Below are 72089 nucleotides of genomic sequence, written 5' to 3'. Positions count from 1 at the left end.
GAGTAATATAATGGCCATCTTGCCAAAAGCTATCTACCTATTCAATGCAACCCAAATCAAAACTTTGACTCAATTCTTCATAGACTTAGAAAGAGTAATTTCCAAATTCATCTGGAATAATGAAATACCCAGGATAGCAAAAACTGTTATCAGCAATAAAAAAACTTCTGGAGGAATCACCATCCCTGACCTTAAACTGTACTACAGAGCAATTGTCATAATAGTCATTGGTATAGGTACAGTGAGAGGCAGGTAGATCAATAGAATAGAATTGAAGACCCAGAAATGAACCCATACACATATGGTCACTTGGTCTTTGACAAAGGAGATAAAACCATCCTGTGAAAAAATGACAGAATTTTCAACAAATGGTGCTGGCTCCACTGAAGGTTATCATGTAGAAGAATGAGAATTGATCCATTCCTATCTACTTGTACTAAGGTCAAATCTAAGTGGATCAAGAACTCCACATAAAGCCAGAGACAGTGAAACTTATAGAAGTGGGGAAAAGCCTCAAAGATATGGGCACAGGGGAAAATTCCTGAATAGAACAGCAATGAAATGTACTGTAAAATCAAGAATTGACGAATTGGGCCTTCATAAAATTGCAAAGATTCTATAAGGCAAAGGACATTGTCAAGAAGACAAAAATGACCACCAACATATTGGAAAAGATCTTCACTAATTCTGTCTGATAGAGGGCTAATATCCAATATATACAAAGAACTCAAGAAATTATACTCCAGATAAACAAATAACCCTATTAAAAATAGGGTACATGGTTAAACAAAACATTCTCAACTGAGGAATACTGAGAGTCTGAGAAGCACCTAAAATTTTTTTCGAAGTCATTAGTCATCAGGGAAATGCAAATCAAAACAACCCTGAGATTCTCCCTCACACCAGTCAGAATAGCTAAACTCAAAAATTCAGGTGACAGCAGATGCTGGTGAGGATGTGGAGAAAGAGTAACACTCCTCCATTGTTGGTGGGATTGCTACCTGGTACAGCCATTGTGGAAACCAGTTTTGTACTTGATCATGAAATTGGACAAAGTACTACCTGAGGACCCATCCATACCATGCCTGGGCATATACCCAGAAGATGCTCTAAATTCTAATAAGGACACATGCTTCACTATTTTCATAAAAGCCTTATTAATAATATCCAAGAGCTGGAAAGAACACAGATGTCCCTCAACAAAGGAATGGACACAGAAAATGTGACACATTGACACAATGGAGTACTACTCAGCTATTAAAAAATAATGAATTTATGAAATTTGTAGGCAAATGGATGGATCTGGAGTATATCATCCTAAGTGAGGTAACCCAATCACAACAGAACACACATGATATGCACTCACTGATAAGTTGATATTAGCACAGAATCCCAAAATATGTGAATACCCAAGATACAATTCACAAAACACTCAAGAAAGAAGAACATAGTGTGGATACTTCTCTCCATCTTAGAAGGGGGGAATAAAACACCTATGGAAGGAGGTTTAGAGACAAAGTGTGGAGTAGAGACTGAAGAAATGATCATCTAGAGACTGACTCACCTGGGAATACATCCCATTTACAATCACCAAACCCAGACAATGTTGGGGATGCCAACAAGTGCTTCCTGATAGGAGCCTGATGTAGCTCTTTCTTGAGAGGCTCGGCCAGTTCCTGACAAATACAAAAGTAGATGCTAACAATTATCCATTGGAATAAGCATAGAGTCCCCAATGAAGGACCTAGAGAAAGGAACTAAGGAGCTGAAGGATTTTTCAGTCACACATGAGGAACAACATTATCAACTAACCAGTACCCCTCAGACCTCCCATGGACTAAACCACCAACCAATGAGAACATGTGTTGTGACTCATGGTTGCAGCTGCATATGCCACAGAGGATGGCCTAGTCAGATGTCAATGGGAGGAGAGGCCCTTTGTCCTGTGAAGGTTCTGTGCTCCAGTGTGGGGGAATGCCAGGACCAGAAATTGGGATTGAGTGTGTTGGTGAGCAGGGAGAGGAGGTGGGGGAGAGGATAGAGGAGAGTGTTTTTCAGAGGGGATACTACGAAAGCAGGTAACATTTGAAATGTAAATAAAGAAAATATCCAACAAAAAGGAAGCATCCCTTGGCATATTGCTGAGCCCAGTCCTGAAAAAAAATCATCACAAGGAAATGATATTTCATAATCATTACTTTTGGCGATTCTCCTCAGGGCTTGAGTCTCATTCTATCTTTCTACCTTCCATCCCCACAGTACCTTTCTACCTCCAGTGCCCTCCCTCCCTTCCACTGTCTGAACACTCATGTTCCATTATTCTTTCCAATACCACTCTGATATAATAGCATTACATAATTTCTTTTGCAAGATGGAGATGCACTTAATTCCCTTTCCTGTTGACTTGTAAGGCAGACTCTCTGTTAATGTTCACTTTTATTATTAAGGGTCAAGGAGAAAGAAAGCAAACTGTCCACATCTGAGAAAACAGATGGTAGGTAAATCAGAGAAGCTGATACTAAGAAGGACAGGCAGGAAGTCAGAAAGGAGTTGAAAGACTTTGTTACAGCTCAGTTGAGATCACATCCACCTTCAGGAAAATCTCAACAGAACTCAAAGTTTTGTGGGGGATTGATGGTGATTTTCTCCTTGTATATTGCATTCATTATTTTCCTAATCTTGGAACTAGGTATCCAGCAAGAAGCAACTAGTAGGAGGAAGGATGGATTTTCTTCAATAGGTCAAAGGATAAGTGTGGTGGACAAGGGTAAGCATGGTGGCACAAGGTAAAGTAGTTGGTGATATTATGCTCAGCAGCCAGGAATGAGAGAACAAACTGGAGTCAAAGCTACAAAAACAAACAAACAAAACAAAACAAAACAAAACAAAACAAAACAAAACAAAACAAAACAAAACCTGAAAGCCCATGCTGGCCATATGGCCCAGCAGATAAAGGTGTTTTCCACTAAGCCTATGAACCTGACTTCAATCCTAGGGTCCCACAAGTGTCCTTCCCACATATCAACAAATAAATTCAATAAAAGAAAGGAAAATAAACAAAGCCAGAAGGCCTGCATGGCGATAATCACTTCTTACAGCTCCATCTCTCAACGGTTCTACAACCTTCTGAAATTCAATGTTCAGAAGCCATCAGCTGGGGAGGGCTTCAGAATCTAAGCAAAACCAACAGACACTGCTACAAAGCTAAGAAACTTTTGGTGTTAAAGATGAAACATTCTCTTCTGGTATTAATTCTCATAATAGCTTGCCCATTTGTGACTAAAATATTCAGAGCAGCAAAATTAATCTTACTCCACTGTCTGAATGATGGAGGAGCACATACCAGGGATGTGCAATTTCATCCCTTGGTCTCTACAGCAGCTTTTCAAAACATGACTGTTCAAGGATGTAAAATCTCATCACTTCTTCCTCAGTTTGTCCTCATCACTAGCTACCAAAGCTTGAAACCTTGTAGTTTACCCTTTTTTATCTTCTCATTCTGGAGCCAAATCTAAGTAACACAAGAGACTTCTTTTCCTACCTAACTTCCTTATTTAGCCAAAATGCTATTTTCTCAGGAGTCTACTATGAAGTTAGAGGTTTTTTTGTTTTTGTTTTTGTTTTTGTTTTTGTTTTGTTTTTTTGTTTTGTTTTGTTTTACCAATACCTGTTCTTTCCTTAGAATGTTTGCTGAACAAGAACTTCCTACCTTCCTTCCTTATTCCTTCCTTCATTCCTTCCTGCTTACATTCCTTCCTTTCTTTTTGTGACCAAATTCAAGTCAGCCTAGTGTTCCTTGCTAAAACAATAATTCACGACATAGCAACTAAAATGCTGTTAGCTAAAATGGCGCTTAGGTGCAGTACAGTCCAGTTGCTTGTCTTTAGAAGATAGAATAGCATATGAAAGGATGTATTCTTAAAGGATTGTGGGAAGAAAAGTTGGTGGAATTCACAGATTTTTATATTTCTTCATACAGTTTAGGAATGAAAGTTAAGCCATTTTCTTCCTTTCTGGAAAAGCACTATTTAGATGGCATTCTCCTTTGTCATGTACCCTCTAAATATCAGGGAACATTGGAGGCTCTTCTTTTCTATTTTTTTTTTGTGTCTACCCTATTATCAGTTTTCCATTGCATGTTCATTGAAATTGGCCAGATATTTTCTTCTTGATGCTTCCCATTGAGTATGACATAATGCAAGGTGGTATGTTTGTGTGTTTGTATGTCACTGTCAGGACAAGTTTAATGTGTCCTATGCCCTGTATTTGCATGTTTATAGAACTTAACATGTTGAGAGGAGGAGAAATGTAAGCACTTCTTTCCCCTCATGAAGGAGAGGCACCTAGAGTGTTAGTGTGTGTGTGTGTGTGTGTGTGTGTGTGTGTGTGTGTGTGAGAGAGAGAGAGAGAGAGAGAGAGAGAGAGAGAGAGAGAGAGAGAGAGAGAGAGAGAGAGAGAGACTGCCTCTGACTCTGTGTCTCTGTCAGTGTTATTGTCTATTATGTGTCTGTGCCTATGTCTGTGTCGGTGTCTGGGTTACAGGCAGGGTTTCTCTGTTTAGCCCAGGCTGTCCTGGAACTCAGTCGGTAGGTCAAACTCACTGAGATTTGTCTGACTATGCATCTGCCTCTGCCTCTGTCTCCACCTCTGCCTCTGCCTCCTCTGAGTACTAAGATTAAAGGCATGAAATACCAAAACTGAGCTCCAAGGAAGTTTTTGAAAAGGAAAATATTTAATTGGGACTGGCTCACAGTCTCAGTGGCTTAATTCATTATTGTCATGGTGGGAAGCATGGCTGTGTGCAGGCAGGCGTGAACTTGGAGAAGGAGCTGAAAAATCTTGATCCACAGGCAGCAGAAAAAGACTATGTGCCACACCTAACATAGCTAGGGTATAGGAGACATTAAGGATTGTCTTGACAGTGGCATACTTCCTCAAACAAGGCCACACCTACTTCAACATACTTTCTAATAGTAACAGTCCTTAAGGACCAAGTATTCAATCAGATGAGTCTATTGGGGCTATTACTGTAGAGATGAACCTTTCACCCAGACTCTTTGTTCTGAGAGTAACAACTCTTGAAACTGAAGTATTTCTGAATAAATGCCAAGACTAGAAGCTTTGACATGATCAACAATTAGCTCATAACTTAACTATCCATTTATTGTATTCTAAGCCAAACCAAGTGTTTGGCTACCTCTCCTCATTTTCATAGGAATGTTTCCTTCAGTGATTGTGGCAAATCTTTCAGTCTTATTTTCCAGAATCTTAGCTCTCCCATCCAGAGGTCATACCTTCCAATCATGCCTAAGCTCATTGACCATAGGCATTTTATCGATAGGTACTACGTCCACATAATACATAAGAGATTCTATCTATGTGAACCTATTCAAATTAACACAAAAGTATACTTCCTTTTATATCTCACACTTTGCTATGTAGTATCTATTGATAATGTACAAACCTTTAAATACTGGATAGGATCTTATTACTATCACCAGGGTTATTGATTCTGATTACAAATCTCTACCAGATGGTATCTAAGGAAGTGCAGATCGTCAAGTAGGGGTGATAGAGTTGAAAGTAAAATCATCAAAGATGATTCTTTTCAGAAGTCTGCTTTCGACAGCATGGGAATGAAGGGAGATCAAATAAAAAGACACATGCATTGTTTCTGTGGTAATACTTAATACAGTGTTGAAAACCAGGTGCTCATACTGAGATGGTGCAGCATAAAATACATTATCTATAGCCTAGCCAAATCTGAAGTCTTCCTTAATATGGATGGGTGGTCTGATATTCATGGGAGACCTGGTAAGCCTAGAAGTACAAAGTTAGAAGGCATGGAAGTCAGAGTAAAAGGCTGGAAAACAAAATTTCCAAGAAAAAGGTCTGAAGAAACAAGCTGGAGTAGCCATTCTAATATCGAATAAAATCGACTTCCAACCCAAAGTTATCAAAAAAGACAAGTCGGACACTTTATACTCATCAATGCTAAAATCTTCCAAGATGAACTCTCATTTCTGAATGCTCCAAATGCAAGGGCATCCACATTCATTAAAGAAACTTTAGTAAACTTCAAAGCACACATTGTACCACACACAGTAATAGTGGGAGACTTTAATATACTAATCTCAGCAATCCTGGAAACAGAAACTAAACAAAGACACAGAGAAAATAACAAAAGTTATGAAACAAATGTATTTAACAGATATTTACAGATCATTTTACCCTAAAAAAAATGGATATAACTTTTTGTCAGCACCTCATGGTACATTCTCCAAAATTGACCATTTAATTGATCACAAAACAGGCCTCAACAGATACATGAAGATTGAAATTATCCCATGCATCCTATCAAATCACCACGGGCTAATGGTGATCTTCAATAACAACATAAATAATAGAAAGTCAACATTCTCTGGAAGCTGAACAACACTCTACTCAATGATAACTTGGTCAAGGAAGAAATAAAGAACGAAATTAAAGACTTTTAGAGTTTAATGAAAATGAAGCCACAACATACCCACACTTATGAGACAATGAAAGCAGTCCTAAGAGGAAATCCCATAGCTCTGAGTGCTGCCAAAAAGGAAACTAGAGAGAGCATACACTAGCAGCTTGACAGCACACCTGAATGCTCTAGAACAAAAGGAAGCAAATTCACCCAAAAGGAGTAGAAGGCAGGAAATAAACTTAGGGCTACAATCAACCAAATGGAAACAAAAAGAACTATACAAAGAATCAACTAAACTAGGAGCTGGTTCTTTGAGAGAATCAACAACATAGATAAACACTTAGTCAGATTAACTAGAGGGCACAGGGAGAGTATCCTAATAAACAAAATCAGAAATGATAATGGAGACATAACAACAGAACCTGGGGAAATCCAAAACACCATCAGATCCTACTATAAAAGGTTATACTCAACAAAACAGGAAAACCTGGATGAAATGGACAAATTTCTACACATATACCAGGTATCAATGTTAAATCAGGATCAGATTAACGATCTAAACAGTCCCATATCCCCTAAAGGAATAGAAGCAGTTATTATTAGTCTTCCATTCAAAAACAGCCCAGGACCAGATGGGTTTAGTGCAGAGTTCTATCAGACCTTCCAAGAAGACTTAATTCCAATTCTCCTCATAGTATTTCACAAAATAGAAACAAAAGGTATTCTAAGCCATTAATTCTATGATGCCATAATTACTCTGATTCCTAAACCACAGAAAGACCCAACAAAGAAAGAGAACGTCAGACCAATTTCCCTTATGAATATCGATGCAAAAATACTCCATAAAATCCTCACAAACCGAATCCAACAACACACCAATATGATGGATGATCATCCAATATGATCAAGTGGTCTTCATCCCATGGATGCAGTGATGGTATATTATACAGATATCCATCAGCGTAATCCACTATATAAACAAGCTCAAAGACAAAAATCACACAATCATCTTGTTAGATGCTGACAAAGCATTTGACAAAATCTAACACCCCTTCAAGATAAAAGTCTTTGAAAGATCAGGAATTCAAGGCCCATGCCTAAACATAATAAAAGCAATATACAGCAACCCAGAACACAACATCAAACTAAATGGAAAGAAACTTGAAGCAATCCCACTAAAATCAGGGACTAGACAAGGCTGCCCACTTTCTCCCTACCTATTAAATATAGTACTTGAAGTCCTAGCCAGAGCAATTCGTCAACACAAGGTGATCAAAGGAATACGAATGGGAAAGGAAGAAGTCAAAATATCACTCTTTGCAGATGATATGATAGTATATATAAGTGACCCTAAAATTTCCACCAGAAACTCCTAAACCTCATAAATAGCTTGAGTGCAGTAGCTGGATATAAAATTAACTGAAGCAAATCAGTGGCCTTTCTGTACACAAAGGATAAAACAGGCTGAGAAAGAAATTAGGGAAACAACACTCTTTATAATAGTCAAAAATAATATCAAATACCTTGGTGTGACTCTAATTAAGGAAATGAAAGATCTGTATGATAAGATCTTCAGGTCTGTGAAGAAAGAAATCAAAGAAGATCTCAGAAGATGGAATGATTTCCCATGCTCATGGATTGGCAAGACTAATATAGTAAAAATAAGTATCTTGCTTAAGGCAATCTAATGATTCAATGCAATCCCCATCAAAGTTCCAACTCAATTATTCACTGAGTTAGAAAGGGCAATCTGCAAATTCATCTGGAATAACAAAAAAACCCTAGAATAGCAAAAAGTATTCTTAACAATGAAAGAACCTCTGATGGGATCACTATGCCTGACCTGAAGCTGTACTACAGACCAATTATGATAAAAACTACGTGGTACTGCTACAGCGAAAGCAGGGTAGATCAATGGAATAGAATTGAAGACCCAGAAATGAATCCACACACCTATGGTCACTTAATCATTTACAAGGGAGCTAAGACCATCCAGTAGGAAAAAAAGTCAGCATTTTCAACAAATGGTGCTCATGTAGAAGAATGAGAATTGACCCATTCTTATCTTCTTATACAAAGATCAAGTCTAAGTGGATCAAGGAATTTGAATTAAACCAGAGACACTGAAACTTATAGAGGAGAAAGTGGGGAAAAGCCTTGAAGATATGGATGGGCACAGGGGAAAAATTCCTGAACAGAACAGCAATGGTTTTTGCTGTAAGATCAAGAATCAACAAATGGGACCTCATAAATTTGCAAAGCTTCTGTAAGGAAAACTTACCATCAGTAAGACAAAAAAACCACCAACAGATTGGGAGACGATCTTTACCAATCCTAAATCTGATAGGGGATTAATATCCAATATATACAAGAACTCAAGAAGCTGGACTTCAGAAAATCAAACAACCCCATTAAAAATGAGGTACAGAGTTAAACAAAGAATTCTCAAATGAGGAATGCTGAATGACTGAGAAACACCAGAAAAAATGTTCAACATCCTTAATCATCAGGGAAATGGAAATCAAAACAACCCTGAGATTCAACCTCTCACCAGTCAGAATGGCTAAGATCAAAAATTCAGGTCACAGTAGATGCTGGCAAAGATGGGGAGAAAGAGGAACACTCCTCCATTGCTGGTGGGATTGCAAGCTTGTACAACCACTCTGGAAATCAGTGTGGCTGTCCCTCAGAAAACTGAACATATTACTATCAGAAGATCCAGCAATACCTCTCCTGGGCATACACCTAGAATATATTCCAAATTGTAATGACACATGCTCCACTATGTTTCATAGCAGCCTTATTTATAATAGCCAGACACTGGAAAGAACCCAGATGTCCCTCAACATAGGAATGGATACAGAAAAATGTGGTACATTTACACAATGGAGTACTACTCAGCCATTAAAAACAATGATTTTATCAAATTCTTAGGCAAATGCATAGCTCTTAAGGATATCATCCTGAGTGAGGTAACCCAATCACAAAATAACACACATGATATGCACTCACTGATAAGTGGATTTTATCTCAGAAACTTAGAATACCCAAGATACAATTTATAAAATACATGAATTTGAGAAGAAAGAAGACCACACTGTGGATACTTAGTTCATTCTTAGAATGGGGAGCAAATTACCCATTGAAAGAGTTATAGAGATGAAGATTGTACCTGAGACGGAAGGAAGGAACATTCACAGACTGCCCCACCCAGGGATCCATCCCATATACAACCACCAAACTCAGACACTATTGCATATGCCAGCAAGATTTACCTGACAGGATCCTGATATAGCTGTCTCCTTTGAGGCTTTGCCAGTGCTTGGCAAACACAGAAGTGGATACTCACTGTCATCCAATGGACGGAGCGCAAGGTCCCCAATAAAGGAGCCAGAGAAAGTACTCAAGGAGCTGAAGGGGACTGAAGCCCCATAGAAGGAATATCAATATGAACTAACCAGTACACTCAGAGCTCCTTGGAACTATATCTCCATTCAAAGAAAACACATGGTGGAACTTGTGGCTCTAGCTATATTTGTAGCAGAGGATAGCCTAGTCAATCATCAATGGGAGGAGAAGCCCTTGATCCTGTGAAGGCTCTATACCCCTATATAGGCGAATGCCAGGACCAGGAATGGGAGTGTTTGGTTTGGGGAGCAGGGGGAGGTGGGAGGGGATAGTGGATTTTTAAAGGGGAAACTAGGAAAGGAGATAACATTTGAATTGTAATATATATATACATATATATAATTATATTATATTATATTATATTATATTATATTATATTATATTATATAGAAAATACAAACTTCCAAAATATAATGATAATTATCCTAAAGGAACAAAAATGTGATTTATATATAAATTATATAAAAAATGAAGAGAGCAATACAATCATAAAGAAAAGAAGGCATGGTAAGGATTAGTTGCCTGGCTCTCATGGGCAGACCTAGTAATCATGGGAAACCTATAAACCAAGGAATACCTGAAAAGCATGGGAGGTCTTGTAAGGATGAGAGTTTCTATAAATATAGAAGACCTGGTAATTATATGAAGCCAGAAAGCCTGGTGTTCATGGGCAGTCCCAAGAAGCACGGCATTCCTAGAACCCAAGGACACTGAAAAGCATGCAAGGCTTAGAAAGTATGGAAAGTCTGAAAAATCTTCTTTGGCCTGTCATACCTGGGACGCCTGGAAATCTTAGGTGGTCTGGTAAGCATGAGCAGCCTATAAGCATTGGGAAGCCTGGGAAGTATGAGAATCCCAGAACCCATGGAAGACCTGGAAATTATGGAAGGACTGGTAAAGGTGGCAAGTCTTATAAACATGGCAGGCTCGGTAAGCCTGACAGGCCTGGAAATGTCAGCAGGCTTGATAAGGATGAGAAACCTCCAATAGGTGGAGGTCTAGTAAGCATGGGAGTCATAGAAACCTAGGAAGACCTGGAAATCATGGGAGGCCCATTAAGGATCGGAGGTCTGATAACCATTGGAAATCGGGTATTCTTGAGAGGCTTGGGAAGCTTGGAATTCTTGAGCATCCTGGCAGCAATTGGAAGGCCTAGGGACCATGGGAATTCTAGAACCAAAGAAACACCTGGAAATATTGGAAGAACAAATAGGGATGTGAGATCTGGATAAACATGTGAGCATAAGATGTGGGGGAAGCATGGAAGACCTGGCAAGCATCAGAGTCCTACTTGGCCAGTTAGGCTAGGTGTACATGGGAATGCTTGATAATATGACAATCTCAGTACACATGGAAAGTCTCAATAATGATCAGAGACTTATAAAGCACAGAAGCCAAGTGAAGTCTAATAAAAATGTGAGGTCTGGTACACAAATGAGGTCTAGAAACTTAGGGATGCCTAGAGAATATAGAAGACCTTGTGACCAAGAAGGGTATGTCTCCCTGGAATACCAGTTAAATTTGAGAGACCTGGGAAGCATGGAAGTTCTGAGAAATACTTGAGGCTTGCTAAGCCCTGGAGCCTTGAAAGCTTAGGAGGTGTGATAAGCATTAGAAGTCTGGTATGGACAGGGTTAGTAAGTATGGGAATGCTAGAATCCAAAAATGATGGAGAAAGCACTGGAGGTCTAGAAAGATTGGAAGGTGTAAAAATTCATCAGAGGACTGTTAAGTCTCTGAGACCTGGAAAAGGACTGCCAAGAATGAGATGCATCCAAGAATGGGGAAGCCTAGCAAGCAGGAGAGTCCTAGAACCTAGGGAAGACCTGGAAACATAGGAGACCTAGTAAAATTGGGGCATCTGATAGACACAAAAGGTCTGGTTAGCCTGAGATTCTTGAAAAAGTTAGGAGGCCCAGTGAGCAAGAGAAGCTTTGTCAGAATTAGGAGTCCTAGTAAACACAGAAATCCTAGAACTCATGGAAGACAGGGAAAGCATAGGAAGCCTAGAACTGATTGGCAACTTTGTATGCCAGGGAGGCCTGAGAAGCTTAGGAGGCCTGGACAGCATGATTAGCTTGTCAAGAATGGGATGTACTACTAACTATGGAAGACCTAGTACCAAAAAAAGACCTGGAAATCTTGGAAGGACTAGTAAGGATGTGAGTTCTGTAAATGTGAGAGGCCTGGTAAGCAAGCATAAGATACACAGGAATCATGGGAGATCAGGTAACTAATAAGAGTCTTGGATGGCAGGTTAGGCCAGGTGTATAGGAAAGCCTGGTTAGTATGAGCAGCTTAGTATACATGGAAGCTCTCAAAACCATGAAAAACCTAGTAACCACTTGAGGCCTAGTAGCCAAGTGAGGCCTAGGAATCATGTGAGGCCTGGCAAAGCAACTGAGTGCTCTTAACCAAGGGAGGCCTGGAGAGTATGGAATGCTTTGTAATCAGGTGGATCCTAGTACCCTGGTGGCTGGGTGAGTATGAGAGGGTTGGTAAGCACTGGAGATGTAGTAAATGTTCCTAGCATCCTTAGCCTGGGAGGGATAAAAGGCTTTTTCAGTACCTGGCATCCATGGGAGGCCCAGTAATGGTGGGTAACTGAAATATTCATATAAGGCATGGTGTACATATGAGTACTAGTAGACATAGGTGAATCCTAGTCAACTTAGGAGGCATCATAGGCACACGAAGCCTAGTATCCAAGAGAAATAAGGTAAAGACCTTGAAAGGACAACTCTCTGCTTCATCTAGAAAAGAAATGAAAAACTCAGGATAGCTAAAACAATCCTGAATTAAATAGGAACTTCTGGGAACTCCATTCCTAGTTCAAATTAGACTACAAAGCTATAGTAGTAAAATCATCATGGCATTGGCACAGAACCAGCCACATTGAACAAGGAAACGATATATGGGGACTTTTAAAGTTGGATAAAGTGAATTTTGTACCATACCATGGTTGTGAACCTATGAAGACCAAGGGTTGGAAGGTTATGGCTTAAACATGGTGTGTTCGTGTATCATGGTGAGCAGAGGAAGAGTTGTGACAGCATCTACAATCATGTGAGAGTCCAGGCTCTGAGAATGCCTGTTGGAGGTTATCTGGATTGCATAAAGTGACTTTGGAAGACCTACCTATCCTGGGTGCCACTATTCCTTGACTCTAATCTTGAACTCTACATAATGGAGAAAGTTATTGGAGTTCTTGCATTAAGGTGATCTCTTTCTACTGTAGGTGTGATGGGACCAGCTTCTTCAACATCCTGCAATGGAAGCCTAGAGACTCAAAGTCTGAGATAATTTAAACTGTTGCCCCTAAGGTGCTTTCATAAGGTCTTTTTAAAAAAATAAAATCACTGCAACAGGAAAAAAAAGGAAATTGCATAATACACACATAGGGAAGGTTAGAACATCACTATCCAATTTCATTACAATTTGCTCCCTATTATATTCAAAGATGAGGATTTTAAAATCTGTTGTTTTCTGAAAGTTACTCTTTTGTTGGAATCAAAACACACCAAAGTTATTCTGAATATGGCATGTCGGATATGGTTTTGGCAGGCAGAACTCTCACACCGCTGACACCTTTGCCTTAAAATTACACACTGCCTGGTAAAGGTCACACGTAAAGGAAAGCCAAGTCGTCCAACTGACCACTTCCAAGTATATCTACCATCTTTGGGGATCATCGTACCACACCTCATGGTGCATTCTTCAAGTTCTTGTTCATTGATAACTTGTGATCCAATTACCCCATATTGTTGTGTTCACAGCAAAGTTAGCCACTGTTGTTTATAAATGGGTGACAACCATGCCATAGGTATTAGCTGATTTTGTTCAAGAGTAGTTGTGGAAGTCAAGTCACAGATGATGTGCTGAAATCTCAGTTTTTTAAACACTGGTTGAAATATTAGTCCTTCTTCATTTCAAGAAAACCGATATTATCAACATATTCCATGTGGGTGGAAAGCCAGTTGTTTCCATGTTGTAAAAGCTGTTTCATGGTTCTGTTCCAGCATGGATTAAGATAAAGGAAAATCCATATTTTTAGTGTGGTATATACTTCTATCTCCTTTTGCATGACTAATAAGTCAGAAGACAATGCTAGACGATACATCAACTTCATATCTACTTCCTTGTAAAGTGCCACACTTGGATGTACCATCAAATTGCAAAAAAAGCCATTCAAAGCATCCGGTCTTTACAGCTTTTTAACCTATAGGTTTCTGCTGCCAAATAATAGGAGCACACAGTGTTCCTGTTAATAGTTGCTTTCATGATTCCTTCACACTGCTGAATACTCCATCCACCCAAAGCAGGCATGCTGCTGCCAAAACTTGAGGAACTTCCAAAGGTGCTATTGACAAATCCTCATCTGTGTACAAGGAACCAAACACTAAGTTCAGAAATAGTGTATCAATATCCTCATCTTTTTTTAATATTTTTTATTACTTATTTTGCTCAATTACATTTCCAATGCTATGCTGATGATTAAGGATGTTGATCAAAGTCCCCCATACACTCTAACCCACTTCCCTACCCACCCCTTCCCATTTTTTTGGCCCTGGCGTTCCCCTGTATTGGGCATATAAAGTTTGTGTGTCCAATGGGCCTCTCTTTCCAAGGATGGACGACTAGGCCATCTTTTCATACATATGCAGCTAGAGTCAAGAGCTCTGGGGTACTGATTAGTTCATAATGTTGTTCTACCTACAGGGTTGCAGATCCCTTTAGCTCCTTGGGTACTTTCACTAGTTCCTCCATTGGGAGCCTTGTGATCCATCCAATAGCTGACTGTGAGCATCCACTCCTGTGTTTGCTAGGCCCCAGCATAGTCTCACAAGAGACAGCTATATCTAGGTCCCTTCAGCAAAATCTTGCTAGTGTATGCAATGGTGTCAGCATTTGGAAGCTGATTATGGGGTGGATCCCTGGATTTGGCAGACTCTACATGGTCCATCCTTTTGTCACAGCTCCAAACTTTGTCTCTGTAACTCCTTCCAGGGGTGTTTTGTTCCCAATTCTAAGAAGGAGCACAGTGTGCACACTTTGGTCTTCATTCTTCTTGAGTTTCATACGTCTAGCAAATTGTATCTTATATCTCGCATATCCTAGGTTTTGGGCTAATATCCACTTATCAGGGAGGACATATTGTGGGAGTTCCTTTGTGATTCTGTTACCTCACTCAGGATGATGACCTCCAGGTCTATCCATTTGCCTAGGAATTTCATAAATTCATTCTTTTTAATAGCTGAGTAGTACTACGTTGTGTAAATGTACCACATATTCTGTATCCATTCCTCTGTTGTGGGGCATCTGGTTTCTTTCCAGCTTCTGGCTGGAACATAGTGGAGCATATGTCCTTCTTACAGGTTGGGACATCTTCTGGATATATGCCCAGGAGAGATATTGCTGGATCCTCCCATAGTACTATATCCAGTTTTCTGAGGAACTGCCAGACTGATTTCCAGAGTGGTTGTGCAAGCTTGCAATACCACCAACAATGGAGGAGTGTACCTACTTGTCCACATCCTCGCCAGCATCTGCTGTCACCTGAAATTTGATCTTAGCCATTCTGACTGGTGTGAGGTAGAATCTCAGGGTTGTTTTGATTTGCATTTCCCTGATGATTAAGGATGTTGATCATTTTTTCAGGTGCTTCTCAGCCATTCGGTATTCCCCAGGTGAGAATTCTTTGTTCAGTTCTGAGCCCCATTTTTAATGGGGTTATTTGATTTTCTGGGGTCCACCTTCTTGAGTTCTTTATATATATTGGATATTAGTCCCCTGTCTCATTTAAGATAGGTAAAGATCCTTTCCCAATCTGTTGGTGGTCTTTTTGTCTTATTGATGATGTCTTTTGCCATGCAAAAACTTTGCAGTTTCATGAGGTCCCATTTGTCAATTCTCAATCTTACAGCACAAGCCATTGCTGTTCTATTCAGGAATTTTTCCCCTGTGCCCATGTCTTCAAGGCTTTTCCCCACTTTCTCCTCTATAAGTTTCAGTGTCTCTGGTTTTATGTGAAGTTCCTTGATCCACTTAGATGTAACCTTTAGTACAAGGAGATAGGAATAGATCGATTCGCATTCTTCTACATGATAACAACCAGTTGTGCCAACACCATTTGTTAACAATGCTGCCTGTCTTCCACTGGATGATTTTAGCTCCCTTGTCGAAGATCAAGTGACCATAGGTGTGTGGGTTCATTTCTGGGTCTTCAATTCTATTCCATTGGTCTACTTGTCTGTCACTATACCAGTACCATGCAGTTTTTATCATAATTGCCCTGTAGTAAAGCTTTAGGTCAGGCATGGTGATTTCACCAGAGGTTCTTTTATCCTTGAGAAGAGTTTTTGCTATCCTAGGTTTTTTGTTATTCCAGATGAATTTGCAGATTGCTCTTTCTAATTACTTGAAGAATTGAATTGGAAATTTGATGGGGCTTGCATTCAATCTGTAGATTGCTTTTGCGAGATAGCCATTTTACAATGTTGAACCTGCCAATCCATGAGCACGGGAGATTTTTCCATCTTCTGAGATCTTCTTTAATTTTAATTTCTTTCTTCAGAGACTTGAAGTTTTTATCATACAGATCTTTCACTTCCTTAGTTAGAGTCACGCCAAGATATTTTATCTTACTTATGACTATTGAGAAGGGTGTTGTTTCCCTAATTTCTTTCTTAGCCTGTTTATTCTTTGTGTAGAGAAAGGCCATTGACCTGTTTGAATTAATTTTATATCCACCTACTTCACCGAAGCTGTTTATCAGGTTTAGGAGTGCTCTGGTGGAATTTTTAGGGTCACTTATATATACTATCATATCATCTGCAAAAAGTGATATTTTGACTTCATCTTTTCCAATTTGTGTCCCCTTAATCTCCTTTATTGTCGAATTGCTCTGGCTAGGACTTCAAGTACAATGTTGAATAGGTATGTAGAGAGTGGATAGCTTTGTCTAGTCCCTGATTTTAGTGGGATTGCTTCAAGCTTCTCATCATTTACTTTGATGTTGGCTACTCGTTTGCTGTAGATTTCGTTTATCATGGTTAGGTATGGGCCTTGAATTCCTGATCTTTCCAAAACTTTTATCATGAACAGGTGTTGGATCTTTTTGAATGCTTTTTCCACATCTAAAGAGATGATGATGTGGTTTTTGTCTTTGAGTTTCTTTATAAAATGGATTACATTGATGGATTTCCGTATATTAAACCATCCCTGCAAACCTGGAATAAAACCTACTTGGTCAGGATGGATGATTGCTTTAATGTGTTCTTGCATTCAGTTATCGAGAATTTTATTGAGGATTTTTGCATCTGTATTCATAAGGAAAATTGGTCTGAGGTTATGTATCAGAGTAATTGTGGCTTCATAGAATGAACTGGGTAGGGTTCCCTCTACTTCTATTTTGTGGAATAGTTTGTGCAGAACTGGAATTAGATCTTCTTTGAAGGTCTGGTAGAACTCTGGAATAAACCCATCTGGTCCTGGGCTCTTTTTGGCTGGGAGACTATTAATGACTGCTTCTATTTCTTTAGGGTATATGGGATTGTTTAGATCATTAACTTGATCCTGATTTAACTTTGGTACCTGGAATCTGTCTAGAAAATTGTCCATTTTATCCAGGTTTTCCTGTTTTGTTGAGTATAGTCTTTTGTAAAAGGATCTGATGGTAGTTTGGATTTCTTCAGGATCTGTTGTTATGTCTCCCTTTTCATTTCTGATTTTGTTAATTAGGATGTTGTCTCTGTGCCCTCTAGTGAGTCTAGCTAAGGGTTTATCTATCTTGTCGATTTTCTCAAAGAACAAACTCCTCGTTTGGTTTATTCTTTGAATAGTTCTTGTTTCCACTTGGTTGATTTCACCTTTGAGTTTGATTATTTCCTGCTGTCTACTCTTCTTGGGTGAATTTTAGTCCTTTTTTTCTAGAGCTTTTAGAGGTGCTGTCAAGCTGATAGTGTGTGCTCTCTCAAGTTTCTTTTTTGAGGCACTCAGAGCTATGAGTTTCCCTCTTAGAAATGCTTTCAATGTGTCCCATAAGTTTGGGTATGTTGTGGCATCATTTTCATTAAACTCTAAAAAGTCTTTAATTTCTTTCTTTATTCCTTCCTTGACCAAGGTATCATTGAGAAGAGTGTTGTTCAGTTTCCACGTGAATGTTGACTTTCCATTATTTATGTTGTTATTGAAGATCATTCTTAGACCATGGTGGTCTGATAGAATGCATGGGATAATTTCAATATTTTGTATATGTTCAGACCTGTTTTGTGACCAATTACATGGTCAATTTTTAGAGAAGGTCCCATGAGAAGAAGTTAAATTCTTTTGTTTTAGGATAAAATATTCTGTAGATATCTGTTAAGTCCATTTGTTTCATAACTTCTGTAAGTTTCACTGTGTCCCTGTTTAGTTTCTGTTTCCATGATCTGCCCATTGATGAAAGTGGTGTGTTGAAGTCTCCCACTATTATTGTGTGAGGTGCAATGTGTGCTTTGAGCTTTACTAAAGTGTCTTTAATGAATGTGGCTGCCCTTGCATTTGTAGCATAGATATTCAGAATTGAGAGTTCCTCTTGGACGATTTTACCTTTAATGAGTATGAAGTGTCCCTCCTTGTATTTTTTGATAATTTTGGGTTGGAAGTCGATTTTATTCGATATTAGAATGGCTACTCCAGCTTGTTTCTTCAGACCATTTGCTTGGAAAAGTGTTTTCCAGCCTTTCACTCTGAGGTATTGTCTGTCTTTATCCCTGAGATGGGTTTCCTGTAAGCAGCAGAATGTTGGGTCCTATTTGTGTAGCCAATCTGTTAGTCTATGTCTTTTTATTGGGGAATTGAGTCCATTGATATTAAGAGTTATTAAGGAAAAGTAATTGTTACTTCCTTTTATTTTTGTTGTTAGAGATGGCATTCTGTTCTTGTGGCTGTCTTCTTTTTGGTTTGTTGAGGGATTACTTTCTTGCTTTTTCTAGGGTATGATTTCCGTCCTTGTATTGTTTTGTTTTGTTTTGTTTTGTTTTTTCTGTTATTATCCTTTGAAGGGCTGGATTCGTGGAAAGATAATGTGTGAATTTGGTTTTGTAGTGGAATACTTTGGTTTCTCCATCTATGGTAATCGAGAGTTTGGCCGGGTATAGTAGCCTGGACTGGCATTTGTGTTCTCTTACTGTCTTTATAACATCTGTCCATGCTCTTCTAGCTTTCATAGTCTCTGGTGAAAAGTCTGGTCAAGTTCTGATAGGCCTGCCTTTATATGTTACTTGACCTTTCTCCCTTACTGTTTTTAATATTCTATCTTTATTTAGTGCATTTGTTGTTCTGATTATTTTGTGTCGGGAGGAATTCTTTTCTGGTCCAGTCTATTTGGAGTTCTGTAGGCTTCTTGTATGTTCATGGGCATGTCTTTCTTTAGGTTTAGGAAGTTTTCTTCTATAACTTTGTTGAAGATATTTGCTGGTCCTTTGAGTTGAAAATCTTCATCCTCATCTACTCCTATTATCTGTAGGTTTGGTCTTCTCATTGTGTCCGGGATTTCCTGGATGTTTTGAGTTAGGATCCTTTTGCGTTTTGTATTTTCTTTGATTTTAGTGCTGATGTTCTCTATGGAATCTTCTGCACCTGAGATCCTCTCTTCTATCTCTTGTATTCTGTTGCTGATGCTTGCATCTATGGTTCCAGATTTCTTTCCTACGGTTTCTATCTCCAGTGTTGCCTCACTTTGGGTTTTCTTTATTGTGTCTACTTCCCTTTTTAGGTCTAGTATGGTTTTGTTCATTTCCATTACCTGTTTGGATGTGTTTTCCTCTTTTTCTTTAAGAACTTCTACCTGTTTGGTTGTGTTTTCCTTTTTTTCTTTAAGGACTTGTAACTCTTTAGCAGTGTTCTCCTGTATTTCTTTAAGTGAGTTATTATAGTCCTTCTTGATGTCCTCTAACATCATCATGAGATATACTTTTAAATCCCGGTCTAGCTTTTTGGTTGTGTTGGGGTGCCCAGGACTAGGTGGGGTGGGAGTGCTGCGTTCTGATGATGGTGAGTGGTCTTGATTTCTGTTAGTAGGATTCTTATATTTGCCTTTTGCCATCTATTAATCTCTGGAGTTGTGCAGAATACACTCAGCGGGGTTCCGGAACCAAGATGTCTGCTGCTGATGCTCAGGCAAAGCACTCCCGGGACGGGCAGACTCCCCTCCGCTGGCCGGGATGTGGCCGGATGTCTGGGGCCTGTGCACAATACACTTGGCGGGGTTCCGGAACCAAGATGCCTGCTGCCGATGCTCAGGCAAAGCGCTCTCGCGCCTGGACCCTTTCCTCTGGCCAAGAAAGAGGCCGGATGTCTGGGGCCTGTGCAGAATACACTCAGCAGGGTCACCTGAACCAAGATGTCTGCTGCTAGCTCAGGCAAAGCACTCCCAGGCCAGGTGGACTGCTTTTCTCTGGCCGGAAAGTGGCCTGCTGTCTGGGGCCTGAAAAGGGGGCTGCCTTAGAAGCTCTGTGGCTCCCGCCTGTCCCAGAAGCTTTTAGCTTCTGTATTCCATATTCTCACCTGTGCAGAGTACTCTCTGTTGGGTCCCGAAACCAAGATGTCTGCTGTGGATGCTCAGGCAAAGCACTCTTCCGCCGGATAAAACCTTGCCAGTTTTAAGGGGACAGTTAGCAGTGTGTGTTGGGTCTCAGGATGTGCAAGTTAGAACAGCCTCAATATCCTCATTCTTAATGATCAGATTTACAACACCATGGTGTAATTCTCTCCAAGTACCTTTAAGAATGTTAACAAAGTAGCCTGACTGACATAAAAATACTTTGTGTAAAGACCATTTTCGCCCAGCCGGAGGACAGAGACCTGCCCTGCAGAGAGCGCCATCTTGGCTCCGGGACTCCCCGAACTTAGTCTACAGGTTAGAGTGAGGACCACAGAGGCAGACAGCTTCTGGGACAGGCGGGAGCCACAGAGCCGCTGAGGCAGCACCCTTTTGGGGCCGCAGACATCCGGCACCCTCCCAGTCGGAGGACAGTGACATGCCCTGCAGAGAGCGCCACCTTGGCTCCGGGACTCCGCCGAGCTTAGTCTCTACAGGTCAGAGTGGGGACCACAGGGGCAGACGGCTTCTGGGACAGGCAGGAGCCACAGAGCCGCTGAGGCAGCACCCTTTTGGGGCCGCAGACTTCCGGCACCCTCCCAGCCGGAGGACACAGACCTGCCCTGCAGAGAGCGCCATCTTGGCTCCGGGACTCCCCGAACTTAGTCTACAGGTTAGAGTGAGGACCACAGAGGCAGACAGCTTCTGGGACAGGCGGGAGCCACAGAGCCGCTGAGGCAGCACCCTTTTGGGGCCGCAGACATCCGGCACCCTCCCAGTCGGAGGACAGTGACCTGCCCTGCAGGGAGCGCCATCTTGGCTCCGGGACTCTGCCAAGCTTAGTCTCTACAGGTCAGAGTGGGGACCACGGGGGCAGACAGCTTCTGGGACAGGCAGGATCCACAGAGCCGCTGAGGCAGCACCCTTTTGGGGCCGCAGACATCCGGCACCCTCCCAGTCGGAGGACAGTGACCTGCCCTGCAGAGAGCGCCATCTTGGCTCCGGGACTCCGCCGAGCTTAGTCTCTACAGGTCAGAGTGGGGACCACGGGGGCAGACGGCTTCTGGGACAGGCAGGAGCCACAGAGCCGCTGAGGCAGCACCCTTTTGGGGCCGCAGACTTCCGGCACCCTCCCAGCCGGAGGACAGAGACCTGCCCTGCAGAGAGCGCCATCTTGGCTCCGGGACTCCCCGAACTTAGTCTACAGGTTAGAGTGAGGACCACAGAGGCAGACAGCTTCTGGGACAGGCGGGAGCCACAGAGCCACTGAGGCAGCACCCTTTTGGGGCCGCAGACATCCGGCACCCTCCCAGTCGGAGGACAGTGACCTGCCCTGCAGGGAGCGCCATCTTGGCTCCGGGACTCTGCCAAGCTTAGTCTCTACAGGTCAGAGTGGGGACCACGGGGGCAGACAGCTTCTGGGACAGGCAGGAGCCACAGAGCCGCTGAGGCAGCACCCTTTTGGGGCCGCAGACATCCGGCACCCTCCCAGTCGGAGGACAGTGACCTGCCCTGCAGAGAGCGCCATCTTGGCTCCGGGACTCCGCCGAGCTTAGTCTCTACAGGTCAGAGTGGGGACCACGGGGGCAGACGGCTTCTGGGACAGGCAGGAGCCACAGAGCCGCTGAGGCAGCACCCTTTTGGGGCCGCAGACTTCCGGCACCCTCCCAGCCGGAGGACAGAGACCTGCCCTGCAGAGAGCGCCATCTTGGCTCCGGGACTCCCCGAACTTAGTCTACAGGTTAGAGTGAGGACCACAGAGGCAGACAGCTTCTGGGACAGGCGGGAGCCACAGAGCCACTGAGGCAGCACCCTTTTGGGGCCGCAGACATCCGGCACCCTCCCAGTCGGAGGACAGTGACCTGCCCTGCAGGGAGCGCCATCTTGGCTCCGGGACTCCGCCAAGCTTAGTCTCTACAGGTCAGAGTGGGGACCACGGGGGCAGACAGCTTCTGGGACAGGCAGGAGCCACAGAGCCGCTGAGGCAGCACCCTTTTGGGGCCGCAGACTTCCGGCACCCTCCCAGCCGGAGGACAGAGACCTGCCCTGCAGAGAGTGCCATCTTGGCTCCGGGACTCCGCCGAACTTAGTCTGCACAGGACAGAGTGAGGACCACAGAGGCAGACAGCTTCTGGGACAGGCGGGAGCCACAGAACCGCTGAGGCAGCACCCTTTTGGGGCCGCAGACATCCGACACCCTCCCAGCCGGAGAACAGTGACCTGCCCTGCAGGGAGCGCCATCTTGGCTCCGGGACTCTGCCGAACTTAGTCTGTACAGGTCTGCTGACAGAGGATACTCAGAATCCCCAGAAGAACAACCTCTGAACAGAGACAACTATAACAACTCCAGAGATTACCAGATGGCGAGAGGTAAAGGTAAGAATCTTACTAACAGAAACCAAGACCACTCACCATCATCAGGACCCAGCACTCCCACTTCACCCAGTCCAGGGCACCCCAACACACCTGAAAAACTAGACCTGTATTTAAAAGCATATCTCATGATGATGGTAGAGGACATCAAGAAGGACTTTAAAGAACTACAGGAGAACATGGCTAAAGAGTTACAAGTCCTTAAAGAAAAACAGGAAAACACAACCAAACTGGTAGAAGTCCTTAAAGAGAAACAGGAAAACACATCCAATCAGATGATGGAAATGAACAAAACCATACTAGACCTAAAAAGGGAAGTAGACACAATAAAGAAAACCCAAAATGAGGCAACACTGGAGATAGAAACCCTAGGAAAGAAATCTGGAACCATAGATGCAAGCATCAGCAACAGAATACAAGAGATGGAAGAGAGAATCTCAGGTGCAGAAGATTCCATAGAGAACATGGGCACAACAATCAAGGAAAATGGAAAATGCAAAAAGATCCTAACTCAAAACATCCAGGAAATACAGGACACAATGAGAAGACCAAACCTACGGATAATAGGAGTGGATGAGAATGAAGATTTTCAACTCAAAGGACCAGCAAACATCTTCAACAAAATTATAGAAGAAAACTTCCCAAATCTAAAGAAAGAGATGCCCATGAACATACAAGAAGCCTACAGAACTCCAAATAGGCTGGACCAGAAAAGAAATACCTCCCGACACATAATAATCAGAACAACAAATGCACTAAATAAAGATAGAATACTAAAAGCAGCAAGAGAAAAAGGCCAAGTAACATATAAAGGCAAGCCTATCAGAATTACACCAGATTTTTCACCAGAGACTATGAAAGCCAGAAGATCCTGGACAGATGTTATACAGACACTAAAAGAACACAAATTCCAGCCCAGGCTACTATACCCAGCCAAACTCTCAATTAACATAGATGGAGAAACCAAAGTATTCCACGACAAAACCAAATTCACACATTATCTCTCCACGAATCCAGCCCTTCAAAGGATAATAACAGAAAAAAACCAATACAAGGACAGGAACCACGCCCTAGAAACAACAAGAAGGTAATCCCTCAACAAACCTAAAAGAAGACAGCCACAAGAACAGAATGCCAACTTTAACAACAAAAATAACAGGAAACAACAATTACTTTTCCTTAATATCTCTTAATATCAATGGACTCAACTCCCCGATAAAAAGACATAGACTAACAAACTGGCTACACAAACAAGACCCAACATTTTGCTGCTTACAAGAAACTCATCTCAGAGAAAAAGATAGACACTACCTCAGAATGAAAGGCTGGAAAACAATTTTCCAAGCAAATGGTCTGAAGAAACAAGCTGGAGTAGCCATTCTAATATCAGATAAGATTGACTTCCAACCCAAAGTCATCAAAAAAGACAGGGAGGGGCACTTCATACTCATTAAAGGTAAAATCCTCCAAGAGGAACTATCAATCCTGAATATCTATGCTCCAAATACAAAGGCAGCCTCATTCATTAAAGAAACTTTAGTAAATCTCAAAGCACACATTGCACCTCATACAATAATAGTGGGAGACTTCAACACACCACTTTCACCAATGGACAGATCATGGAAACAGAAACTAAACAGGGACACAGTGAAACTAACAGAAGTTATGGATCAAATGGATCTGGCAGATATCTACAGAACATTTTACCCTAAAACAAAAGGATACACCTTCTTCTCAGCACCTCATGGTACCTTCTCCAAAATTGACCACGTAATTGGGCACAAAACAGGACTCAACAGATACAAAAATATTGAAATTGTCCCATGCATCCTATCAGATCACCATGGACTAAGGCTGATCTTCAATAACAAAATAAATAATAGAAAGCCAACCTTCACGTGGAAACTGAACAACACTCTTCTCAATGATACCTTGGTCAAGGAAGGAATAAAGAAAGAAATTAAGGACTTTTTAGAGTTCAATGAAAATGAAGCCACAACATACCCAAACTTATGGGACGCAATGAAAGCATTTCTAAGAGGAAAACTCATAGCTCTGAGTGCCTCCAAAAGGAAACTAGAAAGAGCACACATTAGCAGCTTGACAACACACCTAAAAGCACTAGAACAAAAGGAAGCAAATTCACCCAAGAGGAGTAGACGGCAGGAAATAATCAAACTCAGGGGTGAAATCAACCAAGTGGAAACAAGAAAAACTATTCAAAGAATCAACCAATCAAGGAGCTGGTTCTTTGAGAAAATCAACAAGATAGATAAACCCTTAGCCAGACTCACTAGAGGGCACAGGGAAAGCATCCTAATTAACAAAATCAGAAATGAAAAAGGAGACATAACAACAGATCCTGAAGACATCCAAAACACCATCAGATCCTTCTACCAAAGGCTATACTCAACAAAACTGGAGAACCTGGATGAAATGGAGAAGTTCCTAGACAGATACCAGGTACCAAAGTTGAATCAAGATCAGGTTAATGATCTAAACAGCCCTATATCCCCCAAAGAAATAGAAGCAGTCATTAATAGTCTCCCAACCAAAAAAAGCCCAGGACCAGATGGGTTTAGTGCAGAGTTCTATCAGACCTTCAAAGAAGATCTAATCCCAGTTCTTCACAAACTATTCCACAAAATAGAAACAGAAGGTACTCTACCCAACTCATTCTATGAAGCCACAATTACTCTGATACCTAAACCACAAAAAGACCCAACAAAGATAGAAAACTTCAGACCAATATCCCTTATGAATATTGATGCAAAAATCCTCAATAAAATTCTTGCTAACCGAATCCAAGAACACATCAAAACAATCATCCATCCTGACCAAGTAGGTTTCATCCCAGGGATGCAGGGATGGTTCAATATACGGAAATCCATCAACGTAATCCAGTATATAAACAAACTCAAAGACAAAAACCACATGGTCATCTCGTTAGATGCGGAAAAAGCATTTGACAAGATCCAACACCCATTCATGATAAAAGTCTTGGAAAGATCAGGAATTCAAGGCCCATACCTAAACATGATAAAAGCAATCTACAGCAAACCAGTAGCCAACATCAAAGTAAATGGTCAGAAGCTTGAAGCAATCCCTCTAAAATCAGGGACTAGACAAGGCTGTCCACTTTCTCCATACCTATTCAACATTGTACTTGAAGTCCTAGCCAGAGCAATTCGACAACAAAAGGAGATCAAAGGGATACAAATTGGAAAAGATGAAGTCAAAATATCACTCTTTGCAGATGATATGATAGTATATATAAGTGACCCTAAAAATTCCACCAGAGAACTCCTAAGCCTGATAAACAGCTTCGGTGAAGTAGCTGGATATAAAATTAACTCAAACAAATCAATGGCCTTTCTCTACACAAAGAATAAACAGGCTGAGAAAGAAATTAGGGAAACAACACCCTTCTCAATAGTCACAAATAATATAAAATATCTTGGCGTGACTCTAACTAAGGAAGTGAAAGATCTGTATAATAAAAACTTCAAGTCTCTGAAGAAAGAAATTATAGAAGATCTCAGAAGATGGAAAGATCTCCCATGCTCATGGATTGGCAGGATCAACATTGTAAAAATGGCTATCTTGCCAAAAGCAATCTACAGATTCAATGCAATCCCCATCAAAATTCCAACTCAATTCTTCAACGAATTAGAAAGTGCAATCTGCAAATTCATCTGGAATAACAAAAAACCTAGGATAGCAAAAACTCTTCTCAAGGATAAAAGAACCTCTGGTGGAATCACCATGCCGGACCTAAAGCTCTACTACAGAGCAATTGTGATAAAAACTGCATGGTACTGGTATAGTGACAGACAAATAGACCAATGGAATAGAATTGAAGACCCAGAAATGAACCCACACACCTACGGTCACTTGATCTTCGACAAGGGAGCTAAAAACATCCAGTGGAAGAAAGACAGCATTTTCAACAAATGGTGCTGGCACAACTGGTTGTTAACATGTAGAAGAATGCGAATCGATCCATTCCTATCTCCTTGTACTAAGGTCAAGTCTAAGTGGATCAAGGAACTTCACATAAAACCAGAGACACTGAAACTTATAGAGGAGAAAGTGGGGAAAAGCCTTGAAGATATGGGCACAGGGGAAAAATTCCTGAATAGAACAGTAATGGCTTGTGCTGTAAGATCGAGAATTGACAAGTGGGACCTCATGAAACTACAAAGCTTCTGCAAGGCTAAAGACACCATCAATAAGACAAAAAAACCACCAACAGATTGGGAAAGGATCTTCACCTATCCTAAATCAGATAAGGGACTAATATCCAATATATATAAAGAACTCAAGAAGGTGGACTCCAGAAAGTCAAATAACCCCATTAAAAAATGGGGCTCAGAACTGAACAAAGAATTCTCACCTGAGGAATACCGAATGGCAGAGAAACACCTGAAAAAATGTTCAACATCCTTAATCATCAGGGAAATGCAAATCAAAACAACCCTGAGATTCCACCTCACACCAGTCAGAATGGCTAAGATCAAAAATTCAGGTGACAGCAGATGCTGGCGAGGATGTGGAGAAAGAGGAACACTCCTCCATTGTTGGTGGGATTGCAAGCTTGTACAACCACTCTGGAAATCAGTCTGGCGGTTCCTCAGAAAATTGGACATAGTACTACCGGAGGATCCAGCAATACCTCTCCTGGGCATATATCCAGAAGATGTCCCAACCGGTAAAAAGGACACATGCTCCACTATGTTCATAGCAGCCCTATTTATAATAGCCAGAAGCTGGAAAGAACCCAGATGTCCCTCAACAGAGGAATGGATACAGAAATTATGGTACATTTACACAATGGAGTACTACTCAGCTATTAAAAAGAATGAATTTATGAAATTCCTAGCCAAATGGATGGACCTGGAGGGCATCATCTTGAGTGAAGTAACACAATCACAAAAGAACTCACACAATATGTATTCACTGATAAGTGGATATTAGCCCAAAACTTAGGATACCCAAGATATAAGATACAATTTGATAAACGCATGAAACTCAAGAAGAATGAAGACCAAAGTGTGGACACTGTGCACCTTCTTAGAATTGGGAACAAAACACCCAGGGAAGGAGTTACAGAGACAAAGTTCGTAGCTGTGATGAAAGGATGGACCATTTAGAGACTGCCGTATCCAGGGATCCATCCCATAATCAGCTTCTAAACGCTGACACCATTGCATACACTAGCAAGATTTTGCTGAAAGGACCCAAATATAGCTGTCTCTTGTGAGACGATGCCGGGGCCTAGCAAACACAGGAGTGGATGTTCACAGTCAGCTATTGGATGTATCACAGGGCTCCCAATGGAGAAGCTAGAGAAAGTACCCAAGGAGCTAAAGGGATCTGCAACCCTATTGTTGGAACAACATGATGTACTAACCAGAACCCCGGAGCTCTTGTCTCTAGCTGCATATGTATCGAAAGATGGCCTAGTCGGCCATCAATGGAAAGAGAGGCCCATTGGACTTGCAAACTTTATATGCCCCAATATAGGGGAATGCCAGGGCCAAAAGAATGGGAATGGGTGGGTAGGGAAGTGGGGGGCGCTATGGGGGACTTTTGGGATAGCATTGGAAATGTAATTGAGGAAAATATGTAATAAAAATATTAAAAAAAAAAAAAAAGAGATACATTATTAAAAAAAAAAAACAATGTGGTACTGTAAAAAAAAAAAAAAAAAAAAAAAAAAAAAAAAAAAAAAAAAAAAAAGACCATTTTCGTCCCAGAACACGGATTTTTTTTAATTTTATTTTTAATATGTTTTATTACATATTTTCCTCAATTACATTTCCAATGCTATCCCAAAAGTCCCTCATAGCACCACCCACTTCCCTACCCACCCATCCCCATTCTTTTGGCCCTGGCATTCCCCTATATTGGGGCATATAAAGTTTGCAAGTCCAATGGGCCTCTCTTTCCAGTGATGGCCGACTAGGCCATCTTTCGATACATATGCAGCTAGAGACAAGAGCTCCGGGGTACTGGTTAGTTCATCATGTTGTTCCAACTATAGGGTTGCAGATCCCTTTAGCTCCTTGGGTACTTTCTCTAGCTTCTCCATTGGGAGCCCTGTGATACATCCAATAGCTGACTGTGAGCATCCACTCCTGTGTTTGCTAGGCCCCGGCATAGTCTCACAAGAGACAGCTATATTTGGGTCCTTTCAGCAAAATCTTGCTAGTGTATGCAATGGTGTCAGCATTTGGAAGCTGATTATGGGATGGATCCCTGGATACGGCAGTCTCTAGATGGTCCATCCTTTCATCACAGCTCCAAACTTTGTCTCTGTAACTCCTTCCATGGGTGTTTTTGTTCCCAATTCTAAGAAGGAGCATATTGTCCACATTTTGGTCTTCATTCTTCTTGAGTTTCATGCGTTTAGCAAATTGTATCTTATATCATGGGTATCCTAAGTTTTGGGCTAATATCCACTTATCAGTGAATACATATTGTGTGAGTTCCTTTGTGATTGTGTTACCTCACTCAAGATGATGCCGTCTAGGTCCATCCATTTGGCTAGGAATTTCAAAAATTCATTCTTTTTAATAGCTGAGTAGTACTCCATTGTGTAAATGTACCATAATTTCTGTATCCATTCCTCTGTTGAGGGACATCTGGGTTCTTTCCAGCTTCTGGATATTATAAATAGGGCTGCTATGAACATAGTGGAGCATGTGTCCTTCTTACCGGTTGGGACATCTTCTGGATATATGCCCAGAAGAGGTATTGCTGGATTCTCCGGTAGTACTATGTGCAATTTTCTGAGGAACCGCCAGACTGATATCCAGAGTGGTTGTACAAGCTTGCAATCCCACCAACAATGGAGGAGTGTTTCTCTTTCTCCACATCCTTGCCAGCATCTGCTGTCACCTGAATTTTTGATCTTAGCCATTCTGACTGGTGTGAGGTGGAATCTCAGGGTTGTTTTGATTTGCATTTCCCTGATGATTAAGGATGTTGAACATTTTTTCAGGTGCTTCTCTACCATTCGGTATTCCTCAGGTGAGAATTCTTTGTTCAATTCTGAGCCTCATTTTTTAATGGGGTTATTTGACTTTCTGGAGTCCACCTTCTTGAGTTCTTTATATATATTGGATATTAGTCCCTTATCTGATTTAGGATAGGTAAAGATCCTTTCCCAATCTGTTGGTGGTTTTTTTTGTCTTATTGATGGTGTCTTTTGCCTTGCAGAAGCTTTGCAGTTTCATGAGGTCCCACGTGTCAATTCTCGATCTTACAGCACAAGCCATTGCTGTTCTATTAAAGAATTTTTCCCCTGTGCCCATATCTTCAAGGCTTTTCCCCACTTTCTCCTCTATAAGTTTCAGTGTCTCTGGTTTTATGTGAAGTTCCTTGATCCACTTAGACTTGACCTTAGTACAAGGAGATAGGAATAGATCGATTCGCATTCTTCTACATGTTAACAACCAGTTGTGCCAGCACCATTTGTTGAAAATGCTGTCTTTCTTCCACTGGATGTTTTTAGCTCCCTTGTCGAAGATCAAGTGACCATAGGTGTGTAGGTTCATTTCTGGGTCTTCAATTCTATTCCATTGGTCTATTTGTCTGTCACTATACCAGTACCACGCAGTTTTTATCGCAATTGCTCTGTAGTAAAGCTTTAGGTCCGGCATGGTGATTCCACCAGAGGTTCTTTTATCCTTGAGAGGAGTTTTTGCTATCCTAGGTTTATTGTTATTCCAGATGAATTTGCAGATTGCTCTTTCTAATTCGTTGAAGAATTGTGTTGGAATTTTGATGGGGATTGCATTGAATGTGTAGATTCCTTTTGGCAAGATAGCCATTTTTACAATGTTGATCCTGCCTATCCATGAGCATGGGAGATCTTTCCATTTCTGAGATCTTCTATAATTTCTTTCTTCAGAGACTTGAAGTTTTTATCATACAGATCTTTCACTTCCTTAGTTAGAGTCACGCCAAGATATTTTATATTATTTGTGACTATTGAGAAGGGTGTTGTTTCCCTAATTTCTTTCTCAGCCTGTTTATTTTTTGTGTAGAGAAAGGCCATTGATTTGTTTGAGTTAATTTTATATCCAGCTACTTCACCGAAGCTGTTTATCAGGCTTAGGAGTTCTCTGGTGGAATTTTTAGGGTCACTTATATATACTATCATATCATCTGCAAAAAGTGATATTTTGACTTCATCTTTTCCAATTTGTATCCCTTTGATCTCCTTTTGTTGTCGAATTGCTCTGGCTAGGACTTCAAGTACAATGTTGAATAGGTATGGAGAAAGTGGACAGCCTTGTCTAGTCCCTGATTTTAGAGGGATTGCTTCAAGCTTCTCACCATTTACTTTGATGTTGGCTACTGGTTTGCTGTATATTGCTTTTATCATGTTTAGGTATGGGCCTTGAATTCCTGATCTTTCCAAGACTTTTATCATGAATGGGTGTTGGATCTTGTCAAATGATTTTTCTGCATCTAACGAGATGACCATGTGGTTTTTGTCTTTGAGTTTGTTTATATACTGGATTACGTTGATGGATTTCCGTATATTGAACCATCCCTGCATCCCTGGGATGAAACCTACTTGGTCAGGATGGATGATTGTTTTGATGTGTTCTTGGATTCGGTTAGCAAGAACTTTATTGAGGATTTTTGCATCAATATTCATAAGGGATATTGGTCTGAAGTTTTCTATCTTTGTTGGGTCTTTTTGTGGTTTAGGTATCAGAGTAATTGTGGCTTCATAGAATGAGTTGGGTAGAGTACCTTCTGTTTCTATTTTGTGGAATAGTTTGTGAAGAACTGGGATTAGATCTTCTTTGAAGGTCTGATAGAACTCTGAACTAAACCCATCTGGTCCTGGGCTTTTTTTGGTTGGGAGACTATTAATGACTGTTTCTATTTCTTTGGGGGATATAGGGCTGTTTAGATCATTAACCTGATCTTGATTCAACTTTGGTACCTGGAATCTGTCTAGGAACTTCTCCATTTCATCCAGGTTCTCCAGTTTTGTTGAGTATAGCCTTTGTTAGAAGGATCTGATGGTGTTTTGGATGTCTTCAGGATCTGTTGTTATGTCTCCTTTTTTTTTCTGATTTTTTAAATTAGGATGCTTTCCCTGTGCCCTCTAGTGAGTCTGGCTAAGGGTTTATCTATCTTGTTGATTTTCTCAAAGAACCAGCTCCTTGATTGGTTGATTCTTTGAATAGTTCTTCTTGTTTCCACTTGGTTGATTTCGCCCCTGAGTTTGATTATTTCCTGCAGTCTACTCTTCCTGGGTGAATTTGCTTCCTTTTGTTTTAGTGCTTTTAGGTGTGTTGTCAAGTTGCTAATGTGTGCTCTCTCTAGTTTCTTTTTGGAGGCACTCAGAGCTATGAGTTTTCCTCTTAGAAATGCTTTCATTGAGTCCCATAAGTTTGGGTATGTTGTGGCTTAATTTTCATTGAACTCTAAAAAGTCCTTAATTTCTTTCTTTATTCCTTCCTTGACCAAGGTATCATTGAGAAGGGTGTTGTTCAGTTTCCACGTGAATGTTGGCTTTGTATTATTTATTTTGTTATTGAAGATCAGCCTTAGTCCATGGTGATCTGATAGGATGTATGGGACAATTTCAATATTTTTGTATCTGTTGAGGCCTGTTTTGTGACCAATTATGTGGTCAATTTTGGAGAAGGTACCATGAGGTGCTGAGAAGAAGGTATATTCTTTTGTTTTAGGATAGAATGTTCTGTAGATATCTGCCAGATCCATTTGATTCATAATTTCTGTTAGTTTCACTGTGTCCCTGTTTAGTTTCTGTTTCCATGATCTGTCCATTGGTGAAAGTGGTGTGTTGAAGTCTCCCACTATTATTGTATGAGGTGCAATGTGTGCTTTGAGATTTACTAAAGTTTCTTTAATGAATATGGCTGCCTTTGTATTTGGAGCATAGATATTCAGGATTGATTGTTCCTCTTGGAGGATTTTACCTTTGATGAGTATGAAGTGCCCCTCCCTGTCTTTTTTGATGACTTTGGGTTGGAATTCATTCTTATCAGATATTAGAATGGCTACTCCAGCTTGTTCCTTCATACCATTTGCTTGGAAAATTGTTTTCCAGCCTTTCATTCTGAGGCAGTGTCTATCTTTTTCTCTGAGATGAGTTTCCTGTAAGCAGAAAAATGTTGGGTCTTGTTTGTGTAGCCAGTTTGTGTAGCCAGTCTATGTATTTTTATCGGGGAGTTGAGTCCATTGATATTAAGAGATATTAAGGAAAAGTAATTGTTGTTTCCTGTTATTTTTGTTATTAATTTTGGCATTCTGTTCTTGTGGCTGTCTTCTTTAGGTTTGTTGAGGGATTACCTTCTTGTTGTTTCTCGGGCGTGGTTCCTTTCCTTGTATTGGTTTTTTCCTGTTATTATCCTTTGAAGAGCTGGATTCATGGAGAGATAATGTGTGAATTTGGTTTTGTCGTGGAATACTTTGGTTTCCCCATCTATGTTAATTGAGAGTTTGGCTGGGTATAGTAGCCTGGGCTGGAATTTGTGTTCTTTTAGTGTCTGTCTAACATCTGTCCAGGATCTTCTGGCTTTCATAGTCTCTGGTGAAAAATCTGGTGTAATTCTGATAGGCTTGCCTTTATATGTTACTTGGCCTTTTTCTCTTACTGCTTTTAGTATTCTATCTTTATTTAGTGCATTTGTTGTTCTGATTATTATGTGTTGGGAGGTATTTCTTTTCTGGTCCAGTCTATTTGGAGTTCTGTAGGCTTCTTGTATGTTCATGGGCATCTCTTTCTTTAGATTTGGGAAGTTTTCTTCTATAATTTTGTTGAAGATGTTTGCTGGTCCTTTGAGTTGAAAATCTTCATTGTCATCCACTCCTATTATATGTAGGTTTGGTCTTCTTATTGTGTCCTGTATTTCTTAGATGTTTTGAGTTAGGATCTTTTTGCGTTTTACATTTTCCTTGATTGTTGTGCCGATGTTCTCTATGGAATCTTCTGCACCTGAGATTCTCTCTTCCATCTCTTGTATTCTGTTGCTGATGCTTGCATCTATGGTTCCAGATTTCTTTCCTACGGTTTCTATCTCAGTGTTGCCTCATTTTGGGTTTTCTTTATTGTGTCTACTTCCCTTTTTAGGTCTAGTATGGTTTTGTTCATATCCATCATCTGTTTGGATGTGTTTTCCTGTTTTTCTTTAAGGACTTCTACATGTTTGATTGTGTTATCCTGTTTTTCTTTAAGGACTTGTAACTCTTTAGCCATGTTCTCCTGTAATTCTTTAAGTGAGATATTAAAGTCCTTCTTGATGTCCTCTACCATCATTATGAGATATGCTTTTAGATCCGTGTCTAGCTTTTCTGGTGTGTTGGGGTGCCCTGGACTGGGTGAAGTGGGAGTGCTGGGTTCTGAAGATGGTGAGTGGTCTTGGTTTCTGTTAGTAAGATTATTACATTTACCTTTCGCCATCTGGTAATCTCTGGGGTTAGTTGTTATCGTTGTCACTGTTTAAAGATTGGAGCAGACTCTGTGTTCCACTCACCCGAAGTCTCAAAATCCTGTTCCGGGTGTCGTGAGTAGCTGGCGGGTGTCAGCTGACCCTGCGCTCTAGCTACCCAGGTGCTGGTCAGACCGGATGAGGCTTGTGGCCCTACTCAGGCCGGATTTCTGCCTCCCCAACCAAAGCAGTCTCAGTTCCCACGTGATTGGACTGGAGCAGAAGCTGTGTTCCACTCACCAGAAGTCTCAAAATCCATTGGCGGGGGTCGTGGGTAGCTGGCGGGTGTCAGCCGACCCTGAACTCTAGCTACCCAGGTGCTGGTCAGGCCGGAAGAGGAGAACACGGATTTTATTATCCCTATCATTCCCATCCAAAAACAAGTTCCGATAAGCATAATTAGATGAGATCTTAACCCTTTTCCAGTAGATGTAGTTGAGAACTTGATGTGGATACATTCCCTGGTTTTGAAGTCCATGAACGTTAGAGTTTGTTGCCAACCCCTCCGAACTGTTTCTTTTTCGCTTGCAACTGCCAGAAAGGCAGCTGGGTCCAGCTATGGCTTCTGGCTGTGGCTCCACCAGACTGAAATCCCTGCATCTCAAGACCCTGCTGATTAAAAGCCCCATTGATGAAAATTACTAGAATAGACTCTCACAGAGGCTTCTTGGTTGAGGCATTGCTGTAGTCTTCCAGTCCTGCCTAGACTTCTCTGGGTTTCTCTCCTACAGATTCTGATGTCACAGAGAAAGCAGGGCATTCTTCATTGTCCACATGTGCTTTGCATGATCACAGGCCCCGCATCCTGATAGCAAGCCCTTCCTCTCCCTCCTCCCTCCCCTTCCTTACTTGCAGGTCTGCCCCACCATCCTCCCATCTCCCATCCTCTCTCCTCTTCTCCTCCCTTCCCTTATTCCTAAATTCCTTCTTCCTTTCCTTTTCCCATTCTGCTCCTCCTTTCCCCTCACCTGTCCCTTTTCTCACTATTTCTAAATGGGCCATCCTATTTTGCTGAAGATGACCTCCATCAAACTTGAGAACCTAGTTCGCCTCGTTCTTCATCCTTGCCAGCTGAATTTTCTTTTCCTTAAAGAGAACAAGCAGGCCAAATCCATCCTGATGTGTGTTTAAGATTGTACATATTCCAACCCTTGACCCTGGACTATGAGAGAGCACTCAAATGTCTGTAGTATGGGAGATAATCACTTACTAACTGCTTTTAACAATATAAACAGTAAACATTGTTATTGCTAATTTTATTATTAGTCTTTTTTGATTAGTATTAATGACAACTATTTCATGCAAGTAGTTGTATGCCTATGTCAACAATTTCTGTGTATGCTTTGCCTATTCATATATAGAATTAAAAAATATATTGTTTTCTAAAGGTTCCTTATAAGTCCAGTTATTTGTTTAACATGCATATGTATGCATGTTTCATGGTTTTGTTTTACTGATTTGCATTTATGTATTAACTTTCTATGGACTCCTTACTGTTAATAAATGGCGATCTGTAAGAAGCCAAGGAAATGTTTAAATATTTCATTTTATTCCTCTGTGCTGGCAAACCATTCCCAGAGCCTGGTCAGCAAAGTCTATCGAGACAGAGCAAGGGGAACCAATGCCCAACACTCCTCCCACTGTCTGTGAGGTCATAGTTGTATTCTTTCTTATCACCACCTCTCCTCTCACAAGTTTGTCTTAACAAAACATCTTCTAACCTGTATCTCCTTCTGTAAAACATCCTCTCTACTGTGTCTACTTCAGTAAATCATCCTGTCACCCATGTGTTGGCCTCAGCCAAACCTTCTTTCACGTGCATCTTCAGTAGCAAAGCATCCTTTCACCAGTGTCTGCCTTAGCAAAACATCGTTTTACCTTTCTCTCCCAGAGAATCATCATATAATGTACCCGAATTTCCAAATAAATCGGAAATCTCAACTTCATAATAGTTTCAGGGGTAATAAAAAGTCACATTCTTAATTTGTTTGCTTTTAGTGATGCCTAGATGATATCACAAGAATAATTTGTGAGAAGAGTGAAGGTTTCACCACAATTAATGTTACTAGGAAGTATGATCCTGACAGTGACAGTATCAGTATTGGCTTGCAGTTGCAACATGAGCGTTTTACCCCACTCAAGGGCCATGCTCTTTTTGATAGATTCTTATATTGATTATTTTTCTCTAATACCTTCCGAAAAATGCTTAAGTTGTGAAAGTTTTTGTCTTCTCATAAGCCCATTACTTGTACAATCAATATAAATATTAAACCTATGGGGAAAATTTAAGCAGAGGTAGGACAGAAAGACTGGTGGGATGAGGGGATAAACAAAGCTAAGGATATATTTGAAAATTCACATGGAAACTTACTGTTTAAAGTCTCAAAAAAAAAAACACATTTAGCAGGTAGATGGCCTGTATGTCTACATAATGCTGAAATCCAAGCCAAAAATTAAAATCCCGACGCCAGGTATAAGATACTGCCATATGAAATTTTGTTCAGGTAGTCCCCAGAAATCTTGAAAATAAAACAGGTTCTTCACACTCTTTCTATTTGCCCACCATGAATATATGACAAGATCCTGCTACAAAAGACAACCCACATGTTGGTTGCAAAATATAGAGAAATCGAGCTGGAATGGTGCTGAAAACTTCCTTCCACCTAGTTAGTTTCATAGTTCTGGACTGTGGTATGCAGTATGCTGGCAGAGTAATGGCATCAACAGACTTACCCAGACATGACCCTTATGATGTACAATACCAATCTGCCAAGAAAGATGTATCCACCTACACAATAGTGGCATCACTGTTATAGGGATAGCCAGTGTATCTGTGATTGGATTTGAGGCCAGTTTCACAGGAGGATAGAAAATGCCTTTGGCACTAGGGGAGAATTTATTACTATTGTTTATGCAAAGTCTCAAGGTGTCAAGCTCCCTTCTAAGTATCTATGTTTATATCCATGGGGAAATTCTACTTTAAGATTCATTATGAGAAGCTCTTTTTGCAATAAACTACAGTGAGAAATAATATGCATAACTGCTCAAAGCACAATAATAAGAGGTGGTTGAATGGTATTAATATCTTGTTTAGGAATGAACCCTCATGGATCCTCAGAGGGAAAAAAAAGGATCAGAGAGTATATAAAAGCTGGACCATAAAGAGGAGGGTTATAAAATCTGTTTTCTTCACTACAGGACCACCAGGGCAGTCATGACTTCCCAACACCTGTGAGTATATGCAAAGTCTACCCATGACTAAAACCTCCCCACAGTAATCATGGGCCAGGGAGGGACCCATTCAACTTTTCCCTCCTTTGCTGAAATATTGGTGGGTTCTGAGGGAGAGAGAGTCATTATCTTCCATATATCCACTGAGCCAGATCCAGTCTCTTGCATCTGGCCTCCAAAAAAAATTTTTGAACTCATGTTCATACTGATAATCCTAGTTAATCTCTAGAATTCTCAAACACAAACAAAACCAATGTCTGTAACAGAACTAGGAGGATGGAAAGGTTTGTAGAAGTGGGCAGGAGTCTAGAAAGGTTAGGGAGATTATAGTAATCAGAATATCATTTATACATGTACAGAATGTCAATGCCACACTTCATGATGGAATTGAATGTAGTTTCATGGTTGCCACAGGATTCCATACCCAAGAAGGAAGGCTAAAAAAAAAAAGCCTAAAGGCAGCAGAACTGCTCATTGACAATAGTGATGACCTGGATGCTCATAGCTCTTGTCCGCGGAGGAAGAGAATGCAGTAGTGGCTATCTCTTGCTGGAAGTCTAAGGCAACATAACACAGCTTCTCTCTGATATTAGGCATGATTTCCTTCACAGCTGTGTTGGTGAACTCTAGCCACACGTGATCATGAACTTCTTGTGGTAGGCTGTCAGGTACAGGCCAGCTGGGTCCAGACACGGGATGGCACAAGGAGAGCAGAGGTCTCATAGATGTGCACATTGAATGTGACCCCATCTCTGGACTCCATCAAAATCCCAGTGGTATGACCAGAGGCATAGAGGAACAGCAGAGCCTGGGTGGCTACTTACATGGTTGTGGTTTTATAAGTCTCAAACATGATGTGTGTCATCTTTTCACAGTTGTCCTTAGGGCTCTAGGGGGCATGGTGAGCAGCAGAGTGTTCCCTTCGAAGACCACATGCAGTTTGTTGTAGAATGTTTGGTTCCAGATCTTCTCCATATTGAACCAGTTGGTGACAATATCATGATCCATGGGGTACTTCAGGATCAGGATGCCCCTCTTGCTCTGGGCCTCAGCACCCACAAAGGTGTCCTTCTCTCTCTTACCCACTGTGATGCCCTGGTGCCTAGGGCAACCCCAGAATGGAAGGGTAGATGGCCCTGGAGCATCATAAGAAGCAAACCGGGCTTTGCCCAGGCCAGAACCATTATTAACAAGGAAGGCAGTTAAATCATCATCCAGGGAGAACTGGTGGTGAGTGTGGACCTTCAATAGAGGAGCTGCTAGAAACCTGTGCTAGTGGGAGGAAACAGACAGTCTTAATCCATGTTCTCGTTAGGGGAATCTAGGTTGTTTCTGGTTTCTGGCTCTTGTGAACAGAGCAGCAGTGAGGACAGTTGAGCAAATATCTCTTGGGTAGGGTGAAGTATCCTTTGGCTATGTGCCCAAGAGTAGTAAACCCCCGAATTTGGGTAGATCTTTTCCCATTTTCCAGCGAAATGATTACACAGACTTTCATAGTACCTATATAAATTTTCAGTGCCACCATCGATGAATGTGCCCCTTACTGTATCCCCAGCATGGGCTGTCTCTTGCGTTGTTGATCTTAGCCATTCTGACAGGTGTAAAATAAAATCTCAAAGTAGTTATCATTTGCATTTCCCAGATGGCTAAGGATGTTGAACATTTAAGTGTTTCTCAACCATTTGAGTTTCCTCATAAGAGAATTCTACTTAGATCTACATCCAATTTTTAAGATGGATGATTTGTTTTGCTTGACATCTTCAGTTCTTTATATAGTTTGCATATTAGTTCTCTATCAGATGTGGAGTTGGTGAAAATATTTTCCAATTCTGTAGGCTGCCTTCCTGATGGAGTGATAGTATTCTTTGCCATACACAAACCCTTTTGTTTCATGAGGTACCATTTATTAGTTGTTTTTGTTTTTGTTTTAAATCTCACTTCCTGACTTAAAGGTGCTCTGTTTAGAAAGTCTTCTGTGCCAATGAGTTCAAGTCTATTCACCACGTTCTCTTCTATCACAGCAGTGTCTCTGGTTTTTTGTTTAGGTCTTTGATTTTCTTGTGGGGTTTTTTATTGTTGTTTTTTTGGTTTTTTTGTGCAGGATGCTAAGTGGATCTATTTGCATTCCTTTGACCAGCACCATTTGCCAAAGTTGTCCTTTTTGCAGTGTGTATTTATGACTTCTTTATCAAAAAGAAGGTGCCCATAATTGTAACGATTTCTCTATGTCTACAGTTTGGTTCCATGTTCAATAGATCTGTCTGGTTTTGTGTCAATATAATTTTGCTTTTATTATTCTAGATACAAAACCAGAATCCATATGTCTTCAGCATGCAAGAAATACTTCCTCTTCATTACAGCTTGAAATCAGGTATAGTGATACCTCCAGCAGTTCTTTTGTTGTTTGGGATTGTTTTAGCTCTATTGGAATTTTGGTGTTTCCATATGAAGATGAGATTTGTCCTTCCAACAATTGTGAAAATTTTGTGTTGGAATTTTGATGGGAATTACACTGAATCTGTAGATTGCTTTGGCGGGATGGTAATTTTTAGTATGCTATTTTACTGATCCACAAATATGGGAGAACTTATCATATTCTGCTATCTTCTTATATTTCATTCTCATTGTCTTGAAAATGTTACCAACCCATGTGGTATGTATCTAGAATAATTGTCTATTTATTTTCGATATTTCCAGTTTGCTGGAGTGAATCAAAGATTTTTACATACATTCTTATGGTTATTTGGATTTTTTTTAGTGTCTGTTCAATTTATTTCATTTGGATATACTCTCTGCCTGTTAGTTATTTTGGATACAGATGTGTTTATATTACTGATTTTCTAAATCAACTCTTTGTTTCATTGATTCTTTCTATTGTGCTCTTTCCTTAAACATAATTGATTTCAAACCTGAATTTGATTATGTCTAGCCTTCTAATCTTCTGGTTTTTTTTAACAATTTTTTATTTGTTATTTTTATTTATATTTCAAATGCTATCCCGAAAGTCTCCTATACCCTCCCCCCTACCTTGCTCTCCAACCGACCCACTCCCACTTCCTAGCCCTAGCATTCCCCTGTACTGTGGCATATAATCTTTGCAAGAACAAGGGCCTCTCCTCCCAATGATGGCCTACTAGGCCATCTTATGCTGCATATGCAGCTAAAGACACGAGCTCAGGTGATACTGGTTAGGTCATATTGTTGTTTCTCCAATAGGGTTACAGACCCCTTCGGATCCTTGGGTAATTTCTCTAGCTCCTCCACTAAGGGTCCTGTGTTCCATCCAATAGATAACTCTAAGCATCCACTTCTATATTTGCCAGGTACTGACATAACCTCACAAGAGACAGCTACATCAGGATCATGTCAGCAAAATCTTGCTGGCATATGCAAAAATAGTGTCTGTGTTTGGTAGCTGGTTATGGTATAGATCCCCAGGTGGGGCAGAATCTGATGGTCCTTCCTTCCATCTCAGCTCCAAACTTTATCTCTGTAACAACTTCCATGGGTATTTTGTTCCCCATTCTTAGGAGTGATGAAGTATCCATACTTTGGTCTTCCTTCTTCTTGAGTTTTATGTGTTTTGCAAATTGTATCTGGGTGTTCTAAGTTTCTTGGCTAATATCAACTTATCAGTGAGTGCATATAATGTGAGTTCTTTTGTGAGTGGGTTCTCTCACTCAGGATGTTATCCTCCAGATCCATCCATTTGCCTAAGAATTTCATAAATTCATTTTTTTAATAGCTGAGTAGTACACCATTTTGTAAATTTACCATATTTTCTGTATTCATTCCTCTGTTGAGGGACATCTGGGTACCTCTTTCCAGCTTCTGGCTATTATAAATAAGGCTGCTATGAATATAGTGGAGCATGTGCTCTTATTACCACTTGGAATATCTTCTGGGTATATGCCCAGGAGAGGTATTGCTGGATCTTCCAGTAGTAATATGTTCAGATTTCAGAGGAACAGCCACACTGATTTCCAGAGTGTTTGTACAAGCTTTCAATCCCATCAGCAATGGTGGAGTGTTCATCTCTTTCCATATCCTCACCAGCATCTGCTGTCACCTGAATTTTTTATCTTAGCCTTTCTTATTCGTGTGTGGTTGAATCTCAGGGTTGTTTTGATTTCCATTTCCCTGATAATTAAGGATATTGTACATTTTTTCAGGTGATTCTCAGCGATTTGGTATTCCTCAGTTGAGAATTCTTTGTTTAGGTATATTCCCCATTTTTTAAATGGGGTTATTTGATTTTTCTGGAGTCCAGCTTCTTGAGTTCTTTGTATATATTGGATATTAGACCCTATGAGATTTAGGATTGGTAAAGACCCTTTCCCAATCTGTTGGTGGCCTTTTTGTCTTATTGACAGTGTCTTTTTCCTTATAGAAGCTTTGCAGTTTTATGAGGTCCCATTTGGTGATTCTCGATCTTAGAGCACAAGCCATTGCTGTTTGGTTAAGGAATTTTTCTCCTGTGCCCATATCTACGAGACTTTTCCCCACTTTCTCCTCTATAAGTTTTAGTGTCTCTTGTTTTATGTGGATTTCCTTGATCCTATTAGTCTTGAGCTTTGTACAAGGAGATAAGAATGGATCAATTTGCATTCTTCTACATTATAACTGCCAGTTAAGCCAGCACCATTTTTTGAAAATGCTGTCTTTTCCCATTGGATGATTTTAGCTACTTTGTTAAAGATCAAGTGACCATATGTGTGTGGGTTCATTTCTGGGTCTTCAATTCTATCCCATTGATCTACTTGTCTGTCACAGTACAGTACCATGCAGTTTTTTACAACAATTGCTCTGTAGTACAGCTTGAGGTCAGGCATGGTGATTACTCCACAGGTTCTTTTATTGTTGAGTTTTTGCTATCCTAGTTTTTTTGTTATTCCAGATGAATTTGAAAATCGCCCTTTCTAACTCTGTGAAGAATTGAGTTGGAATTTTGATGGGGATTGCATTGAATCTGTAGATTGCTTTTGGCAAGATAGCCATTTTTACAATGTTGATCCTGCCAATCCATGAGCATGGGAGATCTTTCCATCTCCTGAGATCTTCTTTAATTTCTTTCTTCAGAGACTTGAAGTTCTTGTCATACAGATCTTTCACTTTCTTAGTTAGAGTCAAACAAAATTATCTTATATTATTTGTGACATTATAAAGTGTGTTGTTTCCCTAATTTCTTTATCAGCCTATTTATTCTTTGTGTAGAGAAAGGCCAATGATTCCTTTGAGTTAATTTTACATCCAGCTACTACATTGAAACTGTTTATCAGGTTTAGTTCTCTGGTGGAATTTTTTATGGTCACTTATATATACTATCATATCATCTGCAAATGTTGATATTTTGACTTCTTCCTTTCCAATTTGTATTCCCTTGATCACCTTTTGTTGTCGAACTGCTCTGGCTAGGATTTCAAGTAGTATATTGACTAGGTAGGAAGAAAGTGTGCAGCCTTGTCTAGTCCCTGATTTTAGTGAGATTGCTTCAAGTTTCTCTCCATTTACTTTGATGTTGGGTACTGGTTTGCTGTATATTGCTTTTATTATGTTTAGGTGTGGACCTTGAATTCTATATCATTCCAATACTATTATCATGAATTGGGTGTTGGATTTTGTCAAATGCTTTCTCAGCATCTAATGAGATGATCATGTGCTGTTTGTCTGAGTTTGGTTATATAGTGGATTACATTGATGTGTTTGTGTATATTTAACCATCCCTGCATTGCTGGGATGAAGCCTACTTGATCTTGATGGATGATCTTTTTAACGTGTTCTTGGAATCTGTGAGAAATTCATTGATCTTTTATTTTATCCTTTTTGTCGTCTTGTGGTTATTATATATCCTTAATGTTGACATGTTTTTCTTGTATGCAACTGAACTTGAATCCTGTTTCCCCATCCAGTCTGTTATTCTGTGACTTTTTTCCTTGGAGAATTGAGATCATAAATACTGAGAGATATCAATAAACAATAATGGTTGATTCCTATTATTTTGTTGGTGTGGTAGTGGTGGTAGTGTTGCTGAATGTATTGTTCCCTTCTTTTGATTTTGCTAGTCTGAGATCATTTATTCCCTGTGGTTTCATGGTTGTCATAAACCTCTTTGAATTGGAGTTTTCCTTCTAGCACCTTCTATGGGACTGGATTTGTAGATAATATTTTTAAATTTGATTTTATCATGAAAATTTTAATTTTCTACTTCTATAGAAATCAAAACTTTTGTTTTGTATAATAGCTTGGTCTGGATCCCATGGGCTCAACATCTGCAGCATATCTATCCAGGCCCTTTTGGCTTTTAGCATCTCCTTTCTGAAGTCTATATGTAACTTTGTCTTTTTCCCTTGGAGCTTTTAATGTTCTTTTTGTGTGTTTTTGTTTGTTTGTTTGTTTGTTTTTTTGGGGGGTCTGTGCATTTAGTGCCTTGATTATAATATGCTTAAGGGACTTTTTTTTTAGTCTAATCAATTTGGTGGTCTATATGCTCCTTGGACATTAATAATCATCTCATTTTTATTAGGTATTTTCTTCATTTACATTTCCAATGCTATCCAAAAAGTCCCCAAGACACTCCACTCCCCACTCCCCTACCCACTCACTCCCACTTTTTGGCCCTGGCGTTTGACTGTACAGGGGCATATAAAGTTTGCAAGTCCAATAAGCCTCTCTTTCCAGTGATGGCAACTGGGAAATCTTTTAATACATATGCAGCTAGACTCAAGAGCTCTGGGGTACTGGGTAGTTCATGATGTTGTTCCACCTATAGGGTTGCAGATCCCTTTACCTCCTTGGGTACTTTCTCTAGCTCCTCCATTGGGAGCCCTGTGATCCATCCAATAGCTGACTGTGAGCATCCACTCCCGTGTTTGCTAGGCCCTGGCATTGTCACCCAAGAGACAGCTATATCTGTGTCCTTTCAGCAAAATATTGATAGTGTATGCAATGGTGTCAGCGTTTGGAAGCTGATTATGGGATGGATCCCTGGATATGGCAGTCTTTAGATGGTCCATCCTTTCGTCACAGCTCTAAACTTTGTCTCTGTAACTCTTTCCATGGGTGTTTTGTTCCCAATTCTAAGAAGGGGCACAGTGTCCACACTTTGGTCTTGTTTCTTCTTGAGTTTCATGCGTTTAACAAATTGTATCTTATATCTTGGGTATCCTAAGTTTTTGGGCTAATATCCACTTGTCAGTGAGTGCATATTGTGTGAGTTCCTTTGTGATTGTGTTACCTCACTAAGGATGATGCCCTCCAGGTCTATCCATTTGCCTAGGAATTTCATAAATTCATTCCCTATAATAGCTGAGTAGTACTCCATTGTGTAAATGTACCACATTTTCTGAATCCATTCCTCTGTTGTGGGGCATCTGGGTTCGGGCTAGTATAAATAAGGCTGATATGAACATAGTGGAGCATGTGTCCTTCTTACCAGTGGGAACAACTTCTGGATATATGCCCAGGAGAGGTAGTGCTCGATCTTCTGGTAGTATTATGTCCAATTTTCTGAGGAATAGCCAGACTGATTTCCAGAGTGGTTGTACAAGCTTGTAATCCCACCAAAAATGAAGGGGTGTTCCTCTTTCTCCACATCCTCGACAGCATCTGCTATCACGTGAATTTTTTATCTTGGCCATTCTGACTGGTGTGAGGTGGAATCTCAGGGTTGTTTTGAGTTGCAGTTCCCTGATGATTGAGGATGTTGAACATTTTTTCAGGTGCCTCTCTGCCATTTGGTATTCCTCAGGTGAGAATTCTTTTTTTAAAAATTTTTAATATTTGTTATTACATATTTTCCTCAATTACATTTCCAATGCTATCCCAAAAGTCCCCCATAGCACCTCCCACTTCCCTACCCACCCATTCCCATTCTTTTGGCCCTGGCATTCCCCTATATTGGGTCATATAAAGTTTGCAAGTCCAATGGGCCTCTCTTTCCATTGATGGCCGACTAGGCCATCTTTCGATACATATGCAGCTAGAGACAAGAGCTCCGGGGTACTGGTTAGTTCATCATGTTGTTCCAACTATAGGGTTGCAGATCCCTTTAGCTCCTTGGGTACTTTCTCTAGCTTCTCCATTGGGAGCACTGTGATACATCCAATAGCTGACTGTGAGCATCCACTCCTGTGTTTGCTAGGCCCCGGCATCGTCTCACAAGAGACAGCAATATTTGGGTCCTTTCAGCAAAATCTTGCTAGTGTATGCAATGGTGTCTGCGTTTAGAAGCTGATTATGGGATGGATCCCTGGATACAGCAGTCTCTAGGTGGTCCATACTTTCATCACAGCTCCAAACTTTGTCTCTGTAACTCCTTCCATGGATGTTTTGTTCCCAATTCTAAGAAGGGGCACAGTGTCCACATTTTGGTCTTCATTCTTCTTGAGTTTCATGCGTTTAGCAAATTGTATCTTATATCTTGGGTATCCTAAGTTTTGGACTAATATCCACTTATCAGTGAATACATATTGTGTGAGTACCTTTGTGATTCTGTTACCTCACTCAAGATGATACCCTCCAGGTCCATCCATTTGGTTAGGAATTTCATAAATTCATTCTTTTTAATAGCTGAGTAGTACTCCATTGTGTAAATGTACCATAATTTCTGTATCCATTCCTCTGTTGAGGGACATCTGGGTTCTTTCCAGCTTCTGGATATTATAAATAGGGCTGCTATGAACATAGTGGAGCATGTGTCCTTCTTACTGGTTGGGACATCTTCTGGATATATGCCCAGGAGAGGTATTGCTGGATCCTCCGGTACTACTATGTGCAATTTTCTGAGGAACCGTCAGACTTATTTCCAGATTGGTTGTACAAGCTTGCAATCCCACCAACAATGGAGGAGTGTTCCTCTTTCTCCACATCCTCGCCAGCATCTGCTGTCACCTGAATTTTTGACCTTAGCCATTCTGACTGGTGTGAGGTGGAATCTCAGGGTTGTTTTGATTTGCATTTCCCTGATGATTAAGGATGTTGAACATTTTTTCAGGTGCTTCTCTGCCATTCGGTATTCCTCATGTGAGAATTCTTAGTTCAGTTCTGAGCCCCATTTTTTAATGGGGTTATTTGACTTTCTGGAGTCCACCTTCTTGAGTTCTTTATATATATTGGATATTAGTCCCCTATCATCTTTAGGATAGGTAAAGATCCTTTCCCAATCTGTTGGTGGTCTTTTTATCTTATTGATGGTGTCTTTTGCCTTGCAGAAACTTTGCAACTTTAAGAGGTCCCATTTATCGATTCTCGATCTTAGAGCACAAGCCTTTGCTGTTCTAATCAGGAATTCTTCCCCTGTACCCATATCTTCGAGGCTTTTCCCTACTTTCTCTTCTATAAGTTTCAGTGTCTCTGGTTTTATGTGGAGTTCCTTAATCCAGTTAGATTTGATCTTAGTACAAGGAGATAGGAATGGATCAATTCGCATTCTTCTACATGATAACCACCAGTTGTGCAACACCATTTGTTGAAAATGCTGTCTTTTTTTCACTGGATGGTTTTTGCTCCCTTGTCAAAGATCAAGTGACTATAGGTGTGTGGGTTCATCTCAGGGTCTTCAATTCTGTTCCATTGGACTACTTGTCTGTCGTTATACCAATACCATGCAGCTTATATCACAATTGCTCTGTAGTACAGCTTTAGGTCATGCATGGTTATTCCACCAGAGGTTCTTTTATCCTTGAGAAGAGTTTTTGCTATCCTAGGTTTTTTGTTATTCCAGATGAATCTGCTGATTACCCTTTCTAATTTGTTGAAGAATTGAGGTGGAATTTTGATGGGGATTGCATTGAATCTGTAGATTGCTTTTGGCAAGATAGCCATTTTTGCAATGTTGATCCTGCCAATCCATGAGCATGGGAGATCTTTCCATCTCCTGAGATCTTCTTTAATTTCTTTCTTTAGAGACTTGAAGTTCTTGTCATACAGATCTTTCACTACCTTAGTTAGAGTCACACCAATGTATTTTATATTGTTTGTGACTATTGAAAAGCCTGTTGTTTCTCTAATTTCTTTCTCAGCCTGTTTACCTTTGTGTACAGAAAGGCCATTGACTTGCTTGAGGTAATTTCATATCCAACTACTCCATTGAAGCTGTTTATCAGGCTTAGGAGTTCACTGGTGGAATTTTTATGGTCACTTATATATACTATCATATCATCTGCAAAGAATGATATTTTGAATTCTTCTTTTCCAATTTGTATCCCCTTGATCTCCTTTTCTTGTCTAATTGCTCTGTCTAGGACTTCAAGTACAATGTTGAGTAGGTAGGGATAGAGTGGACAGCCTTGTCTAGTCCCTGATTTAAGTGGGATTTCTTCCAGCTTCTCACCATTTACTTTGATGTTGGTTACTGGTTTCCTGTAGATTGCTTTTATCATGTTTAGGTATAGGCCTTGAATTCCTGATCTTTCCAAGACTTTTATCATGAATGGGTGTTGGGTTTTGTCGAAGGCTTTCTCTCAGCATCTAAAGGGATGATCATGTGGTTTTTGTCTTTGAGTTTGTTTATATAGTGGATTACGTTGATGGATTTCCGTATATTGAACCATCAATGCATCCCTGGGATGAAACCTACTCGGTCAGGATGGATGATTGTATTGATGTGTTCTTGGATTCGGTTAGGAGAACTTTATTGAGGATTTTTTGCATCGATATTCATAAAAGAAATTGGTCTGAAGTTCTCTATCTTTGTTGGTTCTTTTTGTGGTTTAGGTATCAGAGAAATTGTGGCTTCATAGAATGAGTTGGGTAGAGTACCTTCTGTTTCTATTTTGTGGAATAGTTTGTGAAGAACTGGGATTAGATCTTATTTGAAGGTCTGATAGAACTCTGCACTAAACCCATCTGGTCCTGGGATTTTTTTGGTTGGAGAATATTAATAACTGCTTCTATTTCTTTAGGGGATATGGGACTGTTTAGATCATTAACCTGATCTTGATTTAACTTTGGTACCTGGAATCTGTCTAGAAACTTGTCCATTTCATCCAGGTTCTCCAGTTTTGTTGAGTATAACCTTTGGTAGAAGGATCTGATGGTGTTTTGGATTTATTCAGGATCTGTTGTTATGTCTCCCTTTTCATTTCTAATTTTGTTAATTAGAATACTTAACAAAGGACTCTAGTGAGTCTGGCTAAGGTTTTATCTATCTTGTTGATTTTCTCAAAGATCCAGCTCCTCGATTGCTTGATTCTTTGAATAGTTCTTCTTGTTTGCACTTGGTTGATTGACCCCTGAGTTTGAATATTTCCTGCGATCTACTCCTCTTGGGTGAATTTGCTACCTTTTGTTCTAGAGATTTTAGGTGTGTTGTCAAGCTGCTAATGAGTACTCTCTCTGGTGTCTTTTTGGAGGCACTCAGAGCTATGAGTTTTTTTCTTAGAAATGCTTTCATTGTGTTTCTTGGGGTATGTTGTGGCTTCATTTTCATTAAACTCCAAAACGTCCTTAATTTCTTTCTTTATTCCTTCCTTGACCAAGGTATCATTGAGAAGAGTGTTGTTTAGTTTCCACGTGTGTGTTGTCTTTCTATTATTTATTTTGTTATTGAAGATCAGCCTTTGTCCATGGTGATCTGATAGGATGCATGGGACAATTTCAATATTTTTGTATATCTAGAGGCTTGTTTTGTGACCAATTATGTGGTCAATTTTGGAGAAGGTACCATGAGGTGCTGAGAAGAAGGTATATCCTTTTGTTTTAGCATAAAATGTTCTGTAGATATCTGTCAGATCCATTTGTTTCATAACCTCTGTTAGTTTCACTGTGTCCCTGTTTAGTTTCTGCTTCCATGATTTGTCCATTGGTGAAAGTGGTGTGTTGAAGTCTCCCACTATTATTGTGTGAGGTGCAATGTGTGCTTTGAGATTTACTAAGGTATCTTTAATGAATGTGGCTGCCCTTGTATTTGGAGCATAGATATTTAGAATTGATAGTTCCTCTTGGAGGATTTTACCTTTGATGAGTATGAAGTGCCCTTCCATGTCTTTTCTGATGACTTTGGGTGGGAAGTCGATTTTATTAGATATTAGGATGGCTACTCCAGCTTGTTTCTTCAGACCATTTGCTTGGAAAGTTGTTTTCCAGCCTTTCATTCTCAGGTAGTGTCTATCTTTTTCCCTGAGATGGGTTTCCTGTAAGCAGCAAAATGTTGGGTCCTGTTTGTGTAGCCAGTCTGTTAGTCTATGTCTTTTTATTGGGGAGTTGAGACCATTGATATTAAGAGATATTAAGGAAAAGTAATTGTTGCTTCCTTTTATTTTTGTTGTTAGAGTTGGCACTCTGTTCTTGTGGCTGTCTTCTTTTAGCTTTGTGGAGGGATTACCTTCTTCCTTTTTCTAGGACGTGGTTTCCGTCCTTGTATTGGTTTTGTGTTTTTTTTTTTTATGTTATTATCCTTTGAAGGGCTGGAATCATGGAAAGATAATTTGTGAATTTGGTTTTGTCGTGGATACTTTGGTTTCTCCATCTATGGTAATTGAGAGTTTGGCTGGGTATAGTAGCTTGGGCTGGAATTTGTGTTCTCTTAGTTTCTGTATAACATCTGTCCAGGCCCTTCTGGCTTTCATTGTCTCTTGTGAAAAATCTGGTGTAATTCTGATAGGCTTGCCTTTATATGTTACTTGATCTTTTTCCCTTACTGCGTTTAGTATTCTATATTTATTTAGTGCATTTGTTGTTCTGGTTATTATGTGTAGGGAGGAATTTCTTTTCTGGTCCAGTCTATTTGGAATTCTGTAGGCTTCTTGTATGTTCATGTCATTCTTTAGGTTTGGGAAGTTTTCTTCTATAATTTTGTTGAAGATATTTGCCGGTCCTTTGAGTTGAAAATCTTCATTCTCATCTACTCCTATTATCCGTAGATTTGGTCTTCTTATTGTGTCCTGGATTTCCTGGATGTTTTGAGTTAGGATCACTTTGTATTTTGTATTTTCTTTGATTGTTGTGCCAATGTTCTCTATGGAGTCTTCTGCACCGGAGATTCTCTCTTCCATCTGTTGTATTTGGTTGCTGATGCAATCTATGGTTCCAGATTTCTTTCCTAGGGTTTCTATCTCCAGCGTTGCCTCACTTTGGGTTTTCTTTATTGTGTCTACTTCCCTTTTTAGGTATTGGATGGTTTTATTCAATTCCATCACCTGTTTGGTCTGGTTTTCCTGCAATTCTTTAAGGGATTTTTGTGCTTCCTCTTTAATGTCTTCTACCTGTTTAGCAGTGTTCTCCTGTATTTCTTTAAGTGTGTTATTAAAGTCCTTCTTGATGTCCTCTACCATCATCATGAGATATGCTTTTAGATCCGGGTCTAGCTTTTCCGGTGTGTTGGAGTGCCCTGGACTGGGCAAACTGGGAGTGTTGGGTTTTGATGATGGTGCGTGGTCTTGGTTTCTGTTAGTAAGATTATTACGTTTACCTTTCGCCATCTGGTAATCTCTGGAGTTTGTTGTTATAGTTTTCTCTGTTTAGAGATTGTTCTTCTGGTGATTCTGTTAGCCTCTATCAGCAGACCTGGGAGACAGGCTCTCTCCTCTGAGTTTCAGTGGTCAGAGCACACTGAGAGCAGGCAAGCTCTCCTATTACAGGGAAGGTGCACAGATATCTGGTGTTTGGACCTCCTCCTGACCGAAGATGAAGGCCCTAAACAGGATCTTTTCCAGAACCTGTGTTGCTTTTGAGGGTCACAGAAGCTGTCAGCTTGTGTGGTGCACACTCTCACCTGTGCAGACTATGTTCGGTGGAGTCCCGGAACCAAGATGGCTACCGCCAATCTAGAGACAAAGCCTCCCGGGCTGGGTGGACACCTGTCCTCTGGCCAGGAAGGTGGCCGGATGTCTGGGGCCCGAAAAGGGTGCTGCCTCAGTAGCTCTGTTGCTCTCGCCTGTTCTAGAAGCTGTCAGCTTCTGTGGTGCACATTCTCACCTGTGCAGACTAAGTTCAGTGGAGTCCCAGAACCAAGATGGCTCCCATAGATTCTGAGGCAAAGGGCTCCCGGTCCGGGTGGACACCTGTCCTCTGGCTTGGTGGGTGGCCGGATGTCTATGGCCTGAAAAGGGTGCTGCCTCAAAGGCTCTGTGACTCCTGCCTGTCCCATAAGCTGTCAGGTTCTGTGGTGCACACTCTCACCTGTGCAGACTAACTTCCTAAGTTCAGGGGAGTCCCAGAACCAATATGGCTTCCGCAGATCCTGAGGCCAAGGGCTCTCGGGTCGAGCAGACACCTGTCCTCTGGCCTGGAGGGTGGCCGGATGTCTTGAGCCCGAAAAGGGTGCTGCCTCAGAGGCTCTGTGACTCCTGCCTGTCCCAGAAGCTGTTTATGTTTTCTTTGATTTCATTAAGGGATTTGCGATTTTTCTTTAAGCATTCATATTATATTCATGTGAAGACTGTTTTAAGGTCTTTTTCTTGTGTTTCACCTATGTTGGAATAGTCAGTGCCTTCTGTGGGCCTCTGATAGAGACACATTTTCCTGGCCTTGCTTCTACTCTGATGTCTAGGAGTCTGGCTTTGGGATGGTTATAGGTCTAGGTGCTCATACCTGGCTTCATTGTGTAGGTGTTTTGTTCCTTAGTTTCTGTTTCTTCTCTGGAGTTTAGGAGAAGGTCATGGCAAGATGTTACCTGAAACAGAATTTTTGTGAACCTGAACAATGTGGCCATTAGAGGTTTCAGGCAATATTTATTCCTGGGTATAGGCAGATGACACTTGTGGGACAGGTTAGTCAAGACTTCTGAGGGAGTTCATGGAGGGGAACAGAGCAGAGTGTTCCACCCAGATCTGTAGTTTACTCTTCTTTGAAGTACTAAACTACAGATCTGGTGTTGGCAATTTTGTGAGGTCTACATTCTTCCATCTGTCTTCACCCTTTAAACCCCCAAATGCCAGGTAAAAAAGAAAAAAAAAATAGAAAGAAAATGGATTGACATTATCATTGGACTACTTCTTGCTGATTCTGTGTGTCATGTTCCTTGGGGCAAGTTTGACCTTCTCCTTCAGGATACCTAATTTCTTCCTGATGTTCTTTGTACATGACTCCTTAGCAAACAACAACTAACAATAACCAATAGCAACTAACAACTACACCATTTCTTGGGGCCATGCATTTATATACCCTCTGAAAAATCCCCAGAATTCCAAATGTCACACAAGCACAGAAACCATCTGCAGCTGGAAAATCATGCATGTGCTAGAGCATGGAGCAAATCATAGTCAGCTGCTCTGGACAATCTGATGCAACCCTGTATCCCACACCTGGGATTAAAATGAAAACATATTCTTACAATATCTTTGTGTTTTAAAAAAAAAAAGGAACCAAAATTCCAAAATTGTCACTACATGAAGGCAGAATGTGCAGGAAGGTCAACCCAGCAGGGATCCTATAGTGGCTGTTGCAGTTGAGGGCTGGGATAAAGCAAATGGTGGGGTTAGAGTGGGTAACAGGGAAAGATATGAAGGATCCACAGGAGATGGCAGCAGGAGGCAGGGAAGACTGCCATGGGAGTTATGTTGCAGAGTGGGAGATAAACCTGGAGGATTTGATCTGTAGGAACAGAGAAAGATGTGAAGACCTGCAGTCAGACTACCTGGTTCCCTGACAGGAATGCCTTTTTCCTAATTTTTTTGAAAATGTAAACACTTCCTCATAAGACTGCTTCCAATGAATTCCGGTATTTTTATCATGTTATGTTTTCATATACACTTAGTTACAGGGATGTTTTTATTTATATTTTTGTTTCATTCTTGATTTCTTCTTTGATTCATTCATCATTTAATAGTGAGTTGCCTAATTCCATGTATTTGTGTATTTACTGAGTTTTCTTTTCCTTTCCTTTTATTTGTTTGTTTGTTTGCTATTGATTTTAATTTTTATTGCATTGTGGTCAGATAGAATACAAATATTGATTCCAATCTTATTTCATTTGTAAAGATCTGTTTTATGACTCCAGATGTGTTATATTTAAAAAAAAATACTTCCATGTACTGCTTGTGTAGAATGTGTATTCTTTGGTGTTTGGATAGACTATTCTATAGATATCTATAAGTTCATTGATGTATAATGTCAATAAAATTTGACACGACTCTATTCTTTTTTGTCCAGAATATCTGCATTTTAGAGATGTGGGTATTGAAAATATCTACTACTAATGAATATATGTCAATCTGTATTTAATCATGGTAGGTTTTTTTAAAAATATAAAATTGTGAATCTCTGGCTTTAATGCATGTAACTTTAGGTTTTTCTCCCTGATGTCATTGGTTTTCTTTTTTTTTTTTTTTTTTTTTGGTTTTTCGAGACAGGGTTTCTCTGTATAGCCCTGGCTGTCCTGGAACTCACTTTGTAGACCAGGCTGGCCTCGAACTCAGAAATCCGCCTGCCTCTGCCTCCCGAGGGCTGGGATTAAAGGCGTGCGCCACCACGCCCGGCCCTCATTGGTTTTCTTTTCTTTTTTTTTTTTTTTATGTGTCCTGTCTTATTGAACTCCTCGAATTCTTTGAAAAGATTTAGTACTCTTCTGTGAACTACTGTGTGCTCAAGGATATAGTTCTCTCTAATAACCATTTCTATATGACTTTTGGTTTTAGAGAGAAAAAAGCAGGTTGATCTTCAATATGTCTTGGTATTACTAAGGTGAGATGTAGCCTCCTTCAGCCTGAAGCAGGCTTGTGCAGACCTTGTTGCCACTGAGGTGGGGCCACCTGTAGTACAGCTTTCCGACTTGGCTGGCTTCTTTTGAAGTGACAACTGCCCTGCTCTTCTCTGAGATGCTGCTACCTGTTGAGAGGCTGAACCTGTCTTCCTGAGACATTCCTGAATAAGCAACAGCCTGGTGACCAAGTGCTGACAGCATGGTGACAAATCACCATGGTGACAAATGGAGTGGTGGGGGGGAGAGGGAATGGGCCTTCCCCTTTTTAAGCACAGTCTCTTAGTAAACTCGCAGGCCTTGATCAGAGAAAAATTGTCTTGGCTTCATTATTTCTCTCGCCGTCTAGTCTCTCTTTCGGCCAGGGCCTGCCTTACAGAAATACCCAGTTCATGTAGGCCACAGGCCTGCTTACTACTACAGTGAGATCTGGGTATGTGGAGTTCCTTTGTTTCGTTAGAGTATGTGATGGAAGGACCATGGTGGGGTAACAGATGTTAGCTTAGCCAGAGAAAATGGCTGAGTGGAATGAATTCAAATAGACAAAGGGCATTGTGGTAGTACGTAAGTTGCTTATCATGTGCCAAAGTGGGAGTGTAGAAGTAGATATGTCTTAGGGGAAATATTGGCTAGGATCAGAGGGTGCCTATAGTTTGAATGGTGGGTAGGGAGAATTCTGGTTCAAGCCTGATGCTCCTCCAGAGTAAAGGCAGTAAGGCCAGGTTCGGCAGGCATATTGGTTGGAGGCACCAGGGTAAATACTTTAGGTTGCAGAAAAGCCCTGAATGAGGTTGGAGTACTCACCAGGCTATGCCTGGAGAATGATATGGGAAGTCAGTGGTAGAGTAGAATTGTTGAAGAGGCACAAAGGGTCCTGTGGGTTGATGCAGACAGGGCATATCTTCATTCATTGTTTTTTTGTAAATATAAATATGCTTCCTCAGTAATGAATTTTCCTAGTTAATAATTCTCATCATCAGTTTTCATCTATTAACCTGAGTTTACCTACCTGGTCTCCCATTGTTCTTGATTTGTCTAGGATATTCTTATTGTCATTTTTGCTACATGTCACAAATGTAGAATGACTCTCCAGTGTCCTTTGGTTTCCTTTCCGATTTGGTGAGCTCACTGAGTTTTAGTGTTCATTTTACTTCTGTATTTTTGGGAGAAAATATTTTTTTTTATTTTTTTTTTAATTACATATTTTCCTCAATTACATTTCCAATGCTATCCCAAAAGTCCCCCATACCGCCCCCCACTTCCCTACCCTCCCATTCCCATTCTTTTGGCCCTGGCATTCCCCTATATTGGGGCGTATAAAGTTTGCAAGTCCATTGGGCCTCTCTTTCCAGTGATGGCCGACTAGGCCATTTTCGATACATATGCAGCTAGAGACAAGAGCTCCGGGGTACTGGTTAGTTCATCTTGTTGTTCCAACTATAGGGTTGCAGATCCCTTTAGCTCCTTGGGTACTTTCTCTAGCTTCTCCATTGGGAGCCCTGTGATACATCCAATAGCTGACTGTGAGCATCCACTCCTGTGTTTGATAGGCCCCTGCATAGTCTCACCAGAGACAGCTATCTTTGGGTCCTTTCAGCAAAATCTTGCTAGTGTATGCAATGGTGTCAGCGTTTAGAAGCTGCTTATGGGATGGATCCCTGGATACAGCAGTCTCTAGATGGTCCATCCTTTCATCACAGCTCTGAACTTTGTCTCTGTAACTCCTTCCCTGGGTGTTTTGTTCCCAATTCTAAGAAGGGGCACAGTGTCCACATTTTGGTCTTCGTTCTTCTTGAGTTTCATGCGTTTAGCAAATTGTATCTGATATCTTGGGTATCCTAAGTTTTGGGCTAATATCCACTTATCAGTGAATACATATTGTGTGAGTTCCTTTGTGATTGTGTTACCTCACTCAAGATGATGCCCTCCAGGTCCATCCATTTGGCTAGGAATTTCATAAATTCATTCTTTTTAATAGCTGAGTAGTACTCCATTGTGTAAATGTACCATAATTTCTGTATCCATTCCTCTGTTGAGGGACATCTGGGTTCTTTCCAGCTTCTGGATATTATAAATAGGGCTGCTATGAACATAGTGGAGCATGTGTCCTTCTTACCGGTTGGGACATCTTCTGGATATATGCCCAGAAGAGGTATTGCTGGATCCTCCGGTAGTACTATGTCCAATTTTCTGAGGAACCGCCAGACTGATTTCCAGAGTGGTTGTACAAGCTTGCAATCCCACCAACAATGGAGGAGTGTTCCTCTTTCTCCACATCCTTGCCAGCATCTGCTGTCACCTGAATTTTTGATCTTAGCCATTCTGACTGGTGTGAGGTGGAATCTCAGCGTTGTTTTGATTTGCATTTCCCTGATGATTAAGGATGTTGAACATTTTTTCAGGTGCTTCTCTGCCATTTGGTATTCTTCAGGTGAGAATTCTTTGTTCAATTCTGAGCCCCATTTTTAATGGGGTTATTTGACTTTCTGGAGTCCACCTTCTTGAGTTCCATATATATATTGGATAATAGACCCTTATCTGATTTAGGATAGGTAAAGATCCTTTCCCAATCTGTTGGTGGTTTTTTTGTCTTATTGATGGTGTCTTTTGCCTTGCAGAAGCTTTGCAGTTTCATGAGGTCCCACTTGTCAATTCTCGATCTTACAGCACAAGCCATTGCTGTTCTATTCAAGAATTTTTCCCCTGTGCCCATATCTTCAAGGCTTTTCCCCACTTTCTCCTCTATAAGTTTCAGTGTCTCTGGTTTTATGTGAAGTTCCTTGATCCACTTAGACTTGACCTTAGTACAAGGAGATAGGAATGGATCGATTCGCATTCTTCTACATGATAACAACCAGTTGTGCCAGCACCATTTGTTGAAAATGCTGTCTTTCTTCCACTGGATGTTTTTAGCTCCCTTGTCGAAGATCAAGTGACCGTAGGTGTGTGGGTTCATTTCTGGGTCTTCAATTCTATTCCATTGGTCTATTTGTCTGTCAATATACCAGTACCATGCAGTTTTTATCACAATTGCTCTGTAGTAAAGCTTTAGGTCTGGCATGGTGATTCCACCAGAGGTTCTTTTATCCTTGAGAAGAGTTTTTGCTATCCTAGGTTTTTTGTTATTCCAGATGAATTTGCAGATTGCACTTTCTAATTCGTTGAAGAATTGAGTTGGAATTTTGATGGGGATTGCATTGAATCTGTAGATTGCTTTTGGCAAGATAGCCATTTTTAAAATGTTGATCCTGCCAATCCATGAGCATGGAAAATCTTTCCATCTTCTGAGATCTTCTAGAATTTCTTTCTTCAGAGACTTGAAGTTCTTATTATACAGATCTTCCACTTCCTTAGTTAGAGTCATGCCAAGATATTTTATATTATTTGTGACTATTGAGAAGGGTGTTGTTTCCCTAATTTCTTTCTCAGCCTGTTTATTCTTTGTGTAGAGAAAGGCCATTGATTTGTTTGAGTTAATTTTATATCCAGCTACTTCACCGAAGCTGTTTATCAGGTTTAGGAGTTCTCTGGTGGAATTTTTAGGGTCACTTATATATACTATCATATCATCTGCAAAAAGTGATATTTTGACTTCATCTTTTCCAATTTGTATCCCTTTGATTTCCTTTTGTTGTCGAATTGCTCTGGCTAGGACTTCAAGTACTATGTTGAATAGGTATGGAGAGAGTGGACAGCCTTGTCTAGTCCCTGATTTTAGAGGGATTGCTTCAAGCTTCTCACCATTTACTTTGATGTTGGCTACTGGTTTGCTGTAGATTGCTTTTATCATGTTTAGGTATGGGCCTTGAATTCCTGATCTTTCCAAGACTTTTATCATGAATGGGTGTTGGATCTTGTCAAATGATTTTTCTGCATCTAACGAGATGACCATGTGGTTTTTGTCTTTGAGTTTGTTTATATACTGGATTACGTTGATGGATTTCCGTATATTGAACCATCCCTGCATCCCTGGGATGAAACCTACTTGGTCAGGATGGATGATTGTTTTGATGTGTTCTTGGATTCGGTTAGCAAGAACTTTATTGAGTATTTTTGCATCAATATTCATAAGGGATATTGGTCTGAAGTTTTCTATCTTTGTTGGGTCTTTTTGTGGTTTTGGTATCAGAGTAATTGTGGCTTCATAGAATGAGTTGGGTAGAGTACCATCTGTTTCTATTTTGTGGAATAGTTTGTGAAGAACTGGGATTAGATCTTCTTTGAAGGTCTGATAGAACTCTGCACTAAACCCATCTGGTCCTGGGCTTTTTTTAGTTGGGAGACTATTAATGACTGCTTCTATTTCTTTGGGGGATATAGGGTTGTTTAGATCATTAACCTGATCTTGGTTCAACTTTGGTACCTGGTATCTGTCTAGGAACTTCTCCATTTCATCCAGGTTCTCCAGTTTTGTTGAGTATAGCCTTTGGTAGAAGGATCTGATGGTGTTTTGGATGTCTTCAGGATCTGTTGTTATGTCTCCTTTTTCATTTCTGATTTTGTTAATTAGAATACTTTCCCTGTGCCCTCTAGTTAGTCTGGCTAAGGGTTTATCTATCTTGTTGATTTTCTCAAAGAACCAGCTCCTTGATTGGTTGATTCTTTGAATAGTTCTTCTTGTTTCCACTTGATTGATTTCGCCCCTGAGTTTGATTATTTCCTGCCGTCTACTCCTCTTGGGTGAATTTGCTTCCTTTTGTTCTAGTGCTTTTAGGTGTGTTGTCAAGCTGCTAATGTGTGCTCTTTCTAGTTTCTTTTTGGAGGCACTCAGAGCTATGAGTTTTCCTCTTAGAAATGCTTTCATTGCGTCCCATAAGTTTGGGTATGTTGTGGCTTCATTTTCATTGAACTCTAAAAAGTCCTTGATTTCTTTCTTTATTCCTTCCTTGACCAAGGTATCATTGAGAAGAGTGTTGTTCAGTTTCCACGTGAATGTTGGCTTTCTATTATTTAGTTTGTTATTGATGATCAGCCTTAGTCCATGGTGATCTGATAGGATGCATGGGACAATTTCAATGTTTTTGTATCTGTTGAGTCCTGTTTTGTGCCCAATTACGTGGTCAATTTTGGAGAAGGTACCATGAGGTGCTGAGAAGAAGGTGTATCCTTTTGTTTTAGGGTAAAATGTTCTGTAGATATCTGCCAGATCCATTTGATCCATAACTTCTGTTAGTTTCACTGTGTCCCTGTTTAGTTTCTGTTTCCATGATCTGTCCATTGGTGAAAGTGGTGTGTTGAAGTCTCCCACTATTATTGTATGAGGTGCAATGTGTGCTTTGAGATTTACTAAAGTTTCTTTAATGAATGAGGCTGCCTTTGTATTTGGAGCATAGATATTCAGGATTGATAGTTCCTCTTGGAGGATTTTACCTTTGATGAGTATGAAGTGCCCCTCCCTGTCTTTTTTGATGACTTTGGGTTGGAAGTCAATCTTATCTGATATTAGAATGGCTACTCCAGCTTGTTTCTTCATACCATTTGCTTGGAAAATTGTTTTCCAGCCTTTCATTCTGAGGTAGTGTCTATCTTTTTCTCTGAGATGAGTTTCTTGTAAGCAGCAAAATGTTGGGTCTTGTTTGTGTAGCCAGTTTGTTAGTCTATGTCTTTTTATCGGGGAGTTGAGTCCATTGATATTAAGAGATATTAAGGAAAAGTAATTGTTGTTTCCTGTTATTTTTGTTGTTAAAGTTGGCATTCTGTTCTTGTGGCTGTCTTCTTTTAGGTTTGTTGAGGGATTACCTTCTTGTTGTTTCTAGGGCGTGGTTCCTGTCCTTGTATTGGTTTTTTTCTGTTATTATCCTTTGAAGGGCTGGATTCCTGGAGAGATAGTGTGTGAATTTGGTTTTGTTGTGGAATACTTTGGTTTCTCCATCTATGTTAATTGAAAGTTTGGCTGGGTATAGTAGCCTGGGCTGGAATTTGTGTTCTTTTAGTGTCTGTATAACATCTGTCCAGGATCTTCTGGCTTTCATAGTCTCTGGTGAAAAATCTGGTGTAATTCTGATAGGCTTGCCTTTATATGTTACTTGGCCTTTTTCTCTTACTGCTTTTAGTATTCTATCTTTATTTAGTGCATTTGTTGTTCTGATTATTATGTGTCGGGAGGTATTTCTTTTCTGGTCCAGCCTATTTGGAGTTCTGTAGGCTTCTTGTATGTTCATGGGCATCTCTTTCTTTAGATTTGGGAAGTTTTCTTCTATAATTTTGTTGAAGATGTTTGCTGGTCCTTTTAGTTGAAAATCTTCATTCTCATCCACTCCTATTATCCGTAGGTTTGGTCTTCTCATTGTGTCCTGTATTTCCTGGATGTTTTGAGTTAGGATCTTTTTGCATTTTCCATTTTCCTTGATTGTTGTGCCGATGTTCTCTATGGAATCTTCTGCACCTGAGATTCTCTCTTCCATCTCTTGTATTCTGTTGCTGATGCTTGCATCTATGGTTCCAGATTTCTTTCCTAGGGTTTCTATCTCCAGTGTTGCCTCATTTTGGGTTTTCTTTATTGTGTCTACTTCCCTTTTTAGGTCTAGTATGGTTTTGTTCATTTCCATCATCTGATTGGATGTGTTTTCCTGTTTCTCTTTAAGGACTTCTACCAGTTTGGTTGTGTTTTCCTGTTTTTCTTTAAGGACTTGTAACTCTTTAGCCATGTTCTCCTGTAGTTCTTTAAAGTCCTTCTTGATGTCCTCTACCATCATCATGAGATATGCTTTTAAATCCAGGTCTAGTTTTTCAGGTGTGTTGGGGTGCCCTGGACTGGGCGAAGTGGGAGTGCTGGGTCCTGATGATGGTGAGTGGTCTTGGTTTCTGTTAGTAAGATTCTTACCTTTACCTCTCGCCATCTGGTAATCTCTGGAGTTGTTATAGTTGTCTCTGTTCAGAGGTTGTTCTTCTGGTGATTCTGAGTATCCTCTGTCAGCAGAGCTGGGAGACAGGCTCTCTCCTCTGAGTTTCAGTGGTTAGAGCACTCCCTGCTGAAAAGCTTTCCTCTTAAAGGGAAGGTGTACAGATATCTGGCGTTTGGACCTCCTCCTGGCCGAAGAAGAAGGCGGAAAACAGGACCTTTCCCAGATGCTGTGTTGCTTTGGCAGGTCACAGAAGCTGTAGGCTTCTGTGGTGCACACTCTCAGCTGTGCAGACTAAGTTCCTAAGTTCAGTGGAGTCCTGGATCCAAGATGTGCTCCCTGCTCCTGAGGCAGAGGGCTCCTGTGCAGGGCAGACCACTGTCTTCCAGCTAGGAGGGTGCCGGATGTCTGTGGCCCCAAAAGGGTGCTGCCTCAGCAGCTCTGTGGCTCCCGCCTGTCCCAGAAGCTGTCTGCCTCTGTGGTCCTCACTCTGACCTGTACAGACTAAGTTCAGCGGAGTCCCGGAGCCAAGATGGCGCTCCCTGCAGGGCAGGTCACTGTCCTCAGGCTGGGAGGGTGCCGGATGTCTGCGGCCCAAAAAGGGTGCTGCCTCAGCGGCTCTGTGGCTCCCGCCTGTCCCAGAAGCTGTCTGCCTCTGTGGTCCTCACTCTAACCTGTACAGACTAAGTTCGGTGGAGTCCCAGAGCAAAGATGGCGCTCCCTGCAGGGCAGGTCACTGTCCTCAGGCTGGGAGGGTGCCGGATGTCTGCGGCCCAAAAAGGGTGCTGCCTCAGCGGCTCTGTGGCTCCCGCCTGTCCCAGAAGCTGTCTGCCTCTGTGGTCCTCACTCTAACCTGTACAGACTAAGTTCGGCGGAGTCCCGGAGCCAAGATGGCGCTCCCTGCAGGGCAGGTCACTGTCCTCCGGCTGGGAGGGTGCCGGATGTCTGCGGCCCCAAAAGGGTGCTGCCTCAGCGGCTCTGTGGCTCCCGCCTGTCCCAGAAGCTGTCTGCCTCTGTGGTCCTCAGTCTTACCTGTACAGACTAAGTTCGGCGGAGTCCCGGAGCCAAGATGGCGCTCCGTGCAGGGCAGGTCACTGTCCTCCGGCTGAGAAAATATTTTTTATTGTTCATTCATTCTGATTGCTATTTGTTAGTTCTACGTTTTCCTGAGTGACCTAAGCTCTATTTCTTTTTATTTCACTTTATTTTTTATTAGATATATTCTTTATTTACATTTAAAAATGTTATCCCCTTTCCTAGTTTCCCCTCCCCCTACTCTATCCCCTTCCCTCTACCCCTGCTCCCCAACCCACCCACTTCCATCCCTGGTCCTGGCATTCCCCTATATTGGGGCATAGAGCCTTCGAAGGACCAAGGGCCTTTCCTCCCATTGATGACCAACAAGGCCATCCTCTGCTACAAATATAGCTAGAGCCACAAGTTGCAAGATGTGGGGTTTTTTTTTTGGTTTTTTTTTTTGTTTGTTTGTTTGTTTTGTTTTTGGAATGGAGATATAGTTGCAAGGACCTATGAAAGTACTGTTTAGTTCATACTGATGTTCCTCTTATGAGGCTTCAGACCCCTTCAGCTCCCTGGGTATTTCTGACTCATTCATTGGGGACCTTGTGCTCTGTCCAATGGATGACTGTGAGCATCCACTTCTGTATTTGTCAGACACTGGCAGAGCCTCACAGGAGACAGCTATATCAGGCTCTTGTCAGCAGGCTCTTGTGAGCATCTTCCTAGTGTCTGGGTTTGGTGGTTGTTTCTGGCGTGGATCCCCAATTGGGGCCGTCTCTGGTTTGTCATTCATTCAGGCTGTGCTCCGAACTTTGTCTCTATAACTACTTCAATGACAATTTTGTTCCCCATTCTAAGAAGGAATGAAGTATCTACACTTTGGTATTCCTTCTGCTTGAGTTTCATGTGTTTTGTAAATTGGATCATGGGTATTCTAATTTCTGGGCTAATATCCAGATATCAGTGAGTGCATATCATGTGTGGTCTTTTGTTATTGGTTTACCTCTTCAGGATTATAGCCTCCAGATACATCCATTTGCCTAATTATTTCATAAATTCATTGCTTTTAATAGCTGAGTAGCATTCCATTGTGTAAATGTACCACATTTTCTGTATCCATTCCTCTGTTGAGGGGCATCTGGGTTCTTTCCAGCTTCTGGCTATTGTAAATAAGGCTGCTATGAACATAGTGGACCATGTGTCCTTACTACAAGTTGGAACATCTTCTGGTATATGGCCATGAGAGGTATTGCTGGATCTTCTCGTAGTACTATGTCCAATTTTCTGAGGAACCACCTAACTGATTTCCAGAGTGTTTGTACAAGCTTGTTATGCCAAATCTAAAATATCTGCCATTTTGAAATGATTGGAAAATATTGCATATTTTCTCTTTTTATTACAGTGAAAGACTGTACTTATAAAATCTAAATGAAATATAAATATGCTTATGAAAATACACAGACATAGTCTTTAGTCATCTTTCAAAGGCTGTAGCTGTGTCTTTTCAATTCCAGGATTAATTAGGGTAGTGACACAAAGAACAAACCCTGTGTTCTGGAACTAACTGTGGAAAGGCAGTTTCCCTTGGCCTGCAGGGGCAGAGTCACCAGATACTGAGTGTTTCACATCCTGTGCTCATGCATCAAGAGAGCATCTCAACTTCATACCTTGATCTTGGTTTTTGTCAAGTGAATATTCCAGGGCTTTGATAGTTGAATTTTATATAAATGCAGAACTGGCATTGACACAAAATAATCCTTGTATTCCACTGTTGTAAACAGAGACCAACTCTGGAGGGATGAATAGCAATTAAATCTGCAGAGTTCTATTCTGGTGACATATAATATTATTGACCCCATCCTTTTGCTTCTATTTAATTGTTTTGCATTCTACTCACAGACAAGTTATATACTTTGTGGATTTTTGCAATAAATATGTGTTTTGAGTTGGTGTTGACTTTATTAGTGATTTTCATTGAAGTATAACTTCAAATCCATACATATTTCTCTTCTGCAAACAGTGCCTGTGACTGCATGTACACAGCACTACCCTGCAATCAAGAAAGAACAGGTTTTCTAACCTCCAAACCCCTTTATAGGAAAAACATCCCTTTAGAGACAGATACCCATCACCAGCTGCTTGCCAAGTATCCCTGACTTCTTTTGCTCTCTCATCCTGCTCCAGATTTCTCTGTTCTTCTTGTGCATAAGCTCGAAAACACTTCAGAAGACAGCCAGTCTCCCAAGTCACAAACCCTTAGATCACTATATGCCTGACATTCTGGCTTTTGTATGGTCCGTATCTTTGGTTCATGCCTCAATCCAAACACATTTCAGCTCTTTTTCTACAGTAATTTCCGTAGTGATTGAACCATTCCATACTGCTGGGGAGTGAAAGCCAGAATATAAACAACTGAAATTAAATGAGGAAGTTCCTGAAACTGACCAGATTCACTAGGCCACCCCCTCACTCTTTTTTTTTTTTTAAACTTGTTCATCTGTAGGCTTAGATTTTTCAAAACCTGCTTTAATATCCATTCTCAAATGCTTTGGCCCCCTTTTCTAGCCCACATCCAAAGGAAGGGGAGAAAAGATGGTAAAAGAATAAGGAGATGTGGGCCTGGTTAGAAGTAGTTCATTTTTTCCTATTTATTTATTTTTATTAGATATTTTCTTTATATATATTTCAAATGCTTTACAGAAAGTTCCCTATACCCTCCCTCCACCCTGCTCCCCTATGCACCCACCCATTCCCTCTTCTTTGCCCTGGCATTCCCCTGTACTGGGGCATATAAAGTGTGCAATAGCAAGGGGCCTCTCTTCCCAGTGATGGCCAACTAGGCCATCTTCTGCTACATATGCAGCTAGAGACACAAGCTCTGGGGGTACAGGTTAGTTCATATTGTTGTTCCACCTATAGGGTTGTAGACACCTTCAGCTCCTTGGGTACGTTCTCTAGCTCCTCCATTGAGGGCCCTGTATTCAATCCAATAGCTGAATGGAGACAGCTAAAACAGTGTACCTTGAGCAAAATCTTTCTGGCATATAAAATAGTGTCTGGGTTTGGTGGCTGATTATGTGATGGATCCCGGGATGGGGTAGTCTCTGGATAGTCCTTTCTTTTGTCTTACCTCAAAACGTTGTCTCTGTAACTCATTTCATGGGTATTTTGTTCCCTATTCTAAGGAGGAATGAAGTAACCACCCATTAGTCTTCCCTCTACTTGATTTTATTGTGTTTTTCAAATTGTATATTGGGTGTTCTATGTTTCTGGGCTGATATCCACTTATCAGTGAGTGCATATCTAATGAGTTCTTTTGTGATTGGGTTACCTCACTAATAATGATATCCTCCAGATACATCCATTTTTCCAAGAATTTCATAAATCCATTGTTTTTAAAAGCTGAGTAGTACTCCGTTGTGTGAATTTACCGCATTTTCTGTATCCATTCTTCCATTGCGGGACATCTGGGTTCTTTCCAGCTTCTGGCTATTATAAATAAGGCTTCTATGAACACAGTGGACTGTGTGTTCTTATTACCAGTTGGAACTTCTTCTGGGTATATGCCCAGGAGAGGTATTGCTGGGTCTTCCGGTAGTATTATTAGAGGTATTACTGGATCTTCCAGTAGTATTATGTCCAATTTTTTGAGGAACCTCCAGACTGACTTCCAGAGTGGTTGTACAAGCTTGCAATCCCACCAGCAATGGAGGAGTGTTCCTCTCTCTCCACATCCTCACCAGCATCTGCTGTCACCTGAATTTTTGATCTTAGCCATTGTGACTGGTATGAGTTGGAATCTCAGGGTTGTTTTGATTTGCATTTCCCTGATGATTAAGGATGTTGAACATTTTTTCAGGTGCTTCTCTGCCATTCGTTATTCCTCAGGTGAGAATTCTTTGTTTACCTCTGAACCCCATTTTTATGGGGTTATTTGAATTTCTGGAGTCCAGATTCTTGAGCTCTTTGTACATATTGGATATTAGTCCCCTATCAGATTTAGGATTGGTAAAAATCCTTTCCCAATTTGTTGGTGGCCTTTTTGTCTTATTGACAGTGTCTTTTGCCTTACAGAAGCTTTGCAGTTTTATGAGGTCCCATTTGTCAATTCTTGATCTTACAGCACAAGCCATTGCTGTTCTGTTTAAGAATTTTCCCCTGTGCCCATATCTTCTGGGCTTTTCCCTACTTTCTCCTCTATTAATTTAAGTGTCACTGGTCTTATTGATCCACTTAGTCTTGAGATTTGTACAAGGAGATAAGAATGGATCAATTCATATTCTTCTACATGAAAACTGCCAGTTATGCCAGCACCATTTGTTGAAAATGCTGTCTTTTTTCCGCTGGATGGTTTAACTCCCTTGTCAAAGATCAAGTGACCATAATTGTGTGGATTCATTTCTGGGTCTTAAAATCTATTCCATTGATCTACTTGTCTGTCACTGTACCAGTACCATGCAGTTTTTAATACAGTTGCTCTGTAATACAGCTTAATGTCAGGCATAGTGATTACACCAGAGGTTCTTTTATTTTTGAGAATATTTTTCGCTATCTAGGTTTTTATTCTTCCAGATGAATTTGCAAATTGCCCTTTCTATCTCAGTGAAGAATTGAGTTGGAATTTTGATGGGGATTGCATTGAATCTGTAGATTGTTTTTTTGCAGGATAGCCATTTTTATTATGTTAATCTTGCCAATCCATGAGTGTGATGGTTTGTATATCCTTGGACCAGGTAGTCACACCATCTGGAGGTGTGGCCTTGTTGGAATAGGTGTGATCTGGTTGGAATGGGTGTGTCACTGTGGGTGTGGACATAAGATCCTCACCCTAGTTTACTGGAAGTCAATCTTCCACTACCAGCCTTTGGATGAACACATAGAACACTCAGCTCTCTGTGCCATGCCTGCCTGGATACTGCCATGCTCTCACCTTGATGATAATGGACTGAACCTCTGAGCCTATAAGCCAGTCCCAATTAAATGCTGTTCTTTATAAGACTTGCCTTGGTCATGGTGTCTGTTCACAGCAGTAGAACCCTAACTAAGACAGAAGTTGATACCAGGGACTGGGTTATTGCTGAGATAGGCCTGGCCATGCTTTTATTTGAAAGAATGTGGATTTTGTGTATTTGGATTTGGAAAGCAGTGGAATGCTTTAAATGGGTCTTAATGGGTCATTCTAGTAGGAATAAGGAAAACTTTGTTGCATGGAGTAATTTGAACTGTGTTGACCTGGCCCAAGAGATTTCAAAGTAGAAGAATTTCAGAATGCGGCATAAAGACTGTTTTTTGTGGTATTTGGGTGAAGAATGTGGCTACATTTTGCCCTTACCTGAAAAGTCTGCCTGAGGCTAAGGTGAAGAGATTCAGATTAATTGCACTGACAAAGGAAGTTTCAAACAAGCTCAGCAGAGACTTTATTCTCTGGTTAAGTCTTACGAAGAGAAGTTTGAACAAGCATAACAAGCTTAGAAAGGATAGATATAAAATATATGGTTCGAGTATAAAAGGTGTACAAGGAAATGAAATGGCACAGAATCATGTGTTCTAGGAGATAACAGGTTAAGGGAGTGTGACCTTGGGGCAAGATCCTACCCAGCTATATTTAGATCCAGTCATGGTGGTACACACCTTTAATCCCAGGAGACAGGCTTGCTGATCTCTGCGTTCAAGGTCAATCTACAGAGCAAGATCCAGGACAGCCAGGATGAGGCAGTGAAGGATTTGGAAAACAGAAAGCCAGTGACAATGTAATAGTACAAGAGGGACATGTTCTAGTTCTTGCAAGCAGCAGAACTCGACAGCTTCAGCCATGTGGCTCTGGCTCTAGAGTTAAGAATAGAAGATGCAAAGATGCCAGAGCCATGGGATGTATGCTGAGGAAAGCTGCTAACTGGGAGTGGAACCAGCCCAGGAGAAAGCAGTTTGTTGCAATAAACAAAGAGGAAAAAGGAGTGGAGATCTGAAGACTGCTTTGACATCAGCCATAGAGATGCAGAGTTTGGAGTTTGCCCAGCTGCTTTCCTGTGTTTCTTTGGGGATAACAGTTAAGTGATTGGATGAATCTCAGAAAAGGCCTTGAACTTTGGAGTTTTAACATTGTTGAGACTGCTATAGACTATGAGGACTTTGAGAGGTGGAATAAATGTATTTTGCATTATCCTGTGTTTAAGTATGGACCCCATAGACTCATGTTTTTGAAAATGTCTATGGGGACCAGAGAGTGGAATGTGATGGTTTGGATATCTTTGGACCAGGTAGTGGCATCATCTGGAAGTGTGGCCTTGTTGGAATAGGTGTGACCTCGTTGGAATGGGTGTGTCATTGAGGGTGTGGGTATAAGATCCTCACCCTAGTTTACTGGAAGTCAGTCTTCCACTAGCAGCCTTTGGATGAAGACATAGAACTCTCAGCTCTGCCTGTGCCATGCCTGCCTGGATACTGCCATGCTCTCCACTTAATGATAATGGACGGAATCTCTGAGCCTGTAAGCCAGCCCCAATTAAATGTTTTTATAAGACTTGCCTTGGTCATGGTGTCTGTTCACAACAGTAGAACCCTAACTAAGACAATGAGCATGGGAGATCTTTCAATCTTCTGATATCTTCTTCAATTTCTTTCTTCAGAGACTTAAAGTTCTTATCATACAGATCTTTCACTTCCTTAGTTAGAGACACACCAAGGTATTTTATATTATTTGTGCCTATTTTAAAGGGTGTTGTTTCCCTAATTTCTTTCTCAGTCTGTTTATTCTTTGTGGAGAGAAAGGCCATTGATTTATTTGAGTTAATTATATATCCAGCTACTGCACTGAATCTGTTTATGAGGTTTAGGAGTTCTCTGGTAGAATTTTTGGAATCACTTACATATACTATCATATCATCTGTAAATAGTGATATTTTGACTTCTTCATTTTCAACTTGTATCCCCTTGATGTCCATTTGTTGTCGAATTGCACTGGCTGAACTTCAAGTACTATATATAATAGGTAGGGAGAAAGTGGGCAGCCTTTTCAAGTCCCTCATTTTAGTGAGATTCCTTCGAGTTTCTCTCCATTTAGTTTGATGTTGGCTACTGGTTTGCTGTATATTGCTTTTATTATGTTTAGGTATGGGCCTTGAATTCCTGATCTTTCCAAAACTTTCATCATGAAGTGGTGTTGAATTTTGTCAAATGCTTTCTGAACATCTAACGAGATGATCATATGGTTTTTGTCTTTGAGTTTGTTTATATAGTGGATTACATTGATGGATTTCTGTATATTAAACCACCCCTGAATCCCTGGGATAAAGCCTACTTTTCATGATGGATGATTATTTTGATGTGTTCTTGAATTCGGTTTGTGAGGATTTTGTTGAGTATTTTTGCATCGATATTCATAAGGGAAATTGGTCTGTGGTTCTCTTTCTTTGTTGGATCTTTGTATGGTTTAGGTATCAGAGTAATTGTTGCTTCATACAATGAATTGGGTAGAGTACCATCTGTTTCTACTTTGTGGAATAATTTAAAAAGAGTTGGAATTAGGTCTTCTTTGGATTTCTGATATAACTCTGCACTAAACCCATCTGGTCCTGGGCTTTTTGTGGTTGGGAGACTATTGATAACTACTTCTATTACTTTAGGGGAAATGGGAATGTTTAGATCATTAAATTGATCCTGATTTATCTTTGGTACCTTGTATCTGTTGAGGAAGTTGTTCATTTCATCCAGGTTTTCTAGTTTTGTTGAGTATAGCCTTTTGTAGTAGGATCTGATGAGGTTTTGGATTTCCTCAGGTTCTGTTGTTATGTCTCCTTTTTCATTTTTGATTTTGTGAGTTAGGATACTGTCCCTGTGCCCTCTAGTTAGTCTGGCTAAGGGTTTATCTATCTTGTTGATTTTCTCAAAGAACCAGCTTCTGGTGTAGTTGATTCTTTGAATAGTACTTTTTGTTTCCAGTTGGTTGATTTCAGCCCTGAGTTTGATTATTTCCTGCCATCTACTCCTCTTGGGTGAATTTGCTTCCTTTTGTTCTAGAGCTTCTAGGTGTGCTGTCAGTCTGCTAGTATATGCTGTCTCTAGTTTCCTTTTTGGAGGCACTCAGGGCTATGAGTTTTCCTCTTAGGACTGCCTTCATTGTGTCCCATAAGTTTGGGTATGATGTGGTTTCATTTTCATTAAACTCTAAAACGTCTTTAATTTCTTTCTTTATTTCATCCTTGACCAAGGAATAATTGAGTAGAGTGTTTTTCAGTTTCCACGTGAATGTTGGCTTTCTATTATTTATGTTGTTATTGAAGATCAGCCTTAGTCCGTGCTGATAAGATAGGATGTATGGGATAATTTCAATATTTTTCTATCTGTTGAGGCCTGTTTTGTGACCAATTATATGGTCAATATTTGAGGAGGGAACATATGTCGCTGAGAAGAAGGTAAATCCTTTTGTTTTAGGATAAAATGTTCTGTTGATATGAACTAAATCCATTTGTTTGATAACTTCTGTTAGTGTCCATGTGTCTCTGTTTAGTTTCTGTTTCCAGAATTTTCCATTGGTTAGAGTGGGGTGTTGAAGACTCCCACTATTATTGTGTGGGGTGCAATGTGTGCTTTGAGCTTTACTAAAGTTTCTTTAATGAATTTGACTGCCCTTGTGTTTGGATCATAGATATTCAGAATTGAAAGTTCATCTTGGTACATTTTACCTTTGATGAGTATGAAGTGCCCCTCGTCTTTTTTGATAACTTTGGGTTGGAAGTCAATTTTATTTGATATAAGAATGGCTACTCCAGCTTGTTTCTTGGGACCATTTGCTTGGAAAATTGTTTTACAGCTTTTCACTCTGAGTCTCTCCTTTTCCCTGAGGTGGGTTTCCTGTAAGCAACAAAATGTTGGATCCTGTTTGTGTAGCCAGTCTATTAGTCTATGTCTTTTTATTAGGGAATTGAGTCCATTGATGTTAAGAGAAATTAAAGAAAATTAATTGTTGCTTCCTGTTATTTTTGTTATTAAAGTTGGGATTCTGTATTGTGGCTTGTCTTCTTTTTGGTTTGTTGAAGGGTTACTTTCTTCCTTTTTCTAGGGTGTAATTTCTGTCCTTGTTTTGGTGTTTTCACTTTATTATCCTTTGAGGGGCTAGATTCGTGGAAAAATATTGTGTGAATTTGGGTTTATCACGTAATACATTGGTTTCTTCATCTATGGTAATTGAGAGTTTTGCTGGGTATAGTAGCCCTGGGCTGGCATTTGTGTTCTCTTAGGGGCTGCATAACATCTGCCCATGATCTTCTGGCTTTCATAGTCTCTGGTGAGAAGTCTGGTGTAATTCTAATAGGCCTGCCTTTATATGTTACTTGACCTTTTTCCCTTACTGCTTTTAATATTTTATCTTTATTTAGTGCTGATTATTATGTGTCAGAAGGAATTTATTTTCTCGACCAGTCTATTTGGAGTTCTATAGGCTTCTTGTATGTTCATGGGCATCTCTTTCTTTAGGTTTGGCAAGTTCTCTTCTATAATTTTGTTGAAGATATTTGCTGGCACTTTAAGTTGAGAATCTTCATTCTTATCTACTCCTATTATCTGTAGGTTTAGTCTTCTCATTGTGTCCTGCATTTCCTGGACGTTTTGAGTTAGAATCTTTTTGCATTTTCTTCGATTGCTGTGCCCATGTTCTCTATGGAATCTTCTGCACCTGAGATTCTCTCTTCAGTTTCTTGTATTCTCTTGCTGATGCTCACATCTGTGGTTCCAGATTTCTTTTCTTTTTCTTTTTTTTTTTTTTAAACAGAGTTTCTCTGTAGCCCTGGCTGTCCTGGAACTCACTTTGTAGACCAGGCTGGCCTCGAACTCAGAAATCTGCCTGTCTCTGCCTCCCAAGTGCTGGGATTAAAGGCATGCGCCACCACTCCCCGGCTACAGATTTCTTTCCTAGATTTTCTATCTCCAGTGTTGTCTTACTTTGCATTTTTTTTATTGTGTCTACTTTCCTTTTTATGTCTTGTATGGTTTTGTTCAATTCCATCACCTGTTTGGTTGTGTTTTCCTGTATTACTTTAAGGACTTCTACCTCTTTAGC

The 72089-nt window shown here is 40.6% G+C and overlaps 2 pseudogenes; both read right to left on the bottom strand.

Annotated features, from left to right (window-relative positions):
- Positions 1 to 13207: 13207 nt before the first annotated feature.
- Positions 13208 to 34935, bottom strand: LOC110287641 (germ cell-less protein-like 2; annotated as a pseudogene).
- Positions 34936 to 37878: 2943 nt separating this feature from the next.
- On the bottom strand, positions 37879 to 55194 carry LOC110287889 (actin, cytoplasmic 1 pseudogene; annotated as a pseudogene).
- Between the last annotated feature and the right edge of the window lie 16895 nt (positions 55195 to 72089).

The sequence above is a fragment of the Mus caroli genome, unplaced genomic scaffold, assembly GCF_978045245.1.
Source record: "Mus caroli unplaced genomic scaffold, Mus_caroli_1 scaffold_5, whole genome shotgun sequence".
In the NCBI taxonomy this organism is placed as follows: domain Eukaryota; kingdom Metazoa; phylum Chordata; class Mammalia; order Rodentia; family Muridae; genus Mus; species Mus caroli.
Note: the sequence above shows the minus strand (reverse complement) of the source record. Positions and strands in the feature narration are given on the sequence as shown.